Here is a 72,089-nt window from a genome sequence, read left to right on the forward strand (position 1 = left end):
TGAATCAGTGCACGGATGGATCCATAAAATGAACCACCGTATCGCAGTCAGTTAATAAAAAAGAGGAAGAAAAATCAGAAAAGGGGCAGTTGATTTGGAAGAAGAGGAGGAGGAGGGGAAGAAGGATGGTCGGCATCGATCTTACCTTGGCGGAGATGTGATTGGTGGCAATGGTAGCAACGGCTAGTGGAGGCTGAAGTTAGGGGTTGGAACGAAGGGTTTTTTTGTCCCCAAAAAAAAACCTCAAAGATCGGAATGGGAATCGCATTCCGTGGAGGGGAGTTGGGAATCACCATTCCTCCATATGGGGGAATCCCATTCCGCCTGGAATGGGAATCGGATTCCCATCCTGATCAACCAAACACTAGGAATCGGAATGACCTGATTCCGAGCTCCTATTCCCTTGAACCAAAAAGGTATAGCATCAAAAGAACTTTGACCAATCAAAGAATCCCTATGAATTGTGTTGAACACCACCTGATTGGTCACCTCCATAGTTTTCAAGGTGCCAAGGTGAGGCTAAGAGACAAGGGGGCACCATGTCACCTAGTCGGCTAGGTGGGCACCTCAGCATTGGTTAGGTGATGGATTCTTTTAAGTACAAAACATATATCCTAGGGTAGTTCCTTAGGTTCTATAACCATATTTCCTTAATAATTATTCATAATTTTTATAAGAAAAGCGTGAAAAAATATAAATTTCATGTTAAGGTTTAGAAAATCAATATATACATTATAAGAAAAAAAAGAAAATTCAAAAAATGTTGAACCCTATTCTATTATAGGAAAAGAAGAGAAAAGGTGGAAGAAGAAGAAAATTTGTTGATTAGACAAAATTTTAAGGCCTTGTTTGGTTTGTGGGAATAGGGATCTGGAATTGGAACTGTAATGGGTTATTCCGAACACCATTCCCATTCCTTTTGGAATGGCATTCCCCCATTTAAAAGAATGACCATTCCCTGCCCCTCCCTTGGGAATGAAATCCCATTCCTACTGATTCTGATTCCTTATTCTAATTCTCATTCCCATTCTTGTATGAACCAAACAGACTATGGGAATGGATCATTCCGATTCTAATTCTGGAGTATTTTGATTCTGATTCCAATTCCAATTGTGAATCAAATGGACCTTTACTTATTGGTTCAGGTTTTCAAGTCTTTTAGGGTTTAATATAGTAGGTAGCATTGTTTGTATTGATTAAATCCTAACAAATAAGAAAATAATAAAAAGAAATTAGTATATAAACATAGAAAATGAACATTTTAGTTTAAAAATATCTATTTTATAATTATAATTTTAAAAATTAAGAATATAAAAATATTTTATAAGACAACATACAAAATTGCTTGACGATTAGGTGAGGCAAGCCTCCAAGGGCACCTTATTGCCTAGACATCACCTTGACAATTATGGTAGATTATTAACTTTATATGATAAATAATCAAGATGAAAAGTAAAATAAAAAAAGGATAGAATTTCTATTTTATTTAATTAGAAAGAGAGAATAGAAAAAATAACCTCTTTATACAAGGATAGAAATTTTTTCCCTCTTTTTTTTTGTTCTTTCTTTCTTTTTCCTCTTCTCAAAACCTTTTATACATTAAAACAAAATATAAATGATATATATAACATATAATAAAATGTATTACAGACATATTAATAAAAAATACAACAATATAAACGATATTATGTAAGGCTAGTCACCTAAAAGGGTGCGGCTGGGCACCCAATTGCCTAATATCATGTCTTAGATTTTAAAATGTTTTATTTCAATCTACAAAACCTACCAAATTACTCTCTCTCTCTCTCAAACTACTAATTCTACGCATGTGGTTGTATAAACAATTCAAGTACAACCCAACTCCACTTGCTTGGATTACATAGACAGGTAAAAAGGTTATTTACCTATTTCCATGTTCCTTCTTTCTCTAAGCTCTTACTCCTGAACGTCGAGCACTGCACTTCTGAAAAACAGCCTTCAAACCTTAGTTCTTTAGAACAATATCCTCAAAGCCAGAGCAGACGGTCAGACTAGAAAAACTAGGAACCGGTCACCTGATCCATTTCAGCTCAGAATCATTTTTTTGGTAAAAAACCATTGATTTGATTAATGAACCGTTGATTTGGGCAATCGAACTGTCAACTCAAACAATGGTTTTTGATCATTTTTACTTTTTACTTTTTACTTTTTTTTTTATTTTTTGTAGAACAGATCGTTCATTTGATTCAAACAATATGGCCATTCAACCTACGAACCCGACCCAAAATGATTCCCTGACAAATTTGATTTTAAAAACCTTGCTTTGAAATGAGATTTATAGTCAGATCTCATATTCAAAAAATGAGAAAATGTACTAATTATTACAGTTGAATCAATATCAAATAATGCATTCATCCTATCTGCCTATTGGGCTTTGTAGCAATTGATTATAAGTTTATAACAATACATACTAACTTGCAATGGTTGAATATATATGAATTAGTGTGTGTACCATATTTTCCAAAAGTTGTTTTGGTAAACTGTTGCAAGTGGTTAGTTCATACCATTTGAGCATCAATTTGTGATAGTTGAATAGTTGTCTGTAATTATGGAACATAGTTCGTCATGATTTTCAAACCATTGTTGATCTGGATGGTCAGACCGTTTGGCCCAAAGCCATTGATTTGATCAACAACCTATTGACCTAGGTGGTCAAACTATTAACATGTTTGATTCAGACAACGGTTTTTGCATTTTTTATTTTAATTTTTAAATTGAAATGAACAATATGTTTAAATCGAATGGTCAAACCGTTAACCCAAAAACTAATAGTGAAAGCAGTTTCGATTCTGAGTCAATTTTTAAAACATTGTATCTCGTAATGGTAGTTTGTGAGTTTTTAGTAGCTTGGTATCAATTTCGGTTTAAAATAATCGAGTACAATTTATGATGATATGGTACAATTTTGTTATAATTGAGTATGATTTGTAATGATTAGGCCTGGTCCGCCTGGATTTGGAAGATGGAACAATACTCGTTTGGTAACAACTGAAATTCAGAATGATTAAATATAAGGTAATGATCCCCTGTAGAGAAATTATGACTATTGTTATTTGAGATCCATTGCTAGTGATAAATTAGGTTAATTTATAATTAATGACTCATTTTATCTAAACTAATAGGACCTACATTAATTTACATATAAAAGTCTTTATAAATTTAGGTCCGTTTGGTGCATCTTTTTGCATGGGCTGTCGGTTTTTTAGAAGTCTAACTGGTTGCATTTCAAGTCTTCCTCTGTATAGTTGGAGGAAGATCTTCCCACTAAAAGGTCATGCCCTAAAAAGACACAAAAAGCTCAATTCAAGCTTATTTCAAGAAGTTAGGAATAGAGTTTCTCGCCTTTTTTCGCCTCATCTTCGTATGGAAAGACATGTCTCGAACCAAATGGTCTCTAGGCCACCAAGATCTTTATCTAAAAACTCACATTGTCTTTTGGCTGTCAAATCTTCTAGAAGATCTTTCAAAAAAGACTTATCAAATGACACTTTAAATATACGAGTCTTTTATTTGTATTAGAAAATAAGATTAGAAAAAAAATCATTATTAATTTAAATCCCATAATATTTCTTTCTTGAAGGTGGAGATGATTACCTTTACCTCTTTTGAGAGTGGGATTAACCCTTTTGGGTCAAATGGGCCAACCAATATTGCTATAAAATTAAATAACAAAATTCAAAAAATAGATAAAATACAAAAAATATAGAAATTAAAAAAATTGGAAACATTTTTAACATAACAGATTCAACATATTAAACAATAATAAGTATAATAAATAAGAAATATTTTTATTAGTGATGAAAATGGAATATAAAATTTAAAACCAATTGGAAATAAAATTATTTTTCTGTACTCTCATTAAATCTCACATTAAATCCTATATTTAAGATATATGTTTCTCATCATTAAATTTTAAAAATTTGAAAACAAAACCATTTTCTTCCCTCCCGGTGGTGGGTAAGCAATTTAACCATTTGGGGTCAAATGGGTTAATCAATAATGTCATAATTCCATAATAAAAAATTAAAATAAATAAAATATAAAATACAAAAAAGGGCATACCTCTAATATTGTATATTCATTATATTAAACAAAAATAAGTATGAAATGTAAAAAGTATTTTTACTAATAATGAAAATGGAATGCCAAATTTAAAATCAATCTAGAAATGAAATGATGTCATAGTCAAATAATAAATAAAAAAAATACAAAGAATCACAAAAATTAAAAAAAAATAAAAAAATTCGGACATATGTCTAATGTTATATATTTATAAAAAAATAAAATATTGGGTACATTTCTAATATAATACATCTATTCTATATATATAAAGCAAGGTTGTCCATGTTATCATGCCTCTCTTTACTCCAAACCCCCTCTTAATTTCATTTTCTTTTTGAATTTTGTATTTTTTAATTCCACATAATTGGCCATTAAACCAATAAGGAAATAACATAGGCTAAATTATCTCAAAACAACCAATAGATAAAGAAATAGAGATTTGTTTTTCTAATGTCTAGCCAAGTGGCACCACTATCTCCTACTTTCTCCTAAATTATCTCTAATTCCCATTTATCATCTCCTCCACTTTTTAACTATATCTATCTAAAGAAAGTTTGAATTAAAAAAACTTAAAAATTATTTAATTATTATAACAAAATTGTATAATAACTTCAAAATATTTACTAAAACACAAAACCAATTCTAATAGATTTAATAATATTCATATCATTAATAATGTTATATTTTTACAAAATTCATCAAAAAATTATGTACTAACAATATAAATTATAATTTTATGGATTATTCAATTTAAATGTTATTCAAATAATAAAAATTTAACATTAAAAATAAAATATTATTTAAATATTTTGATAACAAAATATTAAAAATAACTAAATAATTATATCATAAATATTTAATATTATGTAATGACTTCAAAATAAATAAATTCAAATAACGAAAAATTTTAAATATTTTACATATTATTTAAATATTTAAACAACTAAATATTTAACATAACTAAAATTTAAATAGTTAAAATAATGAAATTATGTAATAAATTTAAAAAAATCTTAAAAGTAGAAAAACAATTTTAATAGATTTCACAATATTCAAATTAATAATATTTTAATATTTTACAAAATTAATAACAAAATTGTAATAATAGTGTAAATTATAATTTTATGCATTATTAAATTCAATAAATAATTAATATTTTAAAATTTTAAATAATGATATGTTTAAATAACTAAATAATATTGTCCACTTATATAAATTAATAATTCTAGAAAATTACTTTCAGAAAATAATATTTATTAATGATAATTTTGAAATCTTAATCTACATTTGTTATATATTTATACATACTTAAATTAATATTTGTTGTATTTTCAGTGATTATTTATTTTATTTTCCTTATAAATATATTTTCAATAATTATGTATAAATATATATTTTTATTTAACAGAAACTTTTTAATAAATATTGGACATTAAAGTACTGTTATTTAAATTTTTAAATTTAATTTATTGTACTTATTGTATTTTTTTTATAAGTTTGTTTTTAATAATTATGTATTTTTGGTAAAATTTATTATAATATTTATTAGATATTAAACTTTTATTTGAGATTACACCATTTATTAACTAATTTAATATATTTTCAGTATTTATTGCATTTTTGTAATTATTTTATTTATTGTATTTTCATTATAAATTCATTTGCAATAATTATGTATTTTTTTCTATAAATTTCAATAATTATTGGAGATTAAACTGTTATTATTTATTAGAAATTCATTTTTAATTTATTTGTTTGGTCAACCAAGTCGACCTAGTCAAGTTGGGGAGTTGGTCACCCAAAACCGACTGACCATTAGTGAAAATTAGCCAACCCAAGTTGTATTGGTCTATTAGTCAATTAAAAAAAATTAAACTAACACAATTAAATTTAAATTTATAAAATTAGTGGTATTATTAAAAAATACATTAAAAAATAAATTTATGATATAAAATATTTTAAAATAAGAAATATGAGAATTTCCCACTTTTTGTATTAAAAAAATTATATTGTAGTATATATATATATATATATATATATATATATATATATTATATGGTTAGGTCGGGTCGGGTCGGTTTACAAGTGGCTAAACCAAAATTGACCCAACCTAGTCAAGTTGGGAAATTGTTGAACCAAAGCTGATATGAAATACTTGAAAATTGACAAACTTGGGTCGAGTTGGTCAAATTGGTTGTTTTCATCGGTTTGATGAATAACCCTAGATGAAATTAATTATTATTATTTTTGTATTGCAAAAAAATTATTAAAAGTAGTATATAAAATATAAATAATTATTAATTATTTAAAAAGTTAAAATATAAAACAATTGTATACTCTAATGTGTTTCTATTATTTAGCTTTCGCTTAACAAAGCCTATGCATCACATGGGTCCCTGCTAGTTTATTATATAAAACAAAAATAACTACTATACATAAGAAATAATTTTATCAATAATGAAAATGTAATATAAAATTTAATGTCAACCTAGAAATCCAACTATTTTTCTTTTTGGGTGGTGAGTTAGTGGTTTGGCTCAAATGGATTGACCAATGATAAGATAGTTAAATAATAAATATTGAAAAAATAAAAAAAAAAGTATAAGTACAAGTACTTAAAAGAATATATAAAAATTACATATTAATTATGTCAAACAAAAATTGTGTGACAAGTAAAAATTATTTATATAAAATAGATGAATATATAATGTAAAATTGGTCCGAAAGTAAAGTTATATTCTTATCTATATGGTGGGTCAATGATCTAATTTTTCAAAGAAACTCACGATGTCATAATTGAATAATGAACATTAAAGAAAAGATAGTACACAAAAAAAATGACAAAATTTTGTCAAAATTATTTGGTGACATTTCTAATGTTATATATTCAACATATTAAATAAAGATAATTGTTAAAATAAAAATTATTTTTATTTATTACAAAAATGCAATACAAAATATAATAATAATAATAATAATAATAATAATAATAATAATAATAATAATAATAATGCTGGTGTTAAAGTATACCATGTTCCATAGGGAAGTGAATACATTCAATTTCCTAATAAAAATAAAACTATATTTTGTTATGGATGAGTTTAAACACCTCCATATTTGATTTTTTTTTTAATTCACTACATTTTAGGGAACTGGGAAACAATTTGAAGAAGAGAGAGAATAAATTGATATAGACACTTCATTTTAAGTATATGGGTAGAAATAGAATAGATTAGAATGGTCTATGAAAGTTAAATATTAACCAATACAAGTTAATAGACTGTACTGTATGCAAAATGATTTTATGTTTCAGGTTTCATGGCAGTAAAAAAGAATGTAAGATAACTTGACACTACTATTATATAGATTTACTTTAAAATACTTTATTTTTTCTCTAGAAATAGATTCTTGAATTACATTAATTTGAAATTATGATTTACATTTTAGGATTTTCTCAATTATTTGTTTTATCCTAGGGGCAATTAATGTACAGATTACATTTGATTTAATCCCTTCAATCTTACCATTTCATACTGGATTTTCTTATGATGGCACGGGGCCACGTTAGTATGAATAGAAATAGAATAGATTAAAAACTATTACAGACGGTACTGTAGTGGATATGGTTAATTTTTACTAAAACAGATAATTTCTTGCCATGTGGCCATGCCACATTATTACTATGAAAAGTCTATATGTCCATTATGTGGATGCTTTAAACCAGTCGATTTAACCAAATTATTCTATATTACTAAAATGCAATTGTCCATATCAGCACCCCATTTCCCATCATTCTCTCTCTCTCTCTCTCTCTCTCTCCATCACCTTCCAAATCTTATTTAAGTTAAACTTTAAATATTAAAATAAGTAAAAAAGATATCTAAAAGACTAATAAGAGAAAATAATAACTTAGAAAATAAGTAATATTAATAATTAATCATATTAATTATTGTTGATAAAACGTATAGTTTTAAATCAATTTAAGTTCCATTTGAAATAATTACATTAATAAAGTTTTACAATTAATTTTAAATTTTTACTATCAAAGTAAAAAATAAAAATGTATTAAATTTAAAGTTAATTTTTACTAATATAATGTCCATTTTAAATTGTATTTAAAAACAATAAAACTTAATACAAAATTTTTGCTAATCTCATTGAGATAAAACATAGATTGTAGTTAAACCAATTAGACATTATGAGTTGGATTTGTACCAACTTGAATCAATTGAGTGTTATAAGATCCTGTTTGCAGTCTAAAAAGATGAAACTCCACATAGATAGCCACAAACAGGGTACTCGGATGACATTTGATAACATTCTTCTGGAATATTTTTAGTGTTCCAGAGGCAAAAGATAGTTGCATATTAGTCCTTGTATGACAGGAACAGGAATTGTTCCATTGGGACGTTATCAATTACAGACTTAGTAAGCTAGATTGTATGACAGGAACAGGAATTCTTCTACATGGAAAACTAAAAGGGCTCATTTTTATCAATTAACTTGCCTAAAACACTTAAGAATTACAACGCAACTTATTTCCTGTTCTATTTCCGATCCGTGCAGCATTTTGTTTTACTGCAAAAGGGCTTTCGGGAAGAAACAGAGTTGTATAAAACTTTACAAAAGATGATTTCTATTGACTCCACGTTTTCTCTCTAATTAATCACTAATGATAATCAGCATGCACAGTGAAATACCGAAATGCTAAAACACCTTGATTTGGCTGCTATCTTTCTTATACCTCTTTCATTGAAGGAGGATCTTACGTCTAGAGGAGAGTTGTAGGTCCTTTCCATCATGTTGATCTTGGGTGCCTCAAGGATTGCTTTGGGCAAAGATAAGGCCCACTGCATGCCCCAGATTGCAAGAGGCCTCATATATATAAGGGACCGGTAGTGTCCATCAATCGTCCAGCCTTCTGGAGTCTGGAACCAGTACCTGCACATAATAATGAAGACAGTTATATCTATCAAGTTTGCCACATCGCATGTATACCCAGAACAACAAAGCACCCTGTACAGTCAGTCAGAGTTGCCATACTGAACAATGTTATAACTTTAGTACATGGACAGCTTTGGGATGGGGTCACTGCCTAACTGGTTTTTAATTGATGACCATCTAGAACATGCTTTTGATACTTGACAATTTTGTATTATTAATACATTATTTCATTATCGTTGCTCTAAAACAAGGGACCATTGCTTAGTGTAATGATAAAATCTCAGGTTGGCAAGCGTGAGAACACAGGTTGTAGTTTGTAAGTGGCCACCTCTGCCAAATCTAATCCCAAGACCCCAGATAGCTGGGACCAACATTGAGTAATGGCTTTTCTTTTCTTCTTATTACTGCTAAAAGAAGAAACAATGGTGCAACTTTACTGCATTGGACACCTAGATTAAGGGACAAGTAAAGACAATTCTAATGTCAACTGAGAATTTTTATTGATAAGAGAACAAATTCAGGTTTTTCAAAACAATGGGATGCATTATAGATACGGAAACCAAAAAAGGTTCTTGATGTGTTATGAAGCAAGTGCACCATATTACATTCATTTTGGTGGTTGCACGTAAAGTGAATTGATAAAAAAATTCCATGGAAAAAACTGCTATTTTATGATGTTTGGCTGCATGGAAAATGACCATGGAAACAAATGTTTCCAAAACATTAGTAGCAGTTTCAGGAAAATGGACATCCCTTCCCTTCTAAGTCAAAACATTAGTAGCATCTGTGTTCCTCTGTTATAATGCAAAACCAAATGCAACCTAACTACAGAACAGTAGATTTATCTTATGAACATTAATTTTTTTGGTCGATAATCTTGTGAACATTCCAATCATAAACATTAATATCTTATGGCTAGCGATGCAATATGGAGCAGAGTGTTGTGCAATCAAGAAAAAACATGTCCAGAAAATGAGTGGCAGAAATGCATATGCCGATGATGGATGGGTGGAAAAAACTAGAAAGGATAGGGTCAGAAGTGAAGTCATCTGAAAGTAAACTGAGATGGATTGTTACATGCATAGAAGACCATCTAAAGCACCCATGAAAAGAAGAAACTAATGCAAGTTGAAGGGGCTAGAATGGCTAGGGATAGACCAAAACAGGGCTGCAAATGAATCAGATTTTGATCTGATCCGATTCGAATCCAATTTGTTTATACCAAATCCAAATATGCAATTACCATTAACGAATCAATTGGGTTGAATTCGGATAGGCCCCTAATTCAATCTGATTCAATATATATATATATATATATATATATAAAAGACGGCTATTTATGTCATTATCTTTGACACAAGGAAAAAAAGTAAAAAACAATAATTACCTTGTCCAAGGTGGCCAATAATGATCCTAGGCTACATTCTATGATGACTAAAAAGACAAAATATAAAGATAAAAAAAAGAAACTTAAATGCAAAAAAAGGGTTTAAATCCAAGAATGTTCAAAAAAACAAAGGGTTTCTTCTTCAGTCAGGATCTGTGTTCACACTTAGCAGGAGATACAGTCATACAAAGCCTTTTTCTTCATTCTTCCTAAACCCCACTGTAACTTCTGGGTTTGTTCTTCCCAAATGCTCATGCCAGGCCCAAGCATCTAACAGTGCTTTCTCATCTCCATTCAATGCAAAGGTTTATTTTTTGTTCTTCCTAAATCCATCGTGGTTGTGCCAATACAAATTTCGTTCTTTCCAAACGCTCATGCCCAATGGCCCAACATTGCTTCTTTTTCTTCAATCATTAGTCTCACTCTCCATCTTCTTACAATATTGTAGATAGAGTCAAATTGAATACAAATTAGATATCTGACAATGAAAGCAAATTGAATTCAAATAGGAGTCTGTATATCCATCAGATTCACCATGTAGTTTTCCTGATCCACTTGGCATGACTTGGGTTTGTGACCACAGACTCCACACCATTAATGATATATCCAAGCATACTTTGCCTGCCTATGCAAATCTGTGTAGATTGAGCCCACTCAAGATAATTGGCACCATCTAATTTTAAAGAGGCCACCAGCATTTGGGGCTCTCCTCACCAACGCATGTAATAAAGTTTTGATCAACAATAAAATTATTCCCTTAAGTGTCCATGAACCATCAAATCCTTTGATCCACAATTACTTCTAGTTCAAGAACCACAATATACTAAAGATCTTGATCTACAATCAAGATCTCCCAAATCTGTACAGTGAAACACTACCCTAAGCCAATATCCACTATGAGAAACTTGGGACACTCGCTCCAAAATCCCCAGAAGCCCATAAATACACAACTGCCTCCAAAAACTTGTAAAAGAGACTGATCTAGGTCTGAGCACCACTTCAAACTCTCTTGAGACTTCAATCAACCCAAGGAAGCCAATGGAACTCTGATTTTCCTCGATTTTTGGGTAGAGTCTCTGAGATCCTCTCAGGCACCCAAAGTAGCAAATCAATCTCCAAAATTCCTTGAAAATCAGGCAGAATTAACAGTATAGACCATCCCTTCTATGTCTCCCTTGAATAATTGGGTGAGGAAGAAAGAAGAGAAAAGAGAGAGAAAAAGAGAAATCAGTAATGGGAGCAATCAAACAATGGGATGTGTGTTCCCTACTTATATAAGTAACTGTATTACATGAGAAAAAGTTGCATATACCCATGGCTAACAGCAACATAAAATAAAAAAAAAATGAAAGCATAAAAGTATGTGGGCTAATGTACTGGAATACCCTGTAAAAGCAGAAATAGAAGCTACCTAATAACATCTATGACATGAACCATTCAAAGGAACCTAAAAGATATTAGTTGTGCCACTGCACCAACTCTCTCCCTCTCTCTCTCTCCATGTTTGGAATAGAGTTTAGGTTGAACACAAACATCCGGGCTGTGTGTGGACAAGGCCCAGGAAACTTTACATCTTATCTACTTATTGTAGTTGAATGTACAAACAAAACTGTAAACAATCTAATCAGAAGTATTTAGCAAGACCCATCCTTCAAGCAGAGGCAGAAACCTTAACCTCATGAAAAATACAAGTATAGCATTCTATGCAAACAAGAACACATTTTAAAATGCATATATCACATTGCAGACAAGCCATGTTTGGTGCTGCTGTTAGTATAGCTGTAGAAGAAGCTAAAGTAACTAATGTATTGTTATCCTGTTATTACATGCATTACTCAAGGCTTGTGTTACTAAAAAAATTCATCCACTTGTACAATGTTTCTAGCTTAAACTTCAGAGAAAGCTCCTTTTTATTCAAAAGAAGAGACTTGATTTCTTTTTTATCAAAAAGCAGTGGAGGTTTTAGCTCCTTTCTTATTGAATCCCAAGTGCCAAACCAAAACAAAAATCAGCATTGAACTTCCTTTCTTTTTTTCATTTTTTGTGGGAGTGAGGGCTGTTTGTGGGTGTGTTCAGAGAATGCAATAAACCTGACACTAGGACATTTCTAATGGATGGCAAAATTAGCCAAAATGCAATCTACCAGGAAAAGAACATACCCGAATCCCTCTTCTGACCAGCCTGCAGTGAAAATACCTTCAGCAGTTATAAATGCTTGTTCCTCCATACCAGCTAAAATCATTGTAGCTGCCAAACCATATGTGACACCTGTCCAGATTTCGCGTGACTGCATGCAAGACAGATTTACCTTTCCATTGAGATGCATTCCATTTACAGCACCCATCCTGCCTCCTCTGATTTTCATAACATTGAAATCATATATTTTACTGAGTGTGCTTCTAATTTTGAAATCATCAAAAAGGGAAGGCATGCCTGAAGAAGCTGTATACCATTGTCCTGCCAGCTGATCCGCTTGTATAGATTTACTGTTGCTGCTTGATCCACTATCATAGTTAAAATATGATCCATTCCACAGCTTTTCTTCAAACACAGACTTGGCCTTTGCAAATTTGCTTTTGCACTTTTCAGCAAAGTCCTTATCACCAACACGAAGAGCCATTGCAGCTGCAGCTTGGAGTGCAGCAAGCCATAGGCAGCCACAGTAAGCACTGATACCATGAACAGTCCAAGCATCATAAGTTTGATCTGGGAATCCATCATTCTCAATGAGACCATCACCATCCCTATCAAATTGTTCCATGTACTCCATTGCAGCACGAACAGCTGGCCACACATCCACTGCAAATGACAGGTCCTCTGTTGCAGTGAAGTCTCTATACACCTGAAGCACAAATTTTGGGTTGAGGTCTTTCCATCTACTTGTATCATGTATGTTATATGCATTCATTTCATGCCATGGGTCATGTGTGCCCAGATCGTGAGGAACAGCTCCTCTAACCTTTCGGATTCCTGAATTGCCCTCTGCCAGAAATTTGACTTTTCTTCCATCCTCAGATAAGACAGCTTTGGCAAACTCACGCTGAATGCTCAACTCAATTTTGGGGAACAAAGCAAGAAGAGCAAAAGATGCATAGAAATGCACATCATATGTGCACCACATTATATATTCTACTCCTTCCAAATATAGAAACCCACCAACATCATCATCATCTGGATCTGACCATGCTCTATGATATAAAGGAATATATCCATTTTTCCTCTCTTGAGATATTGCTGAATAATTTTTGCATAAAGATCTTGTGACTTTTTTTTCATCGTTATCTTTAACTTCATTTGCAGAAGTACTTTCATTATGGTTAAGTATAATATGTGCTACAGACGCACCTTGTCCAGATATCTTGCCTGAAGTAACACTAACATCTGAATTCTCTCTGTTTTTTGATTTGTGCTGATAATCACCAAAGTGAGACCTAAAATCTGTATCTGATGATGGTGAATCTGTATAAGAAAATGATATAATGGTCATGATGCTATCTTAATAGTACATGCAGACAAATTATACCAGTCAATTTGGTAGCAAATTTGAACAAAAAAAAGTCATTCATCTTTTCCAATTGCTGAATCTTAGGTTTGCATTAAATCAGTATTTTAAAGCTCCAAATGGAAAGACTGCAACACCAATAGAGCAGATTTTCTAAAGAAACCAGTTTGATTCATTCCATCAACACCCAATTTATGTATGTATTAAGTAGGTCAACATTTGCATTCACATATAGGAGGCTTTCAAGTCAATACCCAGGTACTTCTTGCATGGTTTTGTGGACCATAGTCCTTTAGCTTTGGTGGTTCAACCAGTAAACCAATCAAACCATTGGTTTGTGTTAAACCAGATATTGCAAAATAACATTATTAAGCTACAGGTTCCAGAGTATTAATATTCTTTGCTTTATTTAATAAAATATATTGTTTATATTGCATATAATGGTACAGATTCTCTATGAAAGGAGATCTTCAAGAAACTAAACTTTCTCTACCAACTCAAGTTTCCAATTAATGGTTATAAATAAAAGGGTGAGCACTTCAAGTTTTCATTCTAAAATATAAGACAGTAAATTTTTATGACAGAAAAATTATGAATTTATTTGCTATTTTCTCACAGCAGTTAAAGCCACGCCATTTATCATGATTTAATGCCCACAATTATGGGACCCAAATATTTAAGAGAGATTTTCCAAATTTGTCTTATCCAACTTATTTTTCTTTACCATTTCCTTTAATCCTATCCTAACCATGTATCTTATTTTTCTTCATTATACTGCCTTCTATTTCTCATGTTTCGTTAAATTTATCTATCATTATGAAGTTATCAAGTGCATTCCCAACCCATCTACAATAACATTGGTTCAGTTTTAGGTTTGTTTTGAAAATTTGACAGCAAGGCAGCATTATGAACATTAGGAAAAGAAGCATCACCCAGTTTTTTGTAACTTTAGCTCCAATTAAATATGCTAGTATCTATGCTAATGTGTGTGTGCGTGTGGAGAGAGTGTAGGCATGGCATACTCACTTGGAAACTATGAAGACCTGAAATTTTAGTGTAAAAGATGTACCTGTCCAAACTGTGCCTCCAGCAACCAAAAAGTAAAGTTCATTAAACAATGTAAATTTGTACCTGCAACCATTATGAAACATTATGAATATGACATGGACCAACTCCATAATGACTTCAAAATTTTCACATATTATTAATTCCAAAGTAAACTCGTCCAGATGGGTACATAGGTGTGCAACTTGTTTGGCTGATGGTTTGGCTATACAAGGGATTAATAGACAGTAAATATTTTGTGCTCAAATGTAAAAGGGATGGTGGTTTGAGATTATAGTTCTCTTTTTTCTTTTGTATCCACAACCTATTGTTGTAACTCTCTTAATTTTTAATGAATGAGTTTTTGCTCATAAAAAAAAAGCAAATTCAGTAACCTGCATACAACTTATGTTCCATAAAACTAACATAACAGTAATATTTTGAAACAGAACACAGGATATCTAAACTTTTTTCAGAGAGGGGGTATTGTTGGGGACTTGGGGTTCATGTTTGTCCAAACTGGCCTAGCAGGCAGGCCAGCCTATACAACCAAAACCTGTTGATGGATGATGTTTGTTGAGACTTGGCTTATAACACTTGTTTTGTTTTAAAAGTTCAGTTAGAGTTATTGGGCCCTAGGCCCATTAGTTAATGTTTCGTTAAGAGTGTTTTTTATGTTGATTAGTAGTAGCCAACTTACTAAGGGTATACGTGTCATTGTAATTAGATTTTTTTTGTGAATATTTAAGATAATGAAAGGGGCGGCCAGATCTGATTTTGGCCTTTTCCCACTCTTTTCAATTTCTCTCCTCTTCTCTGCAAAAAGACAAAAACTTCTTTTCTCTTTCTTTTCTTTCACAGGTTTCAAATCGGATTGAAGTTTTGCACTTTCTACTTGGTATCAGGGCATCTTTAGAGGTTTTTTTAGTTGTTCCATCATGCAGCCCTAGATCAGCCAACTGCATGATGATTTAAAGAGCTGATTGAGGACTTCAAGAGAGCCCAGTTTTTGGATATTTTTTAGTGGATCTACAATCCCTTGTAACATATCTAGGGTCCATCACCAAAATCAGAAAGAACTGGAGAAAGGAGAAGAGTCTTGATTGTAGTAGGACTTTTCAATTTTGACCAAGGGGCGCTCTATTTTTTGGTTTTCTTGGTATTTTCTGAATAGAGTGGTTCAAGTCCTAGGTTTTTCTGAGGTTTCTAGAGGGAGTAGTAGCCTCTTCTTTTCCTTCTACTTGCTCCCACGGAGAAGAGAATCTTGGTGGGAGAGCTTTTGAGGTATTAGGAGGATGGTTGGGGCTTATAAAGAGGATAAATCTTTTTTCTTTCATCTCCAATTGATTTCCTAAACTGTTCTAAGAATTATAGAGGGTTAATGGAGTTGAATACAAATCCACAGGTGAAATGGGACTAGGTGGAGGAGGTGCTAGTGACCCTTTCAGGGTAGGGACCATCACTATAATTAAGTTGGATGGTACAAACTACTTAAAATGGTCTCAATCAGCAAAGATGGCTATTGGAGCTCATGGAAAGTTGGGGTATGTCACCATTGAAGAGAAGAAAACTGAGACTAACTACTCCCGGTGGGTACAAGAGAGCTACATGATGATGACCTAGCTGTGCAATTCTATGCTATCCCATACAAGTAAGAACTTTCAATGGGCTAACACAGCTAAGGAGATTTGGGACAGAGTAGTAGAAACTTATTCACAGAGTGAGAATGTTGTTAGAGTCTACCAGTTGAGGAAATTAGGTGATTGCTACTAGGCAGGAAGATAAGCCTGTTGCAGTTCATTTTTCAGCCCTCAAAACCTTATGGTAGGAGATAGATCATTTGGAAACTGTGGTTTGGGAGAGTAGTAAAGATGTAACCACTTATCAAAAGCCGGTATAGAAGAATAGAGTGTTTGAGTTTCTAGCAAGACTCGGCCTAGAGTATGACATTGTATGATAGTGCAACTCTCTCTCAAGCATATGCATTTGTGTCTAGAGAGGGGAGTAGGAGGAATGTGATGATGAGAAACCTAAGCCCTGAGCAAAATGGCTATGGTCAACACAGTGAAACCTAAGCCGAGTGGGGATAAGGGTGGCAATGAACCTAGAAAAGAGGACAAGGACTTGATCAGTGATTATTATAAGGAACCTAAGTATAGTAGAGATACCTCTTGGAAGCTCTACCCATACCTTATACCAAGTTGGCTCATAAACAAGAAGGGGATTGTTAATATGGCAGTGACTGGTGATTCATCAGGAATACCTACTACAACTTCTCTAGAATCTATTGCAACAACTGTAGTTAGGGCATAATTGGAGAGATATAGACAATTTCTGAGTCAGAGAGATACAACCAGTTCTAGCTCATCATCGGGTGGACAACAAGGTGTAGGTGGCTCAAGAGGTAGTCATTCTAATTCGTTTGCACATACAAGTAATTCACATGTAACTGCAAACTATGCCTCCACTACAGGTAAGGGGGGACCTCCCTGGATTAAAGACTCAGGAGCCTCAAAACACATCACCAATATTTCCACCATTTTCTACTCATACCATCTCAGCTCTGGTAAAGATAGAGTTTCCACAACTGATGGATCCCATGTTCCCATTGTTGGGAAGGGGTCTGTCAAGATAAATGATACCATTACCCTACCTTTCGTACTCCATGTCCCTAGACTAGGCACCAACCTTTTATCTCTTAGTAGTTTGACAAAGAATTTGAATTGTTCAGTAATTTTTTTTCTCTTGGTCATTGTGTTTTGCAGGATCTAAAATCAAAGAGGATGATTTGGAGTGGTTGTGAGGTGAAAGGAATCTATCTTCTTGATGTGCTTCCCATTCATCAAAGTCATCATGTCAATAGGGATAATGAGTCAAAGTCAGTGGGTCAAATTATGCTTTGGCATAACTGGTTAGGGCACTTCTATTTTGCTTCTTTGCGCTTTTTTGTTTGCAAAGTTTTTTGAGTCTGCTAGGTTGTCTAGTTTAGAGTGTAAGGGTTGTCAACTTGAAAAACATTGTAGACATTCTTTTAAAGCAAGCAAATAAAAGATGTTTTTCAATTTTTGACATAGTTCATACTAATGTGTAGGGACCATATCACATTCCTTCTATGGGTGGCTACCATAATTTTCTCTTGTTTGTTAATGATTATTCTCGGTGCTCTTGGATATACTTGATGAAATCTCGTGATGAGGTACCTTTTTTGGTACAATAACTCCACCATATGGTGTTAATGTAGTTTGGAGTACAAGTGAAAGTGTTTAGATCAAATAATGCTAGGGAATAATTTGAGAAAAAACTGGCATCATACTTATTGGAGCATGGAGTAGTCCATCAAAGTAGTTAAACATACACTCCACAACAAAATGGTGTAGCAAAAAGGAAGAACAAACATATTATGGAAGTAGCAAGAAGTATGATGGTGAGCTCTGCAATTCCAGTTCGGTTTTGGGGTGATGCAGCCCTTACAACAGTCTTCTTGATTAATTGGGTACCCTTTCATATTCTTGGATACACTACTCCGTTCAGCCTTCTTTTTTCCTGAGGGGGAGATGTTCCATGTTCCTTTAAGGATATTTGAATGTGTATGCTTTGTCCATATTCTTGGTCCTCACCACTCAAAGCTGGACCCTAAGGTGAAGAAGTGTGTTTTCCTTGGGTATGTAAGAAATTAAAAAAGGTATTGCTATAATCCGGTCTCAAGGAGTCAGTATGTCACCATGGATGTCACTTTCTTTGAGTCCACACCCTTTTTCTCTAGGAGTCTTTCTCAAGAGGTGTGTTTTGGGGAAGGGAGTGAGCAATCTACACCACTTCCCATTCTAGCTCCTTTGTCCACTCTAGTGTTTGACCCACCGACTCCACCTACTTTGTCGGCTCCACTGCATCCTGCTTCTTAGTTTTTTTACACAACATTGCCTATGACAACACAAGGAACTTGATTCCACAACAGAGGAACCTACGCCACTTCCTATCGGTATCGAAGATTGCAGGTTTGATTGACATAGACCCAAGTATGCCTCTTGCTCCACCTGATGGTTCAGTTCCTGTTGATAGTACCACCCCTGTTCCTAACACCATTGCAGGTGACTTAGACTTCCCTATTACATTCCAAAAGAGGAAGTGGAAGTGTACAACTCATTGCATTTCACATCATCTTTCCTACAATGGACTATCACCCTCCTACCAGGCCTTCTTTCCTCCCTTGACTCTATGTCTAAAGTCTAAACCCAGGAGTGTTAATGAGTCCCTCTCCAAACCTAAGTAGAAGATAGCTATGCAAGAGGAAATGGAAGCATTGATTAAAAATTAGACATGGGAGGTTGTGGATTTACTTGATGGCAAGGAGACAGTTGGATGTAGATGAGTTTATATAGTTAAGTACAAAGTTGATGAAAGTATAGAAAGGTACAAGGCGAGGCTAGTTGTAAAAGGGTATACTCAAGACTTATGGGATAGACTACTTGGAGAACTTTGCACCGGTGGCCAAGATGAGTTCAGTTAAAATCCTATTATCTCAAGAGCAACCTACTCTTGGCCCCTCTTCTAGTTGGTTTTTACAATGAGAACTTTAAGTGGAATCAACAGTGTTTTAACTGAACTTTAAGTTCCTGGACTGTTTAATTGCTGCAAGTGGAATCAACAGTGTTTTCCTCATTTCAGAAGCAGAATTGTTTGGCGTTTAGTGTCCTAATTGTGATTGTGAGTGGTAGTAGTTGAGTAGGGACAAGTCTTGTGCACCAGTTGGTCCTATTTTGTCCTATAGAACTTTTTCTTAATGGAAATTGATGACTTTGCTTCATCCAGGGTAACATCAACCCGTAGTACAACTAGTACGGATGTTGAAATATGATGGTTCCTATGCCAATTACACCTCTAAATGGCCTGAACTACCTAGAGTGGGCTAAAGATGTAAAACTTTATGTTACAGCTAGGGGAAAAGCCGATTACATAAACTGAAGAGTGAAAGAACCTAAGAGTTGGACAGCAGAACATGATAGGTGGGACCAAGAGAACAGTATGGTGATGCCCTAGATTCTTGCAGCCATGGAACCTGATGTGAAGAACTTTATATGGGCAGACATTACTAGTGAAATGTGGGAACAAGCCAAAACCACCTACTCTGAGCAAAGGCACTATGCCAAGATTGACCAGTTACAAGCTGAATCCTCAACCTGTAAACAAGGTAACCGTAGTTTGTCAGCCTATTATTCAGCCCTTACTTCAGTATGGAAGGAGTTGGACCACTATCAGGCTATAGAGTGGAAACATGATGGTGATGCTAAAGCCTACAAGAAGTTGGTTTCTCAACAGCGGGTTTTTGCTTTCTTGTTGGGATTAAACCCCGTATCTTAGAGTTCAGATTTTGGAAAGTAAAGAATTGCCTTCAGTTCAAGAGGTGTATGCCCTTGTCCAATTTGAGGAAAATAGACGATGTGTGATGGTTACAATTGAGGGGGAGCAACAGGTGGCATCAGCTGCAATGGGTGGTAACAATATGAGAAAGAAGAGTGCTTCCAAGAAAGTCGATGACAAGAACCAATTGTTCTATACCCGCTGCCAGCGTTCAAGACACATGCAACACATGCTGACAGCACCCTAAACTAACAACACTCTAACAGCAGAAAATAACAACTTTAACAACAGTCCATAACCCAGTTCAGCAAGATAGGACAAAGCATATGAAGTGGATAGACATTTTATAAGGGAAAGAGTGACATTAGGAGAAATGTGTCTACCATATGTTGCATTTGACTTATAGCTAGCTGATGTTCTCACAAAAGGTATTGCAAGAAACAAGCTCAAGCATGATCTATGCAAGTTGGGAATGTGTGACATCTATTCCCAACTTGAGGGGGAGTGTTGAGATTCAACTGATAACACTTGTTTTGTTTTTAAAGTTCAGCTAGAGTTATTGGGGCCATGGCCCATTAGTTTATGTCTTGTTAAGAGTGTTTTTTATGTTGATTAGTAGTAGCCGACTTACTAAGGGTATACATGTCCTTTTGTAAGTATATAAGATAATGAAAGAGATGGCCAGATCTGATTTTGGCTTACTCCCATTCTTTTCAATTTTTCTCTTCTTCCCTTCTTTGCAAAAACTTCTTTTCTCTTTCTTTTCTTCCACAGGTTTCAAATCAGATTGAAGTTTTGCACTTTGTACTATGTTAATCTCGAACAAAAGCAGTACTTTGCTTTGGACCCGGCTAATTGGTTTAAATGTCTGGATTTGATCAGTTTAATCCACTTTCTTTTTGATTAGTAACTGTAGGAATATTAATTGAATAAAATAATGACTATGTGCAATATGCCAAGCAGCCCAAGAATATAGGCTGGCCTCAACCACCTAACCCAATCCCTTGTTCTTTACAACTTCTATCTTATGGTTCAATAGCCCAATCGGCTTTTACATATTATTCAAGTCTGAGTTGACAGCACCATTTAAGGCATTTGTGGGGACATCCAGGAATGGCAGTAACCCCTGCTCCCTCTTCTTTTTGTCAAAGAAGAGAGATGAACAGTATTGATCCTGTCAAGAAGTACACATAATAGCATATAAGAATAAATATGTGGGTCTATCATATCCCTAATCCTGAAAACATAAATTACCATTCTGGAATTCTATCATCTCTGAGGATAGGATTTTGCCATTTCTCTATCTCTTCCTCCCACCATTTATAATCTGACAAAATTTCAAAACAATATCAGAAAAAAACAACTCCTGATCAAAACTATAATTGACACAATTGTCTGGAAAACCAGAAGAGATGGTGATGCCAATTTTAGGATTAAATTCTTAGCAGCTATTACAATTATCCACAACTTCAGTAAAAATAGAACATGTGTACCAATGTATATTACATACTCATCAATGCATCGTGTGCAATATCAAGAGCTGATCTTTCAGAAGTTCCATAAAATTTTGTATACCTCCTGCAATAAAAGGATACATCAAGACAATGCACACCAAGAATTGAGTTTAAGATATTATACATTTATTCCTTCTATTATTTTTTCCCTTACCAGCAATGTTCTGAAAATCTAATTGTGTCATAAATTGTAGAGAAATTTGAAATGAGCCATTGTGAATTTAATCCTAAAAATGTTTATATGTTTAGAAAGCATCTATATGTTTAGAATATAGAATAAAAACTTATCTCTAAACAAATTGGTTTTACCCCATTTTGAATGCATATCAACCATATAAGTAATTAATGCAATAAAATTTCAACTTGTAAATAATAGGTAGATGATATTATCAAGCTTGATTCAAAGTCAAACCCACATATAATGAAAAGTAAAATGTTTGGAAAACTCGTATCCATATACCCATCCTAGATTTTGAGAAACATAGAGCCATTTATATATTTCCCTTTTCCACGTAACTTTGGAGCGAAGTTGATGGTATCTTAAATACCTAATACCTGATGAAATAAAATGTTCCAAACAGGCTGACCATAGTTGTTAAGGCAACACCTACGGTGGATAATTATTAAGGAACTATGGTTATGGAATCTAGGGAACTACCCTAGGATATATGCCTTTTACTTATAAAAACATCGCCTGGCCTCGCCTTGGTGCCTTGAAAACTATGAAACTCACATAAACAGGGAAATAAACTGCACAACTGGTCACCTGTGATAGGAATTTCCCTTTAAAAATTTTACTTTTGGTGATGACCAAGCTAAAGCAAATGCAACAGTGCACTTTCCATGAGGTTCTACCCATGCGGATGCTGATACTGCTGCGCAAAGAGTATCTCCAGGTGATGATGGCATGGTAGGTCCAGCATTGAAGTTTTCCCGTTCAAAATACCCATCCTTGAGAAAAAACATGGACAAAAGCCTCTACTCATCAAGTAATGATAATAACATCAATATTAAAAGGAACAGCGGCATACAAGAAAAAAGAAAACCAGCCTACAAAGACATTGGGGTATCCAGGAAAGCGAGAGAGCTGAAAATGACTCTTTTCTATAGGCATAGTGAAGAAATGGTAACTAGCAGAAATTCATTACCTGCACCATTTTGCCCCATATATCCTTAGCAGTAACATGGTCTGTGTCTGACAGCCCAAAACATGGCAAAACAGTCACATTCACATTTTGAGTTTCACATGAAGCTATAGCAAAAGTAACAGGAGGGTTATCTTTTGCAGTCCTGCAATGTTTCCACCAGAGTCAGAAATAGCATTTTATGAATAACAAAACTTTATTGAGGAAATATTTTCAGAGTTAGAAATAGTATCACACCATGATATATTAGGGATTTGTAATAGAATACCACAAAAGCTACTGACAAAGAAATAAGATGGTCATGAAATAACTAATGCAACCTCCTAGAAAACCAACAAGATAAAACTGCAATTAACTCAGGTGTATGAAGGGGAAAGCATAAAAAGAACCATAACAAGATGTCCATTTGAAGGGAAAATACAGCAGCAATGAGATGCCATAAGTTGGGTTCAGGGTTGCCAGGATCACAATAAATGGCCCAAGGGAAATCTGCTAACCAGCCGTCATAATAGAGCTATCAAGGGTTGACAACTTGCTTGTGATGAAGAAGTACGCCAGACACTCCATCTTCAGCTCTATCAGAGAAAAGGAAAAAGTTCATATCAGCTTCTAAATATGTAAAGAGTCAAAACTTCCAAATATAGAATATATATGGCATGTACTAACATGAAAGGTTCATTCACATGATCTCCTGATAGATGTGACATCCCTCCAATTGAATTCTGTGCAAACAAAAAGAAGATGAACAATGAATTCCTCAATATCCATAATTATAGTGTGCTCAAATAGTGCCTGAATCAAAAACTCAATCTGGCATAGAGAAGTTTCCTCACCGCCCAGGTCAATAGAAGGCTGACTTTTGCCCTTTCTCTCCCAGTGTTTACCAACTGCAATAGGAATCGTGCAACAGTCATCCAATTAGAATAAAAATCATTATCAAATCTTCATTAGGTAAGACGACCATAATGTGGCTAACTTCCAATGACTCAATTAAGAATATCTCTATAAGGAGATCAAATGACAACTTGTTAGTGTAAGCATGCTTTCTGCCAGCAAAGGGGACAGAAACTAGCCTGTTAGTAGCTCAAAACATATGATGATAGGGTAATCATCTCTGGAATAATGAGAATAAAAGTTAATGCAAAAAGTGCATTCCAAAACTACATATTTATGGTCTAGATGTGTCAAGGGTTCAGGGTACTTATGTCTAGAATAAAAGAGAAAGTAGTAACTAAGGAATCATCAACTTAGATGGTTAAGAAATTACTTTCTGAGTTAAACAAGAACTTGTTATTTCATCAGGATCCAAAACAGCACTTAAATATCAGTTCCCATACTGCATATTGCATCATGATAATGCAGAGCCCAATTGGAATACTGAGTAATGCTTTGCTTCTTTTTTCAATTAACGTTTCAGGTGGCAGGGTTGTTATAGTAGTTTTTTTTCTCTTTTTTTTTTTCTTTTTGATTTTGAACAGTGGTTGTTATGGTAGTTTCATTTGATCAGAGTTTGGTTCAGTCTTGATATGTTATAGTCCTTTATAGTCTGTCACCATTTGTTCAGCTTTCCTTAGCCAATAGGTGTAGTAAAGTCTGATAAATAGTTAGAAGCTTTATCGGTGAAAGGGCATATTTTAGTCATATAACTTTTCTTAGAACCGTCCAGAAAAGTGTATCTATTTTTCTGTGTTACACAAGCTAATGAAGTTTTGGCACATATTGCTGCTATAAAGGATGGAATTCTGTTTTTTCCACAAGAATTTATTCCTTCTTTTATTTTTTGCTTACTTTTTTTTTTATTTTGTTCAGTGACCTTTGGTCTAAACTTGTTAACTCAGAGAGGAGGGGGTTGAATACCCTAATCATTGTGTATGACTTCATTCACACACATGAACATGGATGGTACATCCACATGCATGTGTATGGATTAACAGATACTATGTATTCGCATTTAGACACATTTGATGGGTCCATCAGACCTTGGTATGCAGGAGATGGAGTCATTTTTGGTTAATCACTGTAAAAAAGAAACCTGCTCCAGGTGCAGGCAGGATTCAATCCCAAGTCTCCGCTACAACCAGCAGGAGACCTTGGAGCTGTGCATGGATTGCGGCTCTTTAGTCAATTTAAGAAGAGAGGAATAACAGAATTTTCATTGATAAAAGAACCAAGGAAAAGATCATTGAGAATGCTTTTTTTAGGGTCATAAGTTGGGTGAAGATTTTGGAGATTTTTAAGCCTTTCTCCAAAGACAATTTAAGGGGCTAGCAAGTGATAGAAGATTCAGGTTCTAACAGACTAAGGATTGTAAAGGAGTGGGTGCCTCCAACTACAAGGCCTTTCAAACTTAATTTTGATGATTGTAGCATGGGTAACCCTGACCCCTCAGGGATACGGGGAGTTATTAGAGATATATCAGATGCATTTATTGCTATCTATTCTGGCCAAATAGGTGAAAGGGACTCCACAATGGTATAATTTTAAGCAGTCCTCCAAGGCCTAAAAATTTGCAAGAATCATAATCTTCACAATTTAGAAGTTGAAGGGAACTCTAGGGTAGTGATAAGATGGTTGAAGAACAGCTCAATAGGAACATGGCAACATAGATACACTCTCAGGCAGTCAGGCTGGCTCTAACCCTAGCAAGAGAGTTGGGAGTGACACAAAACATAGGACAGCAAACAAAATGGCTAATACTTTGGCTCAGCAAGGGGTAAGCGGGGAAAATTTGTTTCAGTGAAATATGTACAATTTTCCCCATGGGAAAAAGTTGAGACAGCACTGCTGCTAGCCCCCTCTGTTGTAATTTTATTGTGAACATTTCTTAATTTTCTTAACAAAAGTGCAAGTTACCTTTCAGAAAAAAAAAAAAAAAAAAAAACAAAAAAAAGAGTGCTTTACAAGCAAAACCCTGTTGCTCCTCAGCACAATTAAATAGCTTTAACACTTTATTGTTATCAACTGACGGTGGCTCAGTTGGTAGGTGCTCTGGCTGTTTGTAGCAGTGACCTGGGATATCCCGCTGCCACCAGGGTTGGGGGCATGGGCTACCCCCATTATTAGTATTATTATTGCTGTTGTCGTTGTTGTTGTAAGTGATATTCAATTCCTGTCAACACATTATCAAGTAAATAAATAAAATTCTCAAATTGAACAATTGGAATGAAATCATTTTCCCCATGTCCACAAATTCTCAGTTCCCATTGTATCTTCAGTATTCATCTAAGATTTTTCATAGAACAAACATGATGAAGAGAGGGTTTTCTAAAAGGTTTCAGAGGATATCCTTCTAATAGAAACAAATCTTACCGTATAAACAAATACAGCAGTCGGAAGACTGCTTTCTTTATAATTATGCGGTATGAACGGTGATATTTGACGACAAGAGACCTTCAACTCAGGGTCCGGTTCACCTAAAGATAAGAATTCACATATTATAAAAATATTGAACTGAAGAAAAGATCAAAGTAGAATACTTAAAATGAAAGGTTGGCATGTCACAAAAGATTGAAATAGAAAGAGTACCATCATATATTGTCCATGCCCTAGGAAATAGAGCATGGTAAGTTGAATGCTGTCCACTCAAATTCCAACCCCATGATGATATACCCTGATCACCATTTTTCCTGAAAGAAGAATGAGAGTAAAACCAAAGCATAAATTTACATTTCTGTTTCTTGAGCCTACATGCATCTAAAATGCAATTCAAACAGAAAAGTACTTGTTCTTTAAATGAATGAACCTAATTGTCCATCCATTATAACCCAAGAAAGTCTGATATGGCATTTAAGAGTTAGCAAACTGAAGTTCTAATAGCTTGTGAAGTAGCTTGTGTTATTCAATCATGCATATCAATGTTGAGACTCTGAATCATAATTAGAAACTCACTTAATTCCTCTTGGCTAATGCTGGACTACATCAAACAAGCTCTTGTTTATTTAAATACAAGGTATCAAACACTGGTGCTAGATTAAACTGATAAGATATCCATCACTAGCCCCTCTAAAAGAAGAATGACATACATAAAATGATAGAGAAGCACATAACTTTTAAACAGACTCTCTAAAAATTCCTCTTACCCTAACCCTTCATGTTGACCAGGTGCTAAAACTGATGCATACTTTTTATTCCCTCCATCACGCGATATGAAAATCTGCAGCATGAAAAAACAAATGAATCAAATTATTAAGAGTAGAATCTTCTGTTTTGTTCATTACTAAGTCCATGAAGAATACAAAGTGACAGAACAAGAAGTGCAAACACAAAGGAACACAAGTACTTAGAGATTTACGGTAATGCAGATACTCTAAACATATTGAATTATGACCTAAGAAAATAATTATTTTTTCAATTGTGAAAAGGAGGTATTATTATTCTGTCTTCAACCTTATTATTATTATTACTGTTTTTATTATCGTTTAGGTTGTCTATTAATAATCTCCTAATTATCAAGAAACTGACGAATTGATTATGAATAACAGATTGCTAAGTTTATATGAAGAAACAAGTAAAGAATGAAAACAGAAAGAAAGTTTTGCTCATCCTAATACAGAAGCAGCAAGTAGCAATTAGTTGATCCTGATTTCTCAAAGAAAATTTTGCCCATCCAAATTAGTAGTATTGTTTGTTCTTATCAATATTTTCACCGTTTTGGAAAATGGTATGTTAAAAGTACCAACTTATTCATTAGTATATTAATTGATGTCCCTGTGAAATTATATCACAAATTTGCCCTCAAAATAAATATCACATTGATAGAATCTTGTCATTTATAATGTTCTTTTTTCATCTTCCCTTCAAATTCTGAACTCACCCTTTTTCTACTCCTTTTATGGTGGATAACTATGTTTCCTGTATAAATTTTCAAAAAAAAAAAAAAAAAAACAAAAGATTATGAAGGCCTTCATGTGCCTTGCACATGGAAGGCTTAACATGTATTATCAAATTGTACAGTCCTGTTATTACTTTTTTAACTCTTAAATTTAAGTTCGAGAAACGTTATACCAACTACTAAATTTACTGAACCTACTCCTGCACAAGTATTTTAGGCATCTCAAAGAATGGGATGTTTATTCTGAACTTAACCTTGGAGATTTTGTTTGGTGGCAGATTCTTCCTGATTAGTCCTCAACCAAATTAAGCTCAGTAATTTAGTAAAGAAGCACACAAAGTATAATACAGATCAACATGTGTGGAGATGCATTTGTCTTGAATACAACAGCTTATAGCACAGATATATCAATGGACAGAAAGGAATATACCGAGAACTGATTGGCCATCACAGGAGAAGGCTCACATGAACCAGGAATGATCTGCCAATGCTTAAACTCCCCTCTAAAACCTCTTGATATGCTGCCACTTCTGTAATATAGACAAAAGTGTAACTCTATTGCCAAATGAAAAAACTAGAGATTATAGATAGTATTGGTATGCCAATGCCATAATCCACCAACTACATACCCCATGCCTCCAAGTGGGACCCCTTGAGATGCCGAGGGCTTACAACTTTCTTTTGTGAATGGATCAATCGGTGCTTTCTGTGAAGATTAGTCGCAGAATTTCAAAATTTAAATTCTGAATCTCAAGCTTTATCATCTCAAAAAGAAACCATCCAACTGCTAATTCAATTTAGCTGTCAATCAAAATCCTCATAAACAATGGAATGCATTAAAACATGATTTATTATTTTATATGACAACTGGAAAGAGAAAATTACCCTTCCATAAGATGCTTCCTCTCTGACATATGACCAAAGACGAAGGCCAAGACGAATCTGCAATTTAAGTCCCCATGAAGCAAGCAACTACTAAATGAGAACAAGGAAAAAGGGAGTGCAATTATACAATAACAAGATGTGCAGATTTTCGGTTTTTTCATCCTTTCAACTCAGGTTATAAAGAATAGGATACTTGACCATCTGTATTGCCTCCATAAATGTGACACTAAATTCTTTTAGTATGTTAGCATGACTGTTTAATCTCCTCCTCCAGGCTTGCTTTGGGGGTGCAGCACTATCATAGTCCAGCTGTGAGAAAGTAGCAGAAAAGAGTATTAGTCATAATACAATGAGAGCAACCAGAACTACTGGCTTGCATGAGCAGGAGAATATTGGAAAGCCAAAATGCCATGTTGCATCCATGTGAAATTCTTTTTCCCATCCTGAGTGCATTCCAAAACTGAAGAATACACTTGTCTCAGAAAGAAAGTACAGAAAACTTCCGACCTCAAATGAGAGTGAGAGTATACAAGTGAATATCACGTATTCCATCATATGATGAAAAAGTTCAAGCAAGACATGCTGTTTAGTCTATTAATCATAAAGAACTGAGGCTCAGGCAACTTTAAAAGCAACGCAAATGGATTATTTTGAAGTCACATAGCATAACGAGAATAGCACTAATCTTATTTTGTTAACTAAATTATACTTTATATGAAGTGAATGATACTAGTTTGATGGTTACCATCAATGTCAATTATAGCATCAATCATTCTTTTTGTTCACTGTAATTTATTTATTGCTCTAGTTGGATGAAAGTTCAGAATCTACAACTCTTTCAACTTTTAATTCAAATGCTAAAGTCAAGAAACCCACTAAAACAAAAGGGAAAGATAAGCAGAACTCAATTCCAAGTTCTGGGCACAAAGCCTGCAACAATGGTGTATCAAAACCAATGTACAGCACTAACAGAAGAAAACCAAATAATCTGTCAAATCATCCAGGTAAAAATTCAGTAGATTTCAGAATCGGTGAAGTGCTCACCAATTGCAAGGTCGCTCTGCTGACGTACTCCTCCGGAGGCCATGAATGCTTTCTACAGTGGAAGAGGTTTCCGCTAACCATGTTAAACGGAATTCAATCTCGTGAAGAACAAATAAGGAAAAATCCTTCTAGTCCAAAGTTTCTATGACCACAAGTCCACGAAGCTCCTATTAGGAACTGCAGGAATCCATTTTTATGAACATCCAGTGATCAGATCACCAAAACTTTGCGAGAAAGCGAAGTCACCAAACTTCTTCGGAACAGTATCTTCAAAGTCCAAACCACCGCAACACTTCTACGCAAAGTGCAAACCGGAATGGCTTCCCACGAATATATCTTAAACCGCAATCCTAAGAACTAAAAGAACTTGCTCTCCATCCACCAAAGTCCGGAACCGAAAAAATCACCAAATCAACAAACAAAATCCTTCAACCAGGAATACACCAGAACTCAAGCAAACCAGATCACGCAGCACTCGAATAAAAAGAAAACGGTACTTCGATCCAATTCAACTCCAGAGAAGAAAAAGAAAACGCAAAAAACAGAATCAAACTTCTCAGCGAATGAAATTGACGAGAATCCTCTGTAGCTACAGATCAATCTAAATCCCTACCAAAGATTCTCCACTAACAGCCTATCAAAACTCGAACGAACTCTCACTATGAACAAATTCAAATTAGAAGAAGGAAAGCACGAAAACAGTAACGATCTCTCGGTTCCCGTAAGATCACGAAGAAGCAGGATTTGTGTTAGAAAATCAAAAGAAAATCAGAGACGAGTTTTTGGGTGTGGCGTGTCGAATTGCTAGTCGGCTGTCTGCACAGAGCAACCACAGGAACGCTCTCTAACGCGCCATTTGTTGAATGCCGACTCTCAATTTAACTTCTTTTTCTAGAAGAGGTGAAAAAGGAGAGTAATAGAGGAAAAGGAGAGGAGGAATCTGATTGGTCACATTAAAGTCCCGAATTTATTTATATTAGATGAGAAAAGGCAGAGACGTTCGTGTGGGTGGTTCGAATACGCTGTGTGCGTATTGCGCATGGTCCCCTACCGTCCTACCGTCAACTCGACGTTGCTCGTGGGTACGTTGGAGTCAAAATTGGCACAGAGACGCCAGTGAAGCACCAGGTGTGAGTAGATGTTTCCATTGCATGATGGATGTGCCAGTGAAGCGCTCATTTGTGAGAACAGATCCTGTCACATAACCGGATATATAAACTGGACACCACTTTGTACGAATCTGGATATATTCCTCACATGAATCTTATATTTCAGCTGCATCTATATATGATATCATTCATGGAGATATATTCCTAATGGGCTAAAATGTGCATTAGGTTGGTGTGGAAATCGGTTTCAGTCAGTGCATGGTCCTTTTACAGCATTGCATTCGAAATATTTCTGTACCTATATATTTTATTCATGGGGAGGTATTCCCAATGCAAGGCTATAAAGACTGTTTGAACACGCCTTATACTAATAGAAGCCGAATTCGTTGGTGCGAGGAGGCTATGCGAGGAGTAAATTGAAGGGGATGAGAGATTCATCATATGGATGGCCAGTAGGGCGAAATTTCAAAAAATTTCTTTTTCCCATCTGGGAATCACATTTCCTGTTTTAGAAAATCTGCATTTTCAATGATCAATCTTGAACCAAGAATCAAACCAAATCTGAAACCAATAGGTAGGAGAATGAGGTACCTGATACGAAGAAACAATATATCCCAATGAAGGTGTTCACACACAAGGAAAACTCCAAAGACTGCTCCCACTGAATATGACACAGCGTAGGGTGGAGCAGAATCAGTAGGTTATTCACAAGAACCAAATCCTTCAGCAAGAATTCGATGAAGGGTATGTGAGCACAACTTTAGATCAGTTTTTCTTCATCAAGAACTCTTCTTGATCGCTCCTACAGTGGAGATCGAACTGGCAATGGCGGCAGCAGGAGGAGGGCACAAGAGCAGAAGATGGCACAGTCTTATTGTAGTTGTCTTCTCTCTTTCTGTGAACTGAGGTCTGTTGTGATGAGATGAATGGAGGTTCGCCCTCATCCTCCTTTTATAGCCTTAAAGAGAGCTCCTAAACTCATTAGGAGTTTCCTAATCCAAATCTGTATTTGGATCAGGACTTCTCTTTAAGAGATAAGGATAAGCCTTTATCTTATCTGTAAATTAGATCAGCCCCTTCTAATCTTATTAGGGGTTTCCAAATCCAAATCTGTATTTGGATATGGACTCTCTGAGTGGATAGGGATAACTCCCTATCATATCTGCTAATCCAAATCCCAGATCCGTTCCCTTCTTTAATTAATCAAATTAGACCAGTTCAAATTGGGCTTTAGGCCCATTAAGTCTATGTGCTCATTAACCTTCCAAACTGCTGCCCAGTTGGGTTTCCTTGTATGGCGTGGGACCCAAACATTGATCTACACATCAGCCACATGGGTTCAGCCTAGCCTCTGTTACAAGGCCTGGCCGAATTCACTGTTATGGGCAGTGAACCCCTGAGCCTATCATTGTGGGCTCTTAATGGGCCCAACACTTACACTAAGTGGTCCCTAGGCCAAGCCACCTTATAAAAACCCAGGGACTGTGTGCATATGCGAGATTAGCCCATCAGGTACTACCCTCAATGGTGTTACACTTAACCTCTCAGCCCATAATGATCAAACACTACCCGACAAGAGAGGACCTCTCCCTTGGCTGTAAGGAACAGTGTTGCACTCTCTACTCACATGGATCCCGAGAATTAAAACCTTTTGCAAACATTTTGAAACTATAATATATATGTATATCTTTATATAAATATATTTTGCAAAAACAAATTTCAACGATTGAAATCTGCTCCCAACAGCTTTGGTTTCCATCAGAGAGAGTGCATCCCCGATCATTATCTTTGTCCGACAAAGGGGTTGATCCTGTCACTATGATCACCCACTCAGATGAATTCTCAGACTATCCCAACATACCCAGGTTTTGACCCCCTCTAAGGATCTCACTGATTGACATATCAAAGACAACCCAATCCGACACCTAGTGCAATATCATAATCAAGTCTAGGGGTCAGGTGTAACATTCTAGTTTTTCCCACTAATCACCAAGGTCCAGGGCAATACTAGAATTCTGGTCCGGTTCAGGGTTTCAAGTAAACCTACACTGCATGTACCTCGGGTCTCACCCTGGCAGTTGAGACAGGCTACTCCAACCAACTTGGCGGCACATCAATGTCAGCCTTATCAGGATAGATCTCCCCAAATCGATCCATCGGCTGTGAACATTCTAAACTAACACGAGTCTCATATGTGTCAAGTTTAAGGGTATTACACAGAAACACACCATAATAACATAAATCAAATATGTACTTTATTCATTTACAATAAATGTCATAATATACATCATTCCGATTTGAACAAAGGGCATACACTATCTAACACAAATCTAGATTTTGAGTTGGATCGGGGCCATTTAAAAATTGGTTTTCAGAGTTTTAGACCAGTTGTTAGACCATGGGTGTGGTAATAACATTTTGGTCCCAAAGGTTTGAGGAGAGGAAAGAGACTGTATCTACAAGAGTTGTTCCCAATACACGATGGAATATGCTTGTGAGATTGTAGTGAACCGCCTTGTGTAAGGAGCATATCCTAATTCATTGGGAAAACAACTGTAATACATATCCTCAAGAAGAAGAAGAAGAGAGGATGTGCCTTAATATTAGTCAAGATAATAGTCTCCCCCTATTTATCAATATCTATTATTATTTATGATGCTGGAAAGGCTTTGACCAATCCCAACCCCTTTAGGTAAAGCCCCACTTGATTGATTTCCTATTTTTATGATTCCTACCTATTAATTATAAGTTCTAGTATCATGTCTTTCTTACATCATAGTCAAATCCTATTTTTTATATTTTGCTCTAATTTATTATTATGTGACTCGGGTTGGTTATTAGACCAGATTGACTCGGTTCGGATTTGGGACGGTTTAAACTGGATTTATATGGCTGGATTGAATGTTTATACTATTGACTTAGGTTTTGTGCAAGTTACAAAAACTAAATTCAAATCACACATAAGTTGTTGATAATTAATTACACATATGTTGAATTGAATTTTCAAATTAGTGTTGGATTTACTATGGAGTAAGTCAACAGTTTGAGAGGATTTTTCAAAAATTAAAAGTATGTTCAAATGTTTAATTGAACAACCACCACTCATCAGAGACAAAATTTTCAAAGTTGAAAGGTTAGTTTAAGACTACCAAATACCACCAAATCGAGTTCTGCCTACAACTTCCTATCCACTACAAATTTTGGACACATGTCCACTAGCATGTCCCTTTTCTTCACATGTGCAGAATTCAATGGGATGTAATGGGACAGCGTTAAGTTTATCCCGTCAGAATTCCCCATTAACCCAATTATATTTTTAACCTAAAAATAATTAATCTTTCTCCTTCCCAAGAACCCTAATAGTCTCTTTTTTCTCCGTTCCATTTTCCACGGTGTACTGTTCCAGGAAACTTCACCAGCATCTGGCAATTGACAACTGGCGATGTACTCACCGACATTCTATTCTCTTCATACTTCATTAGTGTTCCGTTCTCTCCATACTTGTCCTTTATAGATTAGGTCAAATGGTATGTGAGTTTCAGATTTTTGGATTCTTCAACCCATATAATAAAACTCTTTGCTCGAATGGAATGGAGAGAACAAGACTATTAGGGTTCTTGAGAAGGGGAAAGATTAATTATATTTAAGTTAAAAAATAATTGGGTTAATTGATGAGTTATGATGGGATGGACTTAACCTCTGTCTCATTACATCCATTGAATTCTGCACATGTGAAGAAGAGGCACATGCTAGTGGACATAGGGGTACCCAAACTGTGGGCCTTTTATGTGAATTGAACCGGTAGTACCGGTGTTTGAAAAATTGGTAACTGGAACTGAATTGAAACCAGTCGGTTAATTAACGGTTTAGTTTGTCGGTTTTTCAGTTTTTTTTTTTTATTTTATAATATTTATTATAAAAATATAATACAAATTATAAATATATATAAAATATTATATTTTAAATAATAAATAATATATAATATATTATAAATATATATTTATATAATATGTATTTATTAATTTATAATATATAAAAAATATATAATATACATAAATATATAGAAAATATATAAAAAATATATAGAAAAACATGTATACCGGTCGGGTTGGTTAACCATCGATTTTTTAAATTGGTTAACCGAAATAGAACCAATACCTTTGATTTTTTAAAAACACCGAACCGAAACCGAACCAATTGATTTTCTATTCAGTTTTTCAGATTTTTTTGCTCACCGCTAAGTGGACATGTATTCAAAATTTATGAAGTGGGTAGTGACGTGCGTAGAAAGTTGTGGGCAGGAGATCCGGACTCCACTAAATCCACCAGGATTAGTCTACATTTCCTCTATCATTTCTCATGGGCTGAGGGTATCCTAATTCCTAATCATAATTGTCAGGTTTATAGTTGGATTTGGTTCGTTTCCATTATGTCTATTCATCCCATGTGCAATGCATGTGTCATAATGTATTTTTGATCCACTTATAATACTAATCTGATACTTTTTTTTTGTCTGATCATATTCATGTTAAATACAAACAAAATGCCTTTGAAAGAAATATATTGATAATGGTGGCGTTTGGTTTTATTACGTTTTTTATAATACAACATCACATCGGAGCCACATCCAGATATTCTCGAAACTAGGGGTGGATTTGAGCCGAGCCAAATAGTATCAGGTTTGAGCTCGAACTCAATTTTGAGAAAAAATATTTTATAAAAATAAAAAATTATATATAAAAATATTATTTAGTTGATATTTAAAAATTAAGAATTATAATAATTAATAATTATAATATTTGTATTATATATATTATTTTCTATAATTATATATATATATATATATATATATATATATTCGAGCCAGCTCACGAGTCGAGCTCTAGTAGGCTCTAACTCGAGCTCGAGCAGCTCGTTGCCACCCCTACTCGAAGCAGAAAAAAAAAGTGAATCAGTGTATGCTGTTTGGCCATCGGTTTTCTTAAAAAGTGCATGTTGTTTTTAAAAAAATCGACCATCTAGGAAAAAACCAGTTTCTTTTATTTATTTTTTTATGGAAGAAAAAAAATAAAACCAATTAGCCGCATAACAAATAAAACTAAGATCACAAAACCTAAAATCTCTATTACTAATTTGACACCTTAGAGCCCTTCGGGCAAACCAATTAGCCGCTTGATTAGCTTCTCGGTATGTATGCTTGAAACTGATGTCTAAGTTAAACTAAAGTTCGGGTGCAACACAAGGACTTCCCAGGAGGTCACCCATCCTAGTACTACTCTCATCCAAGCACACTTAACTTTGGAGTTCCGATGGAATCTAGTGCGTTAGTGCTGGTATGGTCGCACCCAAGTTTCTTTTATTTTCTTTCTCAACAAACAAGATTTCTTGCCCACACCTCTATCTGCCTTAATTGTAGTCACGCAGCGCCGTTTTGTATTGTAAGATGTGCGGCTGCAATGTATTTTGAGTAGGATGCAGGGAGAGAAAGTGAGTAGGGAATCTGTCCACCTTTCTCAAAACGTTTTCAGGTAATGTGGTTGATGTATCTCTTATGTGGAACCATCACAAAAAATGGCAATAAAACCAAACAACACTATGCATTATTGTTTTTTCAAAAATCACAAAAATTGTAATGTTGTATTTGTTTTTTCTTTTGAAAAAAAAGCACAATACAACCAAACATCACCGAAGTATTTTACTTGATTTTGTCTTGGTTGATGATTTAAATGAGGATATGGTTCTATTGTCTTGGCTGGCCCCATTTGGTTCACAGGAATAGGGGTATGGAATCGGAATCAGAATGGATTATTCCGATTCCAACCGTTTGATTGAACAAAATCAGAATCTCACTCCTATTTCTATTAGAATGGCATTCCCCTATTTGAGGGGAATGGCCATTTCCCGCCCCTTCCTTGAGAATGACATCCCATTAGTGCTGATTCTAATTCCCATTCCTATCTAAATCAAACAGATGAATATTCTGATTCCGATTCCAACTAAACCAAACCGTAAATACTGACAATAAAAATTCATGTAACTATCCATTATAGTTGGAATAAGGCTTAAATAATAATGATTGAACCATCTAAATCAGACCGTACCAGCCAGCCGGCCCTGCCCAACGGGAAGAAAAGAAGTGGATTCTTGATTCTTGTGAGTCCAACAATTGCTGCCCCATGTATAATGGTAGTAACCTGGGCAAACCTAGTTTGTTTTTGAAAGATGACCTTTTGACTATTAATTAAGAGTGTATATTTCCGTATTGCAGATGCTATTGTCATTTAGATTGAAAGAGACCAAACAGGTCGTTTGAATATTCATAGCCACCAGTTTAGACTTTAAACCAACTCTATTAGACTAACTACATTATGAGGGAGATAAAAGAAAGAGTGACATTTACAGCCTGGACAATGGATCATTCAGAGTACCACGAGTGCCCAAGCCCAATGCATTGTGCAGTAAAAGACATCATTTATTGAATTTGAGTACTGTTCGTTTACCAATATCCCGTGGGGGATATGCCAATCAGGTAATTGACCATTATCTCTATATTTATAAACTATTATAACGAGTCCCACAATAAGTGAGTCTTATGGAAAATATTAATTACTAAGCTAATTGATATTCCCCTAGATGATGGATAAATTGTTTACCTCCCACCAATAATACTCTCTGCCTCTCATATCTCTCTTTATCTGGCCAAGTCACATTGCAAAGTTTATCCAGGTAATTTAAAATGAACAGGGCCATAATAATAAAAGGGTTTTTATAATTTAATTCATTTTAAAAATCTTATCCCCATCATACAGAGGGGTAAATCCTGATTATGGGTTGATGTCAAATCTATAAACAAAATGTAATTTATGAATGATTACTAATAGATTAGAAAAGGGGTATAATTTCAGATTTCTGAAGTGAAATGCAGTCTATTCATCCCTAATAACAAATGCATATTATTGTAAACCTGATACTATTTAACATCCAACCAATATTGATGAATACATCTTAGTTGAACTCTTTATATAATCGGATATTCCCAATCAATGATAGAAGGTGAAATTTTATTGGTTAATGTTTTCATGAGGTATGATAACGAAATTACTCTCACCGAGGCATAAAATAAGCTCCCAAGGGCAGAGTACGGCATGAAAAGAAAAGTGAACTATACAAATACATATATTACATATTAAAATTAAGTAGAAAAAGAAGGGATACAGCTATAAAAAAAATTAAATCAAATGAATTCATTATTAATTAATTTTGATTTCACATGCTAGTGATGCTCACAGCCTTATCTGTATTCACATAATTGAATAATTTATTGGTTGGATCATGGAGGTAGAGAAGAAAAACGGAAAAAATCCTGAGATGTCAACTTTTTTTTATAAAAGAAATAGATTAACGACAAAGGCCGGTGGTTTTCTAAATCCGTTGTTGAAAAAGTTGGGCCCGACAACCCTTAATCAGTCTTAGAATGAAAAGTCAATTGAGGAGTAATCGAGTAAATGTGTCGGAGTTGGACAGCATACTTAATACTTATTTAAGCACTTTGATCCTACTAATATTCAGATCTGATTCTAATGATACCAGTCTATTCAGATTGGGATTAGATATTGATTATTGAATTGGGGCATTAATGCATTGTGTATAATTAACGAATTAAATTACAAAGTTACCAACGTAAGATAAATATAAAATGAATTAAAAATAAGTTTAATAACACTTGGGCTTATTTGATTCATCTGATTCTTTGCAGCTTCTTTAATACTGGGTTCATATAATGGTGGACCCAGTAGGAGTATTTGCAGTTGGTTTGGTTTCTAATATGGCTTGAGTCGTGTAATTGGATTTAATCGAATAAAAAAATTTAAATAACACATATATATTTATATAAATAATAAATATGATTCAAATTCGGATATTGTCTGGTCTAATTCGAATTTGATCCATTTATACCCCTAATGATGGGTGGTTCATGCAGCGAATTGTACATGCATTTATCCTAGCAAATTCAGATCCTATCCAAATAGATGTGCAGCAGATCCTAATTTATCAATTACAACTTTTTCTGTAATTTTGTTTTGAGAAAATTCCCGATTAGTATCTTGTACTTGGGGCCTAGTGTCATTTTGGTACCCGAACTTTAAAATACAATAATTTAATACTCAAACTTTTAAAATGTGTCAATCCAGTACCTCTCATTAATCAATTTGTTAATCAGCTGTTAAGTGGTATTTGAAAAAACACAAATGCCCTTCTAGTGTCTATCTAATTCCTTTTATCAACTATCCAAAAGTTGATAAAACTGAACAATCTCAAATCTTTGACTCTTCCATTCAAAAAAGTTGGATCACCAAAATATACATTGAGAAGTGACACCAACTTTCTTGAACTTTGAAAAAGAAGAATTTTGGACTATTCATTTTTTATCAATATTTGAACTTTGAATGATTAATAAAAAGAATTAGATGATACTCCAATGATATTTATATCTTTTCAAATGTCATTAACGACTGATTAACATACTGATAAACAAAAATACCGGATTGGTAGATTTTAAAAGTTAAGGTATTGAATTGTCGCGGAATACTAATAACAAATTTTCCCTTTCTTTTTTAATATGAAAATTAATATTCACATGAACATGGAACATTGGAAAAGCACAGGCCCAAAATCCAAATCCTGTGGGCCCGTAATATATTTGATAGCCCAGAAAACTTAACCCAGTCAAATATACAAGTTATGACCTCTTCATAAGAGGGGTGGAGGTGATTGAGTGGACAAGAATAAAGCAAAAAAAAGAAGAAATTATTGAAAGCAGCTTTTGCTCCGCATGGTTTCTGTCGTTCTGTTCCACGCATCTTTCCAGAGCTGTCAATTAGTTGGGTCGTTCGGATAAAACCGAACTGTACCGAATCAAACCAAATGAATTATATATTGATTTTGGTTTGAGTTTTGTATCCCAAATTATATTGATTATGTAAGACAATGTTTGGGATGCTTATTTAAAATAAGTGCTTATTTGATTTATTAAGCATTAATTGGTATTTTGAAAATAAGTCTGAAATAAGTATTTATTTTAAAAATAAGGACTTATTTTGTAAGCTCAAATTTCTAATTTTTTAAGTGCTTATATAATAAATATTTATTCAACTTTTTTCTTTCAAAATTATCCTTAGTTGAATTTTAAAATACAACTTATAAAATTATCTCTAGTTGAATTTTATAAAAGTATTTTTATGAATAAAAATACTTTCACGAAAGTACTTTTATAAAAGTATTTTTACAAAATTCCCCATTTGAGGGAATGGCCATTCCTTGCCCCTCTGATTCTAGAGGATTTTATGGACCCAATCCAGAAAACTGTTTGCAAACAACCCCCACCCAAAAAAAAAAAAAAAAAAAAAACAAAAAGAACAGGATAAAACGTCAAACAAATATTGAAACAAACATGAAAGGAGTAACTTATTGATAGTTAAGCCAAACAGAAGATTACAGAATAATTTAAGTTCATGAACTAACCTTTACACTCTTCTGCTTCAACTCAATGGACCCTCTAAACTCTCCTACTTTAAAGAAGAATAGTTCCTGTCTCATATGTGAATTAGTCTCTCACAGTCAAGGATTAAGGTATCGATACGATACTCCCGATATGGGGTGTATCGTATCCGTATCCATGATCATGGATACAAGATACGCTACAACTGAATATATATCCTATGAGTCGTGTGTATTGGCACGATATGCCCTTGTATCAGATCGTACCGCACCATATCGATGGATACGGTTTGATACACACCGATATGGAGGTGTATCCATTTCTAGTTTGACAAAGCTGTACATTGAATACTTTTGGATTGTTTTTCATCTTTAATACAAGTTAAAAAATAGTATTATGAAAACTGAAATAAATAATTTAAGATTTAATTTTTTCAAAAAAGCATTAATAAAAATAATATATTCCATCTACCTTAGATGATTTACATATTTTATTTTACACATAATTATATGTTAAAAATGAAAACATAGTTACTATTTAAAAAAATAGTTATTATATAAAAATACTAAATAGATAAATTTTCCCAACAAAATTAATGGAAAACAGAAAATTATAATTATAAAAACTGAAATGAATAATTTAAGATTTAATTTTCCCAAAAGATTTAATAAAAATTGAAAATTAAATATAATTTATTTTATCTACCTTAAATGATTTATTTATTTTATTCTACAATTATGTGTAAAATAAAAATGTTATATGTTAAAAATGAAAACATATTTATTATTTAAATAAAATACTAAATTAATAAATATTCCCAAAAAATAATAAAAATTGAAAATTATAATTATAAAATTGAAAGAATGGTAATTATTGTACAACGTTTGAATGCTGTAGAGTCCTGGTATTGTTTATTGTAATATTTCTCTTTATATAACCTATTGAAGTATGCATTTTTCATGTCTTTATATCTTCTTATTCATAGATAATTCAGTTTTTGGTTTAGTATTATTAATGTATTTATATGATTTGTATGCATTTCACTAACATATTCAAGTGTTTCTATATCTTTCGTTCGTATCCATACTTTTTCTAAACGTATCCATATCCATATCCATATCCAACTTATCCAATATAATACCCGATACCGATACTCCAATCCTTACTCACAGTAATACTCTACAAACAGACCCTGTCTCAGTCCTTGTTTATCAACTGTAAATTTCTATTGAAAACTTACTAATTAATCATTAATATCTCTATTCAATTTTTTTGAAAACTTATTACTAACAGAAATAGAAAATCCTGATTCCTAAATATCTAATCGTTTTTCTCAAATTGACTTTTTTGTTTTCCTTTTTTTTTTGGTTTCACTTGTTGTTTTCAGCAAAATATATGCGTATTTGTTTGCCATGGATCAATCCTCGATTGTGACATTAGACGGGTGAAGTTAGTACCCACCACTAAATATTCTGTCTTTTATACTTAATTAGTACTTAATTGGACTCATTATTCTTGTATTTCAATTCAGGGCATGAAAGAAGGTGTCGGGAAAAAAAACAAGGCTAATAGGGTAATTTTGCACAGTTTCGGCGCCGCTTAGTAATCTGGGCATAACTCTCCCATCCGGACCTCAATTGAGATGATTCAAGATGCATTGAAAAGATAAGGAAGAACCCTACAACTTTCTTGTTTTGAGTTTTGATAGATTCGGACTGCATCAAAGTCAAAATCGGGCCCGAATTCTGAGCAAATTTGTAGCAGAGAAGCCCAGTTCGCAGCAGAATCGCAATACAAATACAAGAATAAGAAACTGCAAAGAGTCCTATCAGTTTCAATTTTCTGATGTAATTCTAGAAATATAAAGGAGATTGAGATTACCAGATAAGAGATATGATAGGATTAAATCTAAATTAATCCTTAGGAATTAGGACTTTCTATTTTTAAGAAGGAACTCCAAAAAAGAGTTGGAAACAACCCCTCCTCCTAAAGCTATATAAAGGGGGGCGGACTAGCACCAAGGATCAATCAACCTCTGGAGAAATCAAAAGTCCTCCAAGAGAGCTTCATCTTTTAAGGAAGCAGTCAACAACCTAGGAGGAGAAGAAGGCAGCGACAAGGAGAAAATAAGCTCATCGATCTCAACTTCAAAGGCGACATCATGAGTTCTTTATTATACTTTGTTTGTTTAATCTTCTTTGTCATGAACTAGTTTATTTATAGCTGGAGCTATGGAAAGCCTAACCACGACCATGGATTGATTTTTATTTAATTCAACCAAACTGTTTTTATTTTCATATTGTCTATGAGTTATTATGCGTAATGCAATTAAGAGCTTGGCCACCTCTTAGTTGATTTGGTTTATGTGAATGAACTGGAAGGGAAATTCATATAATAGACTAAATAACTCATAGTGTGAATTGAATGGTATATAAGAATCTATATACATGATTCATCTGATGATATAGGTTTTTCATAGAACTTAATGCACTTGCTATCTCGAGAACTCTAATCGAGGAATCAAAGGGTTACTTGATAGAAGTAGGTTTGATATATCCTAGAAGGGAATATTAAACAAATTAGGAAAAACTTCAGCTTATGAAAATAATAAATTATCTTAGTCAATTTAATAAATTGATATTCATTAGAAAGGTTAGGTGGACCAATAGTCCTGGCAGTCGTTGATTGCCTTTGTTTTTATCTCTTTTCTTTTTCTATCTTTATTTTTTCAGTAGTTCCTATTGTTAGAATTCAGTTGTCCAAATAATTGAGGGAAGCTATAGTTCTAATACTTATTTTGTTAAATCCTCGTGGGAACGATATCTTTGTATTACTTGATAACTAGTGCACTTGCTAGGGTTATATAATTATAGCTATCACACTTCATCTTCACCAGTTAATAACTTCATACAAAATCTATATTAAGTGAATCATTGTAGTCACTGGTGATAACTAGTGCATTTGCTAAGGTTATATAATTATAGCTATCACACTTCATCTTCACCAGTTAATAACTTCATACAAAATTTATATTAAGTGAATCATTGTAGTCACTGGTGATAACTAGTGCACTTGCTAGGGTTATATAATTATAGCTATCACACTTCATCTTCACCAGTTAATAACTTCATACAAAATCTATATTAAGTGAATCATTGTAGTCACTGGTGATAACTAGTGCACTTGCTAGGATTATATAATTATAACTATCACACTTCATCTTCACCAGTTAATAACTTCATACAAAATCTATATTAAGTGAATCATTGTAGTCACTGGTGACTAAGGATCAATCTATACCTATGGCTGCTAATACCATCATAACCACCGTACCACTGCTTCAAACACCATAACCACCCACCAATGTCCTCGCTGCAACCATCACCACTTCCTCCACCTGAAAAATCGTCACCACCATAACCACCGCCACCACCACAACCACCAAAGTCACCACTGCCACCACAATAGCCACCACCACTATGGAATCCACTGTCCTATGTGTGGCATAATTCATTCTGACCTTTTGTCCATGAAGTTCCTGTCCATCCAAGGGCATGGATAGCACTGGAAGCCTCCTCACCAGATGCGTAAGTAGAAAATCCAAAGCATCCAGATCTATGATCTGTCTGTAACGTACAAGACCTCTAATGAAAAGCTTTGAAAATGGCATGCATCTTATGGCTTGGAATATATATATATATATGGATTGGATGCTGACAGTTCGGAAGTGATCTGTTTTCCTAATATTGACATATGAGTTTCCTAATAAAACTGGTAACTTCCAAGCTCCAAGTAGGTGAGTTCCCTAATAAAAAGGGAGAGGGGGGAGTTAATAGGGCTGCAAGTCGGGTTGGCCTGAGTCAATAGTTTATACTGTTTCGGGCTCGGCCTTCGGATTGGGCCTATTGAAAATTTGACGAATTCCCAATCTTAACCTGAAAAAGTTGCACCCTTAGGAATTATGCTTATATGGCCTAGGAAAAAGGGCTGAAAAGGGGAAAGGAATGAATGAGAGGCAAAAAGGGAGAATGCAGGGAAGGGTAAATGGAGAAGAGGGTGGGTGATGTGGATATACAGTATACATACAAAATTTATCTCCTCTTAAGAAGATTGTGAAACAACATAAAAAAAAAGAAAAAGAAAAGATTATGAAGAAGAGATATGTATCAAGAGAAAGAAGGATTATAAAACCAAGCAATGTTTCAAACCGTTATTTGCCTGGACCATTAATTAGACCATTCAACCCACCACCCAGAGAAGAAACCAGTACCCAACTCACTGGATTCAACCATCAAATAAATCGGTTGCACCGTTCAACATTCAACTGATGACTCTTCACTTTACAGAAAGACAATATGGGACATCTAAGAAAAGGATTCACTTTAGAGAAAGACAATATGGGACATCTAAGAAAAGGATTAATTAAAGAAAAGAAAGAGAAAGAAAAACTCTGGCAAATCCCCAGTTATAGATAAGGGAAACAAGTAGGGTATAACTAGGGGTGTCAATTAGACTAGATTTGCTGTAATCCGGTCCAATCCAATATAGGTTCATGTACAAATTAAATGGACTGGACCAAATTCAGTCCAAATAAAATTCAAATGGAGCGGATTGGGTCTAATCCAATCTAAATTGAATAAAAAAAAACTACAACACCTGCTGCAATCCAATCCAGTCTAATTAAAATGCAAACAGATCAGATTAGGTCCAATCCAATTCAAAGTGAATGAATAAAAGTACTTTTGTAAAAATACTTTCATTTGTAAAAGTACTTTTCAAAAAATTATATTTATAAAAGTAGTTTTGTAAAAGTACTTTCATGTAAAGTACTTTAGTAAAAGTGATTTCATAAAAGTACTTCCCATAAAATTACTTTTATAAAAGTGCTTTTATAAAAGCACTTTTATAAAAGTGTTTTTATGTCATCTTCAGTTTTGATCAGTTTCAAATTGGACAATGATTTGATCTCATGATCAAATTATTGGGAATTTGGTTTAGGTCCGATTCAAACCAATAAGAATATGGACCAATTTATTTTGGATTAGCCCAATCCAATAATTATAACGAACTATCAAAATCTGATTTGATAAGGTTCGGATTGCATCCAATCCAATTCAAAACCGGTCAATTGACACCCCTAGATAAAGCACCTGTTGCTGGCTTTTGTCAAATAAAACCTATAATTCATTGGATAAGATCCATGTCTAACATGTACTATATTTTCAATTTCTTATTCTTTTGCAGTGATGAATACTAAGAAAGCCAATAATAATGAAAGTTGCATATCAAGACACATTGCATCATTAACTTTCACAAGACAACATCACTTTTAATCATAAATTTCAATATTCCATAAACACATTTGGGTAAATTACAAAGACCCCCTATTGTACTGTACTATGGGGTTTGTGACAAAGACCCCCATTCTTTGTGTTGCGACAAAGACCCCCATTGACCGCTAAGTTAGATGACGGAATGCATTAAATTACTAAAATACCCCACTAGTTTTTTTATTTTCTTTTTTTGCCATTTTTCTCTTAAAACCTATTTAACCTATTGTTTTCCCTACCTCACTGTCCTCTCTCATTCTTTCTCTCTCCCAACTCTCCAAAATGAAAGGATGGAGGAATTGATATCCGACAATATCCAATAAAACATTCAATGTTATTTCTCTCTGCATTTTCAAGGTTAGGAAGCCAACTATGAACTTGTGTTAATATGGCATCCGCTCTTTCTACCTAGGTTTGCATTACCGGCTGGTTGGCTTCCTCTCCTCTCGTTTGAGCTGCACTCAATAGTTGTTGTGTATGATCTCTCTTCGAAATTAAGATTTCTATGAGTTCATTAAGGTTGTTGATGTTCCTTCTATAATGAAAAATATAACTAATCTGCTTCCCGACAGACATTAGTATGCACTTTACCACTTTCGTAAGGGGAGTTACCAAGATTTCCAACAAACACATTTTGGGTTTTGGATTTGGAATAGCAGAAATAATATAATTTCAAAAAAAAAAGCAAGAATACAAAGAGTTGATTTTTTTTGCCTTTTCATGAACCAAATAACAATAAAAATTTATCTCAAACTAAAGCACCAGAGCTTGTCTAGTATTGGAAATGATGGTGATAGGGTAATTATCTTAATGAATTCACTCTCCAGTTGCAGAACGATGTATTTATCGCCTTATATGAAGTAATGCTCCACCACCTGCAGATCCTTTGATCTGACCAAACTATTGATGTTTAGTGCGACTTGTTTGCCGTCTTAAATTCAACAATGGGTGTGTTGAAGCTTTGAAGTTTGAAGGATGGATGTGTTAACCCATTAACGACCACCAACTTTGCTACAGTCATACCACAAAGGGTAGTATCGGAAGGTCAATGAAGATGAACAATGTTTTTCTCGTCTAATTGTTACAAGGGTAGTATGGGGATTAAAAATATTGTAATGGCTTTTTTTGGATGGAAGGCTAACGGAAGGGGTCTTTGCCTCATAGTCATAGTACAAGGGGGTCTTTGTTGCAAAACAAAGTACAGAGGTGTCTTTGTAATTTACCCAACAAATTTTCATACTGTAAGACATGTAAAATAACGAATATTCATACCCTAAGAGTTCAAAAAGTAAATCCAAAAAAATAAGTGTAACAACACACTATATCCAAGCAAGCAAAACAACAACACATAGAATCCAAATAAGGAGTCCTTGCAACAAAAGTCCAAGCAAATATATATATATATATATTTATCTATTTTTTTTTCAGTTTTTGCATTTTTTTCCTTTTTTGTTTTAAAAATATAAGAAAGTAATCATTGCTTATCTTGGTTAGATTAATAAAGTAGCACACTATTAGAGAGAGAGAACTTTCGGTTTTCCAAGGCCTCTTATTTTAATGCAAGCTATTATTACATTTTAAAAATACATTTAAGAGAAAGAGAGAGAAGGAGGGAGTAGTAGTAATAATTACTATATTTTAAAATTTATAGTATTAATAATTACAAGATTTTTGATAATTAACAAAATTTTTATTAATTAACAGTATTAACTATATTTATTAAAAATAATGTATATATTAATTAACAATATTTTTAAATAATTATTAGTATTTATTCAAAAATAGTATTAAACAATGTATTTATTAATTAATATAATGTAAGTTATAATTTATTAAAAATAGCATTAACAATTACAATATTTATTAATTAATAGTATCTTGATTAGATTAAAAAAGATGCACACTATTAGAGAGAGACTTTTGGGTTTTCCAAGGCCTCTTATTTTAATGCATGTTATTAGTGGGGACCCATGCGATGCATGGGATTTGTCAAGAGAAAGTGAAACAATAGAATTTGATGTTATAATTTTTTGTAATAAATAACTGCTAATTACTTTATTAATGAATAAATGTTATAATTTTTGTAAATACTACTTAAATATTAATAAATATATAAAATTAGATTTCACTCACAATAGTGTTCGAAGACCATTGTTCTCTAGCTTTTCTCTGGTGTGTGAATGCCCCATTTTCACATTTCACCGACAATAGTGTATTTCTAGCAAGAGAGAGCAACATGCTATTTGTGAAATGAGCTAGGGAGAGGAACATAACATCGTGATCTGAGGGAAGGGAAAAGGTGGTTAGGATTCATGCAACTTATATAAAAACTAGCAGGGATCGCACGATGTACGAGATTTATTAAGTGAAATCTAAATAATAGAAATGGTCATTTACTAAAATACCCCTTATAGTTTCATGGATTTACTAAAATCTACCCTATAGTTAGCATTTTACTAAAACACCACTTGTAATTTGCAATGGATTTAATCAATCTTCCATTAGATGACAGTGTTAGTTTAAATCTTTTGAACCGACTGATCAAACCAAAAAAATCAACCCAAACTAATACAACTTGAGTGGGTCAGTTTTCACAAAAGGTTAGTCAGTTTCAACTAACTAATTCTCCAACCTGACCAAGTCAGTTTGGTTGGCCAAATAGCATACGATTGAACCGAACCAACTCATGAACACTCATAAGTTTTGCTAAATTAATAGTCTTATCTTTGATAAATAACAATAGTTTAAATCTCCAATAAATAGTATAATTTCAAATAATTGTTTAATCTCTAATAAATATTAATCAATAAGTTATAATATAAATACAACAAATTAAATTTAAAAATTTCAATAATAGTAGTTTAATCTCCAATAATTATTGAAAATTTTCTGTTAAATAACCAAACAAAATAAATTTATACATAATCATTGAAAATACATTTATCACAAAAAATAATAAATAATTACTGAAATACAATAAATATTAAATTTAGTATATATAATTATATAACAAATACATATTAAGAGTTTAAAATTATTATTAATAAATATTAATGTTTTTTTGAAAGCCATTTTCTTGACTTATTACTTGATATAAGTGAAATTCATTATTTACAATATTATGTAAAAATATTAAATTATTATTAATTTCAATATTATGTTATAACTATTTTTCTACTTTTCAGATTTTTTTTTAAATTTATTACATAATTTTTTTTATTTTAACTATTTAAAATCTAGTTATGTTAAATGTTTTGTTCTTTAAAATATTTAGTTATTTAAATACTTAAATAATATGTAAAATATTTAAAATTTAAATATTATTTTTTATTGAATTTAATTATCCATAAAATCATAATTTATACTATTATTACATAATTACATTATTAATTTTGTAATATATTAAATTATTATTAATGTAAATTTTATGTTATATTTATTTTTCTACTTTAAAGAAATTTTTTAAATTTATTACATAATTTGGTTATTTTAAATATTTAAAATCTAATTATAATAAATATTTTAATATTTTAATAATCTATAAAATGCTGAATTTCTTTTGTTATTTGAATTTTATTTATTTAAAGATACTACATATTATTAAATATTTGTAAAACATTTAAATTGGTAATCTAGAAAAACATAATTTAAATTGTTAGTACATAATTTCGTGATATATTTTGTAAAAATATAAAATTATTTTTTGTATTTTTAATAAATATTTTAAAGTTATTATATAATTTTGTTAGAATATCTAAATAATTATTATTTTTTTAATCCAATTTCTTTAGATAAATATAGATAAAAAGTAGGGGGGAGGATAAATTGGAATTAGAGATAATTTAGGAGAGAAACTCTCTACTAAATTAGAGATAATTTTGGAGGTAGTTTAGGAGAAGAGATTATTTAGGTGATTGGGAAAGTGCGCCTCATTGGTTGTTTAAAAAATGACATGGAATTAATATATATACATACATATATATATATATATATATATATATATATATATATATATATATATATATATATATATATATATATATTCTGTTTTGGAAAGTTAGTTTTCAAGAATTATTAATTGATGTAAGTGAAATTGGTTATTTAAAATATTATTTAGTTATTTAAATAATATCCTTATTTAAATTCTATAACTTAGATTACTTGTTGAATTTAACAATATATAAAATTATAATTTATTCTATTATTACATAATTTGATTATTAATTTTCTAAAAATATTAAATTATTATTAATTTGAATGTTATGTTATTATTTTTTAAGAATTTTCTATTTTATTTCACAATTTTATTATTTTAACTATTTAATATTTAGTTATTTAAATATTTAAATAATATATAAAATGTTTAAAATACTTATTATTTGAATTTAAGATATTTAGTTATTAAAATATTTAAATAATTAAATATTTTTCTATGTATTATTTAGTATTTTATTATTTAAGATATTTAGTTATTGAAATATTGAAATAATATTTTATTTTTTAATGTTAAATTTCTATTATTTGAATAGCATTTAATTTGCATAATCTGGATAATCATTATTTTTAATAAATATTTTAAAGTTTATACTATTATTACATAATTTAATTATTAATTTTGTGAAAATATTAAATTATTATTATTTTGAATATTATGTTATGATTTTTTATCTTAAGATTTGTTTATTTTTATAATTTTGTTATTTTAACTATTTAAAATGTAGTTATGTTAAATATTTCGTTATTTAAAATACTTAGTTATTTAAATATTTAAATAATATATAAAATATTTTGAAATACTCATTATTTGAATTTAAGATATTTAGTTATTGAAATATTTAAATAATTAAATATTTTTATACAATTATTTAGCTATTTTTAATATTTGATTATTGAAGATACTTAGTTATTGAAATATTGAAACAATATTTTATTTTTAATGTTAAATTTCTATTATTTGAATAACATTTAATTTGAGTAATCTGGAAAATCTTAATCTATATTGTTAGTACATATTTTTGTGATGAATTATGTAGAAATATAAAACTATTAATAATATGAATATTATTAAACCCATTATAGTTATTTTTTTTGTTATTAATTATTATTTTAAAGTTTATTAGAGATAATTTGGAGAGAAATTTTATAATTTAAACTTTATTTAGATAGATATAGATAAAAAGTGGCCAAGAGGATAAATAGGAATTAGAGATAATTTGGAGAGAAATGCTCTAGTAAATTAGAGATAAGTTATGAGATAAATAGGAATTGGAGATGATTTAGGTGAAAGTGGGGGAGGTAGTTTAGGATAAATTTTAGGAGAGGAGATTGTTGGAAACTTGTGGGTAAGAGAGAGAGATTTTAGATAATTTTTCATAATGAATGAGAGCATCTCATTGGTTCTTTAAAAAATGACATGGAATAAAAAAATATTTTATTCCTTTGTAAACAGACCAAAATCGAACAGACCAACTTGGATTAGTTTCACTTTGTCCATTTGTAAACAGACCAAAATCGAACAACCTAACCATGGATATATATTAATATTTTATATATTAAATATAATTTTTATTATGAAAAAGTGAGAAATTTCCCTTATTTCTTAGTCTAAAATGTTTTATTTGACAAATCTAATTTTTATATTTATTTTTAACAATTGCACTGCACTTTTTAAAATTAAATTAAATTTTTAAGTTTAAATCTTTTGAACCAACTGACCTTTCGTGAAAATCGATATAACTTGAGTGGGTCGATTTTCACAAAAGGTCAGTTGGTTTCATCTGACCAACTCCCCAACCTGACCAGGTCAATTTAGTTGGCCAAATAGTCTACGACTGCATCAAACCAACTCATGAACACTCATAATTTCAGCTAAATTAATAGTCTCATCTCTAATAAATAATAATAGTTTAATCTCCAATAATTAGTCAATAAATAGTATAACCTCTAATAAATATTAATCAATAAGTTATAACAAAAATACAATAAGTACAATAAATTAAATTTAAAAATTTCACTAATAGTAGTTTAATCTCCAATAATTATTGAAAGTTTTCTATTAAATAACGAAACAAAATAAATTTATACATAATCATTGAAAATATATTTATGACAAAAACAATAAATAATTACTAAAATACAATAAATATTAATTTTAGTATATATAATTATATAATAAATACAAATTAAGAGTTTAAAATTATTATCAATAAATATTAATTTTTTTGAAAGTTATTTTCTTGAATTATTACTTAATATAATTGAAATTAGTTATTTACAATATTATGCAAAAATATTTAATTATTATTAATTTCAATATTGTGTTATATTCATTTTTCTACTTTTTAGATTATTTTAAATTTATTACATAATTTCTTTATTTTAACTATTTAAAATCTAGTTATGTTAAATATTTTGTTATTTAAAATATCCATTAATTTAAATACTTAAATAATACGTATAATATTTAAAGTTTAGAATATTAGTTATTTATGGAATTTGATTATCCATAAAATCAGAATTTATACTATTATTACATAATTTCATTATTAATTTTGTAATATATGAAATTATTATTAATTTCAATATTATGTTATAATTAATTTTATGCTTTAAAGAAATATTTTTTAAATTTATTACATAATTTCGTTATTTTAACTATTTAAAATCTAGTTATGATAAATATCTATTTATTTAAATATTTAAATAGTCTATACAATACTTAAAATTTTTTGTTATTTGAGTTTTATTTATTTATAGCTATTACATAGTATTAAATGTTTGAAAAACATTTAAATTGGTGATCTAGAGAAAAACATAATTTAAATTGTTAGTACATAATTTCATGATATATTTTGTAAAAATATAGAATTATTTATTAGATAATTTCGTTATTTTAACTAATTAAAATATAGTTATGATAAATATGTAGTTATTTAAATATTTAAATAATTTATAAAATATTTATTTTTTTGTTATTTGATTTTTATTTATTTAAAGCTATTACATATTATTAAATATTTGAAAAGCATTTAAATTGATAATCCAGAAAAAACATTTTTTAAATTGTTAGTACATAATTTTGTGATATATTTTGTAAAAATATAAAATTATTTTTTTGTGTTTTTAATAAATATTTTAAAGTTATTATATAATTTTGTTAGAATACTTAAATAGTTCTTAAATTTTTTAATCCAAACTTTCTTTAGATAGATATAGATAAAAATTAGGGGAGAGGATAAATAGGAATTAGAGATAATTTAAGAGAGAAATTCTCTACTAAATTAGAGATAATTGTGGAGATAAATAGGAATTAGAGATAATTTCGAAGATAAATAGGAATTAGAGATAATTCTAGAGAAAGTAAGGGAGGTAGTTTATGATAAATTTTAGGAGAAATGATTATTTAGGTTATTGAGAAAGTGAATCTCATTGGTTGTTTCAAAAATGACATAGAAAAAAACAAAAAATTCAAGAAAATGAGAAAATTTCTTGACCACTTTATTTTAATATCTATTTCTATATCTATATAACTATATATATACATAGATAGATAGATAGATAGATAGATAGATAGATAGATAGATAGATAGAATGATAGATAGATAGATAGATACATAACGGGAGAGGAATATTACTTGTTTTTGGTACAAAAAAAATCTGATTAAGTTTTTGGTGAAGACCATCTCATTAGTTCTTTAAAGTGAAGTTGAATTAAATCCGAATCTGATACAAGTCAATTAGGATTTGAATTTGAATATGTAATTTTTAAATCCGATTGGATTTCGGATCGGATTTAGATGCAAGCTTTCCATAGTGGGATTGGAGTCAGATTTTGGTGAATACGATCCAATTACAGCCCCAGGAGAGAGGTGGTGGCTAAGGTGAGGGAAAAACAGGATGAAGCAGATTAGGTTTCTAGTGTCCCGGTGTTTGAATGTTCAAAGATAATGGAGATTAGAGAATATATTTTTTGTTTCAAACATATTTTTTTTATTTTTAAATTTCATTAACTGATTAATGGATTTGACTTAATGAGTTAATGTACTCACCAATGTTTTCAAATTGCAGTTGACTCAGACAGTCAGATTGTTTGGCCCAAAAACCATACAGGCAATTGGTTCCATTTTACCTTAAACTAAGTCCCTATCCGAAAATCGTTGAATTGGTCAACCATCCATTTTGATTAGGTGATTGAACCGTTGACCCATTCATGGTTACAATTTTTGACCATTTTTTATTTTAATTATTTTTTTTTGAAACAGATCGTCCATTCAAATTGAATGATTGAACAATCGACCTAAAAACCATTGACCAGAATGGTTCCCATTCGGATCAGTTTTTACTTTTTAAAACATTGGTACTCACATATGAGACCGGATCTGCTCCTCAGATAGAGTGAGTTGCCTTTAACATCAGCAAGTGAAAACCTACGAACCATCTGGCATCTCTTGGCGCTCATAAAGGCACTGCTTAAATACTTTAAAAGAAGAAAACAATAAAAATTGAACACATACCGATGGGAATTGGTATAGACTGAATGGGGTACTCATGTTAATGGCGAAGAGCATTGAAAAATGTCAAAACCTCTGAAGAGACAATCATGAATTAATTAGGTTTTTTTCAGTTTTTTAATAAAATATACTAAAAATTCAAATAATGGAAAAAAAGATAAATAGGTTTGCTGAAAGGAGAGACGTGCAGATAAGGTACCTTCATAATTAATATGGGCCTCTTTATCAATAGAAAGTGTGCAAGTCCGAGTTTGAGACCGGGCTTAAATTAATTTAATTATGACTAAAAAATTAATCTATAAATTCATTAATTATGACTACAATCTAATTTCATATATTTTTTAATATTTACAAAAATTATAACATTTATTCATTAATAAAGTAATTAGCAGTTATTTATTACAGAAATTTATAACATCAAATTCTATTATTTCACTTTCTCTTGAAAAATCCCATGCATCGGGTCCCTGTTCGTACTAAGGGGACTGCTTTGCCCTTTGTCTAATAATAGGAGCATTTAACATAAACACAGATATGGCATCACATATGTGTCATGGAGAACACATAGAATACAACATAATATAAAACCTATGTTTAAGGTACCGGTTTTGCCCTTTTCCTTGTTTAAGAGGGACACCAAACATCTGTGCAAATATAGCGTTGTATAAGGCATCTCCCACAAAGATACGACTCTTTATGTCATTCTACTAAGTTTGTCAATGCATATTACCTATGTATCATATGCGTCATGTAGCACATGTAGAAGTAGAAAAGAAAATAATATAAAACCTATGATAAGGTATTGGTTTTTCCCTTTTTTCTTGTTTAAGAGGAACACCAAACATGTGTGCTAACAGGTCAATTTAGTTGGCCAAATAGTCTCCAACTGAACCGAACCAACTCATGAACACTCATAATTTCAGCTAAATTAATAGTCTCGTCTTTAATAAATAACAATAGTTTAATCTCCAATAATTATTGAAAATTTATAACAAAAATATACAATTATTGAAAATATATTGATAATGAAAAAAAATACAATAATTACAAAAATACAATAAGTACTAAGAGTATATTAACTTTGTCAATAAATAGTATAATCTCTAATAAATATTAATCAATAAATTATAACAAAATTACAATAAATACAATAAAAACAATAAGTACAATAAATTAAATTTAAAAATTTCACTAATAGTTGTTTAATCTCCAATAATTATTGAAAGTTTTCTATTAAATAGTGAAACAAAATAAATTTATACATAATCATTGAAAATACATTTATGACAAAAATAATAAATAATTACTGAAATACAATAAATATTAATTTTAGTATATATAATTATATAATAAATACAGATTAAGGGTTGAAAATTGTTATTAATAATTATTAATTTTTTTCAAAGTTATTTTCTTGAACTATTACTTAATATAATTGAAATTAGTTATTTACAATATTATGCAAAAATATTAAATTATTATTAATTTCAATATTATGTTATAATTATTTTTCTACTTTTTAGATTATTTTAAATTTATTACATAATTTCTTTTTTTAACTATTTCAAATCTAGTTATGTTAAATATTTTGTTATTTAAAATACCAATTAATTTAAATACTTAAATAATATGTAAAATATTTAAATTTTAGAATATTATTTATTTATGGAATTTGATTATCCATGAAATCATAATTTATACTATTATTACATAATTTCATTATTAATTTTGTAATATATGAAATTATTATTAATTTAAATATTATGTTATAATTAATTTTATGCTTTAAAGATTTTTTTTAAATTATTACGTAATTTCGTTATTTTAACTATTTAAAATCTAGTTATGATAAATATCTAGTTATTTAAATATTTAAATAGTCTATAAAATATTTTAAATTTTTTGTTATTTGAGTTTTATTTATTTATAACTATCATTACATAGTATTAAATGTTTGAAAAACATTTAAATTGATGATCCAAAAAAACATAATTTAAATTGTTAGTACATAATTTCATGATATATTTTGTAAAAATATAAAATTATTTATTAGATAATTTCGTTATTTCAACTATTTAAAATATAGTTATGATAAATATTTAGTTATTTAAATATTCAAATAATTTATAAAATATTTACTTTTTTGTTATTTAAATTTTATTTATTTAAAGCTATTACATATTATTAAATATTTGAAAGGAATTTAAATTGATAATCCAGGAAAACATAATTTAAATTGTTAGTACATAATTTTGTACTATAACCGTGAGACAAAGATCCCCTTCCCCATTAACTCGGCTAGCAGGAGGTGTCATTTGATGAAAATACCCTCCACAAGTCGAGTTAACATTTTCAAAATGGAGAAAATAGACACCCACCAAAAACCCTCGTGTAAAACCCTACCTGAAACCCAGCCAAAATTTCTCATGTAATCCATCCCAGTATTCATTCTCTGTTAGAGATCGCACCAGTGCCACACCGAATGTAGAGGAAAGTGAGTGTCATTGTCGCAAGAAAAGAAGATCTTGTCGTCGTCGCCGAAGAAGAAGATCTATTTTTGTTGTTGTCGGAGAAGAATGCCTCTTTTTGCTATCGTAGGGGGAGAAAGCTTATTTTTTCCATGTCTCTAGTCAAGTGAAGGTAACCTATTGCATTTAGGGTTTCATTTTGAACTGAACATAGAATTATTCGATTTTCCTCTACTATAGTTGTTCATGCCTATTATTTACTTGGATTCTTCGATTTTGTCTGATTCGATTTTGTTTGAAGTGGGTGTTTATTGTCTGTAAATAGTTGTTTGTGCTTATTGTTTATTGTCTATAACAATTATGTAATAGTTATTTATTGTTTGATTTGATTTTTTCTCTATAATAGTTATGGATTCTTCGATTTTCCTATGCTATAGTTGTTCGTGCCTATTGTTTATTGTTTGTAACAATTATGTAATAGTTTATTTTTGTCTAATTTTCTCTTTGTAACAGTTGTTTATTGTCTGTATTTGGTTATCATTAACATTGTTTTATGTGAGTATAATTATGAACAGTTAAGTGTGGGGTTTAGAAATAATGTATTTGACTTTGTATTACTATTTTGCTTCCCTTTAACCTACACAAAATCTTCTTGGTGGGGTTTAGAAAAATATCTTGCAGACCCCCTACAACGGGACATATTCACAACATTTAAGTGTGGAAAAATGGGGCCAAGAGTGGAGGAAAACTTCTAAATTTCAAATGTTAGAAGGATGACCCTTGAGTGGGGTTGCTTCCCTTAACCTACACAAAATCTTCTTGGTGTGGTTTAGAAAAATAGCTTGTAAAACCCCCTACAATGAGACATATTCACAACATTTATAGAATAAAAAATTCAAAATGTTGTTGCATATGAAGTTCTTTGTGGGGGAAAATGGGGCACACCAAGCCCTACTTGTTCAGGGCTTGTTGAGGGGAGAAGTTATGGTCATTAATAATTAGTTTAAATCTTTGCCACAATTATAATGACTTTTGGCTTATTCTTACAATTGTAATGATTATTACATTGATTTTTTCTTCTCATGATAAATTTGGAAAAATTATATATAACTTGAGTATTTCATCCCTTGATGTGTTGCAATCCTTCTTGGGCTGAACTAAAGAAGGGGGAAATTAAAACATAGAGAGAGGGGGGGGGGGGATGTGTTTACAAAGCCCAAAATTAGATTGTTTGATGAATGATAGAGAACTTTGCTTATATTTGCCAAATTATTTCTTATCTCATTGGAGTGTAAATCAACATTATATTGTTTATGATTTTAGCATTAATGCTTGTACATGTTTTTCGCAAAGATGTCAAGTAGTATATACAACATGAGCATACACCATGGTGGTTATTTTCTGAACCTACCACCAACGATATACACTTGTGGTGATGTCTTTGATAAACATAATGTTGATGCTGACTTGTTATCATTCTTTGAGATACAGTTATTGGTGAAAGGTCTTGGTTATAACTCAATTGGTTTGATAAATATATGCAGTTGAAGGGCATGAAATTGGTATCTACAATGTCACTGATCTTAACTGTTCATCAAGTTGTTTGACTGTTTGGATTTTCCAAGTGCTGAATCCTCAGTCATGCTTTTGAAAGGCATGCCTAGGCTCAAAGGTGTGATAACCCTAATAGAACTACAGATGAAGTGAAAACAGATACTAATAGTGATAACCCCTAATATTGATCACTCACCGAAGTAGGACAAGGTATTTCGCCTTTACGGCTGAAACTCACGAGGGAGAAATCTCATGTGGCTGAAACTCGTGAGGGAGATGACCCTTGCTATTGTAACTCGGACCTTGCGACTGAAACTCATGAGGAAGAAATCCCTTGTGGCTAAAACTCATGAGGGAGATGTTCCTTGCTATAACTCGGAGTTTGGTCACAAAGGAGAAATCCCTTGATTGCAAGGGAAAAATAAGGTGAGAAAACATATAACTCAAGAGGGTTAAAATTGTCCGAATAATTATTACAAGGGTAGTATGAGAACTAAAAAATATTACAACGGCAGATTTTAGACAGAAGGCTAACAAAAGGGGGTCCTTGTCACAAAACAAAGTACACGGGGGCCTTTGTAATTTACCTTAATTTTTAATCGATAGAAGAAATTTGAAATACAAATATAATAGAACATATATCTCATAAGTGATGCAAAAACAAATTAAAAGGACAATACAAAACCAACTCTCAGTAGAATGATCCCTATACAAATCTCTCCTCCTGAACCTTCACTTGCAAGGCTATCAACAAAATAGCCAATGAGCTGGGCAACCTTTGCTGATTTGACAGAGCTGTTCACTCTAGATGCCAAGTATCTAGCATCTCTGATAGTGTATAAACATCCAAGGGACATGAGAGTCATCAGTCATTCGATCGATCCCATTTTAGAGCAGCTCTCTACTTCCAGCTAGTCAAAGCCAAGCAAGAAGAGTATACCTAAGCCCCAACATGATTCACAGTTGCAATCTCCCACGACCTGGACCATAATTCAAATGTAGTCTCAGCATGCTGGGATCTCAAAGCTTTATTACACTACGGCTAAGTTTGGGAGTACTTAAAAATAAATGACTAGTAGAATAAGCCCTTATTTTAGGCCGATAACACACCAATAAGCACTTATTTGTATTTGGAAAATAATCCCTAATAAGTGCTTATTCCTGAAAATAAGTGCTTATTTGAGAAGCTAAAATTTGGGCTTATTCTTAAGTGTTTATTCAACAAGTTCTTATTTCCTTTCTGGCCTGTCTTCACCACATCATTTTGAATACTACCGCTGTTTGAAATAAATGCTTTATCACCAAACACTCATGAGCTTATTGATTATTCACTTATTTTTCAAATAAGCACTCCCAAACTCCACCTAAAAGGCTTAAGTTACCAATAGAGTAGCAAATGCCATTACTCGTAAGCTTCATGGCTCGCCCAGTTGGGCAAGTACATTCGATTGATACATTATAATGTAGAGCATCAAAGGTTCTGGATTGTAGATAAGAATGATGGGATATGGAGAAAGATTATTTACAGTCAATCCCTGTATAGGAACGTTTTTCCCTTTTATACAACAGCTATAAATTATGCATTGCCTTTTCTCCAAAATAAACAAAAAAACAAATAAATAAATGAGAATTGCATGGATACAGGGGAGAGAGAGAGAGGGAATAAAAGGATAATAGGCTGAATCAGACAGCCTTCAACTAGAATGTTATCACCTTCTAACTCCAATATGAGATTGGAATCAGACCAGTCCTTTAGAGACATCACACCTATGAGTCTGAGATGGTTGTTTTGTTTTTGTTTGTTTTTCTCTTTTCTGTTGGGTATTGGGTGGGTGATCTCTCATCACCTTACTATTTGTATCTTTGCAACATTTTTCTTTTAAAATTTTAGAGAATTTTCTTCTTTATTTATTATCAAAAAAATATGTTGCTAGTAGAACAAACTAGCATTAAAAGCTCAACTACTGCTAACTGGAAAACTATAAATATAACTCTCGAGGCACTTAATTAGTGGCCATGCATTTGACTTCAAAGTATCTCGTGAATAATGCTTACTATTTTCCATACCTTTATTTGATTCAAAGGAACCATATTCATGTTCTCAAGATTAATGGTTTTCTGGTCATGGATTTGATTGTGGAGGCTTTGTTTCTCTGTTCTCGGGTGAGTTGGTATTTTATAAGATTGAGTTATTGGCTGGTAGTGGAATTGTTCTGAGGCTTTTGATCATTGTTTGGGTGAAAGTTTGTGGGTCTTATATATTTATTATTTTTTTCGGGAGGAGGTTTGTATCATGGTTTTTAAAACCAACCCGGTGACCAAACCGGTCTCCGATTACCGAGTCGAACAGTCCGACCATTCGAACCGAACGCTCGGCCCATTCTGACAATAAATAAATTTCAAAAAAATAAAAAATGGTCAAAACCGTTCGAACCGTTAACCACTCGGTTCAGCGGTTAGCTGACCAAAATCAATGGTTTTGGGGGAAAACAGAACCGGTCATCCTGGTTTTTCCGGTCCGGTCTGGTTTTGAAAACCATGGTTTGTATTAGTAGTTGTTTCTTTTTGTTTAATTAAGATTTGAGTTGGAGATATGATTGGGAATTCCTGTCATGTCCTAGGTGACTTCTGGTCACCTTGTATTCTATTTTTTCCTTCTAATAAAGGATTTGATTTTAGGTGTTGGTCATGGACTCATGCTCATGGGTTTAGATACATGGAATGGATAATGGCACAGATCTTGATTTGAACATAAGCAGTGAACCTATGTACAGGTTTGTCTTGGTTATGAGTTTGGGCTTGACGATGGCCTTGGACTTGGTAATAGGCATGGGTATAGGCTAGAATTTGGGCCAAATCTTAGGCTTGATTATAAATAGAATTAGATGTAAGAAGATTAATAACACCATTGTTTGGCACTGATTTATGTCTAAGCCCAAATTTGTTAGGAGTAAAGGTGTTGGGAATGGTCATGTTTCACATTTCCTCCTAATTGATGGACTCACCATACCCTGCCACTATGATGCCTAGATATGGATACCATGCAGATATGGTTATGGGAAAATGGGGATACAACTCTAGGGCCTAGACATTCTGAGCAGAGTGGAATGGCAGAACAGGACTCATGTAGCTGGTTAGGTTCAGTTGAGCTTTTTCTTTTTTTTTTTGATCTATAACAAGTAACTAATCAGACTAGAGTGAGAGTACAGCATAGAGGAGATAAGCTCTCTTAAATCTCCCATCAAGAAATACTACCCAAAGATTACATATTACAATTACAATTGATCCCAAAATAAAGAATCCCTATTCACCCCTTGTTTAGCTAAACCATCAGCAAAGGAATTGGCACTTCTTTTAACCCATGTAAATTTTATGTCAATGTCCTTTATCAGCCATTTGAGCCTCTTCTTTTCATTAGTGGTTCCAAAGCCCATCCATTTCCTCCTTCATCCAGCCCACCACCACCTTAGAGTTTCCTTCTATGACCAATTTTCTGATACTCAGCTCTTTATCTATGACCAACTCACCTTAGATTCAGTTGAGTCAGATACAATTCTATTTCCCAAAATCCGGACACTGATACAGGTAAGTGTATCCTATTTAACATGACTACTTTCATGCTCCTATATCTAGTTTTTGAAACTAATATGTCAGCCATCAAAACTTTTATCTTGCCAAATTCAATTAAATTTCAAACATACACAGATTTTTGCAGCATGATTTGCAAGTGCCCAAGCGGCAGTTAGTGTCATATCAGATTTGTATTATGTACAACACCAGAACTCTAGGCATGTACAGTGTTAATTCAAACATAGAGAGATTTTTGCAGCATGATTTGTAAGTGCCCAAGCGGCAGCTAGTGTCATATCCAGGTATCACTGCTCTGCTACAGTGTAAATGGTATTCAACTGCAAACAGGTGAAAGAGAGAAAAAGAGAGATTACAAATGATAGAGAAAAGAGGAGAAAATCCGAAAAGTTACTCTCCCCAGGTGGCCAGATTGTTTATATACTTATGTTGAACAGTTACAAAGGCATTACAGCCCCTAATTAAATTAGTAAATGTGTGCATGCATTTGCACATGGCAGTATCTCTAAGACAAAACTCTTTATAATTCATGGGCAGTTTCTGAACGGTTACAAGTGGGCAGTTTCTGAAGTGACAGTAAAGGACATATATGGCCTTTTTATGCCCACTGTATGCTTAGACAAGGGGATAGAAAACATCCAATGAAAATTCCAGAAAGAAGGGGCATTCTCTCTTTTATTAGTATAGATGTGGGGACAGTAACTTAAACTTCAACAGACCTGTAAATTGATAACTAATATAAAATAAAATGACGAGACAATAGTCTCACTAATAACTAGTAATAAGTCAGCTGATCTTAACACTCCACCTCAATCCAGAGCACGAATACCATACATACAAGTGATGTTATCTGAAAAAGATCAGGAAACAAGACCCCTAGCATAGTCATCTTTTATGCTTGTATCATCTTGTTGCAACTGGAAATATTCCTAGAACAACCAATACATACAAGTGATGTTGTCTTTCCCCGAGTATAATTTTTGAGCATGTTCCCAAACTTCTTTAGCTATATCTAGAAACATGAAATTAACACTTACCCAAGGCTCCATGTTCCACAACTACGTCATGAATTGAGCATTTTCATGCTCCCAATCATCATACCCACTGCTAGCTATTGGTTTTGCATTTTTTTTTTCTTTTTTTTCTTGGGAGGGGAGTAGTAGAAAGAAAATTCCATTCAACCAAAAAGAGACAAGCAAACAAACAACACCAAAAACAAGAATAAAAACAGAAACAACTAGGTCCGGTAATTACTACCACAACAACCAACACTATTACTAAAACTACTAACTTCAGACAACACAATGGACTCCAGTCAAATAGGACGTGAGTTTAAGACACCAGACTTGCAGAAACCATGAGAAGCAAGCTCAAGAGGTGTCTTATTAACCTCCCTTTTTGAAAACAAAAGGTCAATAGACATGTTACTGACTAGAAACTCAACATCCAAAATATCAAAAAAGCTACCTAAAGGCCATTCCCAACGATGATTAGCAAGCCCATCAAGAAGCATCTTGCAGACTCCTTCAAAAATCAACTTATTCCACCCAATGCAGCAAACAAAATAAAGAGCCTCCTTAAGCGCCACAACCTTGGCAAGGAAAGCAGAGACCACACCACTCTTACCAGAGTTTGTTGCAACAAAATGACCATTATAATCAAGAGCAATAGCTCCAAAGGATGAAACCTTGGAACTTTAAAGTCACCATCGAAGTTAATTTTAAGTCACCCCTCTGCCAGTGGCTGCCACTTGACTTTACTTGGAACCTGGGCTGGACTTGGACCTCCGTCAATAACTTGCATCAAAGTTTGCATTCTTCAAGTATTTTAACCTTCATTTTTCCTTGAGGAAGACTTCTACTGATTTGACCTAAGGTATATAATTATCACCATTCAACTTAATAGATGTCATCTATAATCCAAAAACTTCAAATTGAACCAAGCTAGTTGGGTTTAGTTTCACCAACACCATGCATCCATGATACCTTTCCAATCACCAATCACAATAACAATGACAAAAAAAAAATGTTAACCTGCTATTTACACTGCTTCCACCTTATGACAGCAACTTATCAATCAACACACTATGTTGGAGGGCTTTAATCTCTTCTACAGATCACAACACACCAAATTTATGAGGTTTCATCCAAACACAAACCACCAAACCACATCACAGCCATGCACCACAACACATAATCCCTCTTGGTGACTTCCCATTAGAGGACTTCAAATTACCATTCATACCACCAACATGTCACCCCATGGTGACCAAAACAAAGAAGAAAAAGAATAAGAAAGATCAGTCCTACTGACTTGTTTGTTCCTTAAAAAAAAGAAGAAAAAATCAGAAGAGACAAGAAGAAACAAATCTGTAGAAGATATTGCAGCCTTCTATAGTCCTTCCTAGTGCTCTGATACCATGTAAATGGTATTTGATTGCAAACAGGAGAGAGAGAGAGAGAGAATTCAAATGATGGAGGAAAAGGGAGAGAACTCTCCCCAGGTGGCTACAAAGACACCACCACCCCTAATTATGTCTGGGGACTGTAACTTAAACATGAACATACCCGTAAATTGATAACTAATAAAATAGTGATGAGACAATAATACCTCTAATAATTAACACTTCTAACATACAGTAAGGCCTCTCTCTTGTACAGATCCAATGATCAACTCTGATTATGGAAAGATTGGCAACATATCTGAACGCTGATCTTTATATTAGACTCTGACATTCCTCTCATCCCATACATATCCAACCAATGGCTGCTTATCTAGTTCACACCACTGGCTTAACGATCACTGGCCCTGCTAATAACATATACTAACAGACTACAGGAATACCAGCCCATAAATCAGCTCTTAAGAATTTTTACCCATAAAAGGGCATAATAAAGCAAACAGAGGAGGAAATTGTATATACTTTAGAAAAACAAGGGAGCAATCAGTGTTTTAAAAGCGCAAGGCGCAAGGGCCAATTTGCGCCCGAGGTGCGAGGCGCACGCCTTTTTGAAGCAAGGCGCAAAAATACAAAATAAAAAGCTAAAACATAAAAAATGTCAGAAAATTCAAAAAAATGCCAAAAAATATTAATAAAAATTATAAACTTAAATTTTAAAATTAATGTTTTAAAAAACCTATTATCTAAAATTAAAATACATAAACATAACATGTAAAGCGTATCCAAATGAACATTTAAAAATACAATCAAACATATAAAACATTTTCAAGTATGTAAAACCCACAATCTCTTTTTTTCCTCAATTGCGTTACTTTAAGTAGCTAATGTGATGTAAAACATATTACATTCCTGATTCTACGAGCCGCCTTTGTGCCATGCCCCTTGAGGCAAGCCCAAACAAGATCATCTAAGGATCTTAAATTCTTAATTTCCACACAAAAAAATAATGATTTTATAATTTTAATTGCCTTTTAAGAAGAAATCCATTCATCTTAATAAAATATCTTCTTAAAAGGCAATTTAAATTATAAAATCATTATTTTTTGTGTGGAAATTAAGAATTTAAGACCCTAACATGAACTTGTTTGGGCTTGCCTCGAGGGGTGTGGTTGGGGGTCCAAGGGCTCCCCCCCCCCCCCGGCCCAGCTGCTATGTTCAAAAAAAGCATAAAATTTTCAGAAAGCGCAAGGCACATCAGGCGCACACCGGCACATCAGGCATGTGATTTTGAAAGTGCTACGCCTAGGACCTAGGCGAGGCACCTACCCTAAAATGTGCCTCACTTGTGCGCCAAGGCGCGCCTTTTAAATCACTGGGAACAATTGCTATAGTCCTAACAATTATGCCATGGGATCTTAGAACAGGAAATATGAACATCTATGATTTGCAATCTCTATGATCTTATCTTTGAGAATGAGAATCAACATAATCTTTGTCTTTGATGTTACCAGAACCTAGATTGTAGATAGAAATTTCCCAGAGCAACACAATGTAGAGCTCCACTCTCAATCTAATGCTATCTCATGGTTTAGGCAATTTTTGATCAATCGATGTGCCTTATTTTCAAATGGATAAAATAGTTGAAACTAACTATGTTTCATTCAATTGCAAAAGAAGTCTAGCAAATTTCAATAAAAAAAGTCGACTAAAATAAAACAGTTAGAATCATTGAATTTGGCCAAGATTGCAAGGGGTAATTAGGCAAAAATAAACATAAGTATAACTGATGACAGTACTGAAACAGAACTCAGAAGTCACGTAGGAGACTTCAATAAGTTGGATAAGACATTCTTGAGTTTATGGATGTAACCATTATAACAAAAGAGCAGAAATTACATATACTAAGTCCTTTGCAGTGAAAAAGAGCACAGGTTATGGGTCTAACTCTGACCCCAGCAATACTAGAGGTTTGACTGTTAAAATTCTAACAACACAACATAGCACCATTGTTACCTAATCCACCATAAGTTGTTTGCAGTGTCACATTTCAGAGCAGACCTCTCCGTCGCTTGTAGTCACTAACTGTCAGGGTCAAAGAATGCCGCCTCCCATCATTTTCTGGGACACGACATCCAACTGTTGCCTCTATCCTCTGCTTCCTACCCAAGAATCCCAAATGGGCTCCCTGGGGTCCTCCAAACTTTTGCAGTCCTGCCAATGATATTGGAAGCTCAAAGTCATGCAGCGAATTTGACTCAGTCCCTTGATCAACTGGGGCACTTGTGTCCACCAACTTTCCAGCACCAGCTGCTGCTTCCAAAGCAGCAGCTGTTGCAGCAATGCCGGCCTCTGCAGCAGCTCTCGCTCCTGTACCACTGCTGGCTACTGACACTGCTGAAGCAACAGCTGCTTCACCATTTGCTGTTGGTGCACCCTCACCAGGCTTTGATACATAGTAATTCCTTGACCTTGTCCATCTCCTTGAAAATGGATCATACCCCGCCTCCCCTGCTTTCAGACTTGTGTTAACCGGCTTCAATTCTGATGCATTCTTGAAATTCTCAGCCCTGTTTCTTTTGTTCATCTCTGCTAATCTTACAGCCTTAGAGTCCTTCTCCTTCGCCTGCCTAGACATTGCCTCAAGTTCCTGCAACCTCGCTCGTATCCTCTCCACCTCTGCCTCATCTCTTCGGCTCTCTGCCACCTCCATCTCCCTCCTCAACCTCTCTTTCTCAGCTGCAATGTTCAAAGGCCTCGACGAGGCAGTTTTCTTCTCTTGCAGCATCTGCTTCACGGTAGCAGCCGAGTATACAAAAGTATTGGTCTTCTGGATAGCCTCCCTCTTCTCCGACACATCCTGTTTAGTGGGCATCCGCCCCCCATGGCGCTCCACTTCACGCAACCAATCATTGAACTCTTCAACGAGTGGTGCAGAGTCAGATACCCTAGCCATCTGCCACCTCGCAGCCGAGCTCTCATTGCCCCAAATACAATTCAAATACTTGTATGTAGTCCTGTTCTCAAGCTTATACTGTTTATTAGGGTCCGTGGCATCGACATTTTTCACCATACAAAGTCTGTATATACTCTGCCCAGACCTGGACATTCCAATCCCAACTCTCACAAAACAACCCACAATCAGCTCTTCAAAGAAGGGTTCCATGAACCACTTAGCCAGCTTTGACCTCCTAATCGTAATACTCTTAATTTCCTCAAACGTCGGCACCTCCTTCCCGGCTCCATGCCTATCATCGTCACTGTCACCCAGATCCCCATCCCCTGTTGAACCATCATCTCTGCTGTGACTTCCACTCTGAGAGTCACTCTGACTCGAACTACTCGGACTCGCCGCAGTAAGTATCGATCTCCGCCGAACCGGAGACCCACCTCGCGCGCCCAAACCCCCTCTTCCCGAATCCCTCAATTTACGGTGACCCTCCGGGTCCTGCTTGTTCCTCCTCTTATTCCGCAGCTCATTCAAAGCATCATCTTTCGCAGCCAACTTATCGGCATACCTAGACGATGACCGAACACGGACCGAAGGGGGTGTCTCTTTCATAATATCAGTTTTCTTTCCACCCTGCCTCGCTCTAACGGCCTCCTGCAACCTCTTATCATCTTTCTTCGTGGCTCGTTCAGAAAGGATGAACTCTCGTTGCAACTCGCTCATATTAGCGAGTTCTTCCCTGTCCCTGTCGTCCTTGTAGAGATCACTCCCGACATCAGAATCGTCCCCGCTGCCGGCACGGCGATCTTCGTCATCATCGTCATCGTCGTAATCGCGGTCGTCATCTCGGCTATCGCGGTCATCGTCCTTGTCGTGGGCGTCCAGTCTCTTCTTGAGAGGGACTTGAGATCCAGAGGGTTTTCTACCTGAGTAGCCCGGATCATCGTCGTCCGAATCGTCATCGTCCTTCGAATCGCTGCCGTCGTCGAAATAGGAATCATCCCTTCGCCTTCTCGATGGTGGAGGGCGCGAGTGTCTGTTCCTCCCTGGTCCACCGGTTCTTCCTGCCGCTTCCAGAAGCAAATTTTCTAAGTCCGCCATGACTCTTCTTCTCCTCCTCCTCCCCTCTTTCGTCTGAGGTTTGGAGATCTTGTTTCGCCGGTAACCGACCTTCTGCGGCAAGAAGAGGAGAGTGGGGTTGTGACTATGTTATAATGATGGGAATAGAAGGGAGTAAGGGATAAGACAGTGGAATATATACCGTTGGATTTGGGAGAAGATTAGATACTAGTGAATGACCCGTGCTAAAGTACGGGGAAATTCGCTGTTAATTTTAACGAATAATAAGAAATGTAATGTTGTTTAAAATATTAATCTTTATTTTAGTAATTTATCATAAAATTATTTAGTAATTTAGTAATTTAAATTAATTATATTGATAATTTTTAACAAAAATAATAAATTATTGTTAATTACTTAATGAAATAGTTTTTAATATTATCTTTCAATGTACTATTTTATTTATGTTACATTATTGATTAAATGTTATATATTTTTGTAATTATTACTTAAATACTTAAAATTTTAAATATATAAAATTAGGTTCTAGTTACAATTTAATTAATCTATAGATTAACTTTCTTGGTCATAATTAAATAAATGTAAGCCTCAGCTTAAGGTTTAAGAGTTCAAGCCGGTTTGGATTGATCTTCAACTTAACCCAACTTGCTCAAGTTGCACCAGAGAAATGTGACATTTGTAATTGGACTAAATCAAACCAAGTTCAATATTTTATTTTTTAGTATTGGTGCTATGCACAATTAATAATTTTCCCATGATCCTTTTTCCCCCAAAGTGCTGGTTGCGGGATTTGATTTCGCATCAATGTTGGAACAAATCAAGTACAACCTATGCATGTATTATTTGTAGGTTTTTAACTATTTTTAAATACAAAATTAGAGATTTTTTCTAATTAGTATCTTGTACTTTGGGCCTAGTGCCACTTTGGTTCTCCAAACTTTAAAATGCAACAATTCAGTACTTGAACTTTTAAAACATGTCAATTTTTAGTACTTGTCGTTAATCAGCTATTAAGTGGCACTTGAAAAGACACAAATGCCCATTAAGTGTCATCAAATTTTTTTTATCAACCATTCAAACGTTGACAAAAAATGAAGTCTCAAATCCTTTTCTATTAAAGAAAGTTGGGGTCACATCTTGAATTAGAAGAGGCAAGGTTTTGGAGTCGTTCATTTTTTATCAACGTTTGGATGGTTGATAAAGAAAATTAGATGGCACTCAAAGGGCATTTCTATCTTTTCAAATGCCACTTAAGGACTGATCAATGATAGGCACTAAAATGGCATGTTTTGGAAGTTCAGGTATTGAATTGTCGCATTTTAAAGTTCAGGGACAAAAGTAGCACTAAGCCCAAAGTATAAGGTACTAATCATGAATTTTCCCTAAAAATTATTGATATTGAAATTATGGAGCTAGGGGGATAGGCTAATCCCATCATATATATATATATATGATGAGGGAACACATGGCATCTCAAAATAGCTAGATGACACCTCGACACCACCTAGGCGATGACTTGCCTTAGCCAAAGAGATGGAGTCCGACCCTAGCGACCTGCCACCACCGCCGACCTGGCAAAAACCTAGCTGACGACCTTGTCCACAACTCTGAGTGGCTTGTAGCACCTTGTCCAGGGGCCAATCTATGGCACCTCATTAGTACAGTTGAAGTGACCTCAATGAGGAGCGACCTCCCTTGAGGGCTTGCCGACCTGATTGAGGTCTAGGTGGTGACCTGCGAGATGTGTTCACCGACCAATTCGGCATACATATCTTGACACTCCCGAGTTTCTCGGAAGTTGGCCCCATACCAAATGTTCTGGAGGAAATCGAACAAGGCACAAAGATTGGTCTACGTGAACGACTACCTTCGAGGACATCGGGCCGGTTAGGCACGTCTTCTCGGAGACCTCAGACACGATGCATGACGCCCACACCAAACAACACCTATATAAGGGCATCTACCTCAGTGACACATGGTACGTGCGATTAAGTGCATTCTAGCTCTCATACTTTCTAATTTCTAGCTCGCAATCATCACAAGAGTACTAACTTAAACATCGGAGTGACCTCACCGGGTTAGCCACCCCTGGTTCTCTAATCCTTTTGCTTGTAGTTCGACCGGCAGCTAAGCATCAAAGTCCAAGCTACTCTCCAGCTAGGAGCTTCCAGATCGTGCATCATAAATTGGCATCGTATGTGGGATCCGCTACAAAAAGCTAAGTTTTCACCTTATAGTTTCCACTTTTATTAACTCAATGATATTTTCATGCAACACCAACATCAAGAACGAAGAATCAATTACTAGGGGGAAAGAACATCTGTAATGAACCTTGAGAACCCCCTTGTGACAATCAAGCAAGTTCAGTGCCCATAGCATTTTCTGGAGTAGCAACCGTGTTGAACCCAACACTCCCATTACCCCAAACAAACACATTGCTACCTCATGTGAATGCCCCTCTCCCCGCGGTAGAGCCATTAGTAGTTCCCGCCGGGATTGAAATGCGGTAGTACTATGAGCTAAAGCACAAATTTCCAGATGTAGGCATAGGAGAAGTTCAATGCACTCATGTTGCCATAGAACAATTAGTAGCAGAACGACCTTGGAGTTAGGTCGCCCCCACAGGTTGAGCCATTCATGGTTCCCGTGGGAGTTGATGGCCAACAGACTAAGCAGCTCTGCCGACCTCATTTCAGCCCAGACGAACCTCGTCAGCCTTCTTCGCGAGGTCTCCCCTACAGGTTGAACCCTTCACGGCTCCTACGGGAGTTAGCAGCCTATAGACTATGCGAACACCCTTGCGAGTCAAGCCTTTCAAGGCTCCCATGCGAGTTGGCGACATACAATTAGTAGAGCTGCCCCCGTAGGTCGAGCTCCTTGTGGCTTCTTGTAGGAATAGACGACTGGTGTCTCTGAGGGCTAATGTAGTGCAACCACAACGTCACCCTATCATCCGACGTCGAGAGTAATGTATGTATCAACAAATCTCACAAGCAGAATAGAAATGAACAACCAGCCTGGGCGAGCCTCAGAGATCTGGCCCAATCTGCCTCTAGCCTGAACTGCGAAGCCTCACTACGGATCGAGCTCTTCATAGCTCCCCTGAGAGTTGGAAGCAAACTTAATGTGGAACCGGCCTCATAGGTTGAGCCCTTCGTGGTTCCCGTGAGAGTAGGTGACCCACAGATAGTAGAGTCGACACCTTAAGGTGAGCCTCCCATGACTCCAGTAGGAGTGGGCAGCTAGCGGTTCCAGGAGCAGGTGGTACATGTATGCCATGATCTCACAAGCACCTACTTGAGGAAGCTAATCTTAAATGACGACATAGAAGCAGCCACATTTAAAGCTACTACAGAACGATTATCCGCTTTGGTGACCTAATCAAATCGAGTTTTAAGGGAAAGCTATACCGCTTTTTAGTGAATGACCCCTCAAGCCGGCCTCGAAGCACATCGACCACATGAAAGACCAATCTCAGTAGGTCGGCCCCCTATCTATCTAGCTCGACAGTGTCATGGTTGTAGTTGCTACACTTAATCGACCTCAAAGGACGTCGACATCTCACTACCGACTTGAAAAGAAAAAGAGGAGAAAATAAAAAGGGACGGAAAAAGAAATGAAGGAATGATTAGTTCACTTTCAACATCGTGGTAGATGCAAACTTGGCCAATCTCTTAACAGCTGACCTCCACCTCGGTTTCGGGCTCCACATCAACCTCGCTGGCTACTCTTTCGAGAACCAGCTCGATGGACATTATGTTGTAGCCTACCCGGGTGGAGTAACCTGACAAGGCATTCATGCAATTAGAACCGCCTCTTGAAGGACGACATGATGAGCTTTGCTCTTC

At 33.6% G+C, this 72,089-nt stretch overlaps 2 protein-coding genes and 1 pseudogene across 3 annotated transcripts; all 3 read right to left on the bottom strand.

The window, feature by feature from the left end:
- Nucleotides 1–8,571: 8,571 nt before the first annotated feature.
- Nucleotides 8,572–30,697, bottom strand: LOC104585820 (Beta-glucosidase, GBA2 type family protein). Of its 2 annotated transcripts, none has more exons than XM_010242821.3 (18): nt 29,756–30,697; nt 28,910–29,020; nt 28,712–28,768; nt 28,456–28,532; nt 28,257–28,356; nt 27,075–27,148; nt 26,521–26,621; nt 26,305–26,408; nt 23,829–23,882; nt 23,662–23,717; nt 23,532–23,570; nt 22,999–23,140; nt 22,617–22,801; nt 21,847–21,914; nt 21,591–21,663; nt 15,004–15,065; nt 12,592–13,891; nt 8,572–9,042 (listed from the first exon to the last, which is right to left on the bottom strand). In XM_010242821.3, the coding sequence occupies exons 1-18, from the start codon at nt 29,834–29,836 to the stop codon at nt 8,781–8,783; spliced, it is 2,946 nt and encodes a 981-aa protein (XP_010241123.1). In that variant the 5' UTR covers nt 29,837–30,697; the 3' UTR covers nt 8,572–8,780. The 2 variants fall into 2 exon arrangements, with proteins under 2 accessions (XP_010241123.1, XP_088750487.1); XM_088894361.1 differs by having other exon boundaries at nt 28,456–28,627; nt 29,756–30,616.
- A 5,395-nt stretch (nt 30,698–36,092) lies between these two features.
- Nucleotides 36,093–36,211, bottom strand: LOC148803313 (5S ribosomal RNA; annotated as a pseudogene).
- Nucleotides 36,212–58,807: 22,596 nt separating this feature from the next.
- Nucleotides 58,808–68,383, bottom strand: VIP5 (plus-3 domain-containing protein). The gene is made up of 2 exons (XM_010242824.3): nt 66,228–68,383; nt 58,808–59,205 (listed from the first exon to the last, which is right to left on the bottom strand). Exon 1 carries the CDS (start codon nt 68,260–68,262, stop codon nt 66,262–66,264), a length of 2,001 nt encoding a protein of 666 aa, XP_010241126.1. The 5' UTR covers nt 68,263–68,383; the 3' UTR covers nt 58,808–59,205; nt 66,228–66,261.
- Between the last annotated feature and the right edge of the window lie 3,706 nt (nt 68,384–72,089).

This window comes from Nelumbo nucifera, chromosome 1, assembly GCF_055504915.1.
Source record: "Nelumbo nucifera cultivar China Antique chromosome 1, China Antique-T2T, whole genome shotgun sequence".
Classification (NCBI taxonomy): domain Eukaryota; kingdom Viridiplantae; phylum Streptophyta; class Magnoliopsida; order Proteales; family Nelumbonaceae; genus Nelumbo; species Nelumbo nucifera.

What these genes read in the sequence shown, in the direction of transcription:
- LOC104585820 (XM_010242821.3), bottom strand. Translation starts at nt 29,836, where the DNA reads ATGGTTAGCGGAAACCTCTTCCACTGTAGAAAGCATTCATGGCCTCCG. An exon ending in GGTCAACATGAAGGGTTAGG is followed by an intron (nt 26,622 to 27,074) that starts GTAAGAGGAATT and finishes TTCTTCTTTCAG; the next exon opens with GAAAAATGGTGATCAGGGTA. An exon ending in TGGAGGCACAGTTTGGACAG is followed by an intron (nt 13,892 to 15,003) that starts GTACATCTTTTA and finishes TTTCTTATACAG; the next exon opens with ATTCACCATCATCAGATACA.
- VIP5 (XM_010242824.3), bottom strand. Translation starts at nt 68,262, where the DNA reads ATGGCGGACTTAGAAAATTTGCTTCTGGAAGCGGCAGGAAGAACCGGT.